Source organism: Microtus pennsylvanicus, chromosome 1 (genome assembly GCF_037038515.1).
Source record: "Microtus pennsylvanicus isolate mMicPen1 chromosome 1, mMicPen1.hap1, whole genome shotgun sequence".
In the NCBI taxonomy this organism is placed as follows: domain Eukaryota; kingdom Metazoa; phylum Chordata; class Mammalia; order Rodentia; family Cricetidae; genus Microtus; species Microtus pennsylvanicus.
Window position 1 is genome coordinate 57,798,939 of NC_134579.1, and position 72,089 is coordinate 57,871,027.

The 72,089-nt window shown below is 45.0% G+C and overlaps 1 protein-coding gene across 2 annotated transcripts; it reads right to left on the minus strand.

The window, feature by feature from the left end:
* Window positions 1-19,113: 19,113 nt before the first annotated feature.
* Casr (calcium sensing receptor) lies at window positions 19,114-44,856 on the minus strand. Of its 2 annotated transcripts, none has more exons than XM_075955387.1 (6): window positions 44,672-44,856; window positions 40,737-41,043; window positions 35,546-36,430; window positions 24,882-25,112; window positions 22,548-22,671; window positions 19,114-20,621 (listed from the first exon to the last, which is right to left on the minus strand). In XM_075955387.1, the coding sequence occupies exons 1-6, from the start codon at window positions 44,854-44,856 to the stop codon at window positions 19,114-19,116; spliced, it is 3,240 nt and encodes a 1,079-aa protein (XP_075811502.1). The 2 variants fall into 2 exon arrangements, with proteins under 2 accessions (XP_075811502.1, XP_075811492.1); XM_075955377.1 differs by having other exon boundaries at window positions 22,548-22,707.
* Window positions 44,857-72,089: the final 27,233 nt, after the last annotated feature.

The window sequence follows — 72,089 nt, forward strand, 5'->3', positions numbered from 1 at the left end:
TCTTTCCTTTCCTTTTCTCTTTTTCTTTTTGGTTTCTCAAGAGAGGGTTTCTCTGTTTCTCTGTAGCTCTGTCCTGGAACTAGCTCTGTAGACCAGGCTGGCTTTGGACTCACAGAAATCCCCCTGCCTCTGCGTCCTGAGTGCTGGTATTAAAGGCGTGTGCCACCACCGCTCTGCTATTTCTCTATCTTTTACAGTGTTGAGGGGATACAATTAATATTAAAAAGGAAAACTCTATTTATAGAGGGAAATAAAATTACACTGTGAAGTTTTGAACAAGAATTGAATAAATCCTTACAGTTTTGAAAATAAATTCCCTTAGCGTTTAAGTTTTCATACAAGTGTATATTATATGTTGCATATCCCACAGTTTTCCCTAAGACATGTATGTATGTATGTTTGTATGTTTGTATGTACGTATGTATGTATGTATGTGTGTATGTATGTATGTATGTATGTATGTGTTTATGATGTGCGTGCATGCTCAGATTGTTTGCAGGTACCTGAGGCCAGAATAGGGTGTCAAGTACCCTGGAGCTGAAGTTGCTGGTGGTTGTGAGCTGCCAGCCACGCATGATGGGAACGAAACTCTGGGAATCCGGTAGACACAGACCAATTAACCTCTGAGCCGTTCCTCCACTCCCTTCCCTCTAGTTCCTATTGTAGGATTCCCAAACACTGAAGCAGACTGTGCGACAAGGACTTCTGAACCTCCATTCAGATCAAGCAATTATTATATATTTCCTATATGTATTTTAATATTTATACATTTGGGTGCACAGACATACTTGCAGACAAAAATTCCCTACTCAAAAATTAAAATAGAATAAATAAAATTTCAAAAAAATACCCAGCCTTTAAAGGACACATTTGCATTTCTCCAGTGCAAGTGCGGTGAGTCACGATTGGTGATGCCAAGTCCCTTGAGAGCTGTGTCATCTAAAAGAATTCTTATTTTATTTATTTCTTTCTTTATCGTAGTGCTGGAGATCAAACCAAGGCATAACTTTCATTTGTTTGTTTTTGTTTTGGGGATAGGATTTATCTGTCTATAGATCAGGTTGGCCTTGAACTCACAGAGATCCAACTGCCTCTGCCTTCCAAGTCTTGGGTTTAATGGCATGAATTATCACTGCCTGGCAAGGTGTAACCCTTGATAGGTAAGTGTGCTACCACACTAAAATAGTCACGACATTAATATGTAATCTTCAAAATATATTTATTTTATGTGTTTATATACATCTAAGTGTATGTATGTGCACCACATGTGTGTGGGAGCCCAAGGAGGTCAGCAGCGGCAACAGATATTCTATAAGTGAAGATACAGATGTGGGTGCTAGAAACTAAACCTGGTCTTCTGCAAGAGTAGTAATGGCTTTTAATTGTTGAACTACCTCTCTAGCCCCAAGAAAGGCCTTCACACATACAGACATAGACAGACAGACAGACAGACCCCCCCCTCCACATAACTCCAGGACTCAGAGGGTGGATCTATGCTTTGTGTGGTTATATGTATCTCTTTTAAAGGAGGTAGTTATCTATGTCTGTGTGGATATATGTATCTCTTTTAAAGGAGGTAGTTATCTATGTCTGTGTGGATATATGTATCTCTTTTAAAGGAGGTAGTTATCTATGTCTGTGTGGATATATGTATCTCTTTTAAAGGAGGTAGTTATCTATGTCTGTGTGGTTATATGTATCTCTTTTAAAGGAGGTAGTTATCTATGTCTGTGTGGATATATGTATCTCTTTTAAAGGAGGTAGTTATCTATGTCTGTGTGGTTATATGTATCTCTTTTAAAGGAGGTAGTTATCTATGTCTGTGTGGATATATGTATCTCTTTTAAAGGAGGTAGTTATCTATGTCTGTGTGGATATATGTATCTCTTTTAAAGAAGACCGGGTCCGCTGCCCTTTTAATATGTTGTCATCTTTGTTTTATCTGAGTTTCCTTCGCTGTGTTTAATTGCATGACTGCCAGTTCCGAGCAGCATGTGAGGTTTTTCAGAAGTGGCCGTGGTTTGAACCCACAGTCTTTTGGTTTGAACAACTCTTTCCTGGCTCAGGAAAACTTGCAACCATAGACTGCCAGATCAGAGAACCTACTCCCCCACACACGAGAAAGCCTAGACCCTGAAAGTGTAATGGTTTCCTGTTGTTGCTATAGCGTGTTACCACAGAGCAGACACTTCACATGACACAGATGTGTCATTTCACACATCGGGAGGTCGGAAATCCACGTGGGTCCCCTGGATTACATCATAGTACCAGAAGGCTGGACACAGGGACACCGGCTTCTTTCCCAGAGTCTGTTTTACTTGGCTTCTGGTTACTTCCACCAGAGCCAACAGAATGCCATCTTCAAGTCTCTCTCCCTAACTTCAAGCGTCTGCCTCTTTCTGTTGGGTGAAGGAATCCTGGAGATTTACACTGGGCCCACTCCAACAATCCAGGACACACTGTTGGTCTCGGGGTTATCAGATGAACAATCTGAGCTCCATAGGCAACCTAGTTACTCCTGGCATTAATATAACATAGTCACAGACTCAGTGGGCCAGGGCATGGGCGTTATCGGGAGCCATTATGTAAGGCACCGAGTAATTAGGAGTTTCTCACCAGGAACTTTAACACATGGCAGTCTCAAGTGTCTGTTTTGTACTGCAAAAGATAGGCTGAGTAGAACCCTATTCAAGAGCTTAACGATAGAGGTGTTTAAATTATTGTATGATAACTTTACCTTCAGACAGCTATGTTGAGACAGAAGAAGGCTAGCACGAGTCTGCCCATCTGAAGACAGTTTTTTTGTGTGTGTGCTTGTTGTTTCTTGAGACCAGCTTTCTCTGTAGCTTTGAAGCCTATCCTGGAACTAGCTCTTGTAGATCAGGCTAGCCCCTAACTCATACAGATCCACCTGCCTCTGCCTCCCAAGTGCTGGGATTAAAGGTGTATACCACCACCTGGCTGACAGTTAGATTTTGAAAATATATTCATTTTTATTTCATGTGTATGTGTATATCTATGTACCATGTATGTGCAGTGCCCATAGAGGTCAGAAGAGGGAGCCAGGTCCTACTCTGGCAATGGAGTTACAGATGAGCCTCCAAGTAGTGAGACTCCTTAAATTTGACAGATATCCCCTGTCAAGTTTAAGAAGGTTATAACTGTTCTCCCCAGGACTTGGCCGTTATCTCAAGTTTTCTCTCTGGGACCCTAAAAGTATTTCACCCACATTCAGCAGGAATCAATCCAGAGAACACGTTATCTGCATTCCCAAGAGAAAAGAGAGTGTGGTGGTCTTTGGTTATTTTGTAGGTCATGGATATTTGTTATATTTAGGGGAATATAGGATAAAAAGACAACAATTAATATCAGATACTTTGTATTGGCATGGATTTTGGTATATGGGTACAAATTCAGATTCAATTTTGTTAAACTGTATATATATATATATATATATATATATATATATTCTACTCTTGTTTAAAAGACATTTGTATATTGATACAAATATAAGGTAATTTTTGTTATAACACACTGTTAAATGTTTCTACTCTTGTTTAAAAAATTTGGTATGTTGATACCAATTTAAGGTTATTTTTGTTACACCATATTGTATATATGTTTTTGCTCATGTTTAAAGTCTTGTGCCTATGCAGTTCATTTAAAAATGTAAGGTAATGTTGACAGAGGTTTCTTTCCTGCCCAATCCTGCAGTTGTTCAGCCCCAAAGAAACACACAGACATCTACATTAATTATAAACTGGTTGGCCTATTAGCTCAGGCTTCTTATTAACCTTACATCTTACAGTAACCCATAATTCTATTCTGTGTTAGCCACGTGGCTTGGTACCTTTTTTATCAGTGAGGTGTTCTTATCTTGCTTCTTCTGTGTCTGGGTGGCTACTGCAAAATGACCCTTTCCTCTTCTCAGAATTCTCCTGTTCTCATTGCCTCACCTCTACTTCCTGCCTGGCTACAGGCCAATCAGCGTTTTATTAAAATGATACAAGTGACAGGATACAAGATCATTGTCCCACAGCAAGATAAAGGCAGGTGGTGGTGGCACACATCTTTAATTCCAGCACTCAGGAGGCAGAGGCAGGCAGATCTCAGTGAGTTTGAGGTCAGCCTGGTCTACAGAGCAAGTTAAAAGGACAGGCTCCAAAGCTACACAGAGAAACTCTGTCTCAAAAAATAAAAATTAAAAAAAATATGGTAAAGTTCTAGTTTTTTTGAAAACTATTATTATGAACTATTTAGGATAATCAAAAAATACAGGTCAGTAGTTAGTCATCTACAACAATCAAATTTGTAGATATGCTAGGTATGTTTTCCAGATCACATAGAGGTATAGTTTAGATAGATGGTCTTCAAATACTTCAAAGACCTATAGAATATGGAATTTAGAATGTTTTGTTAATTTTAAGTGTTTCATGATAGTGAGACACATCGGCTCCTGGCAGCACCAATTTACTTCTGAGAAGATATGGGTGTCGAAGAAACTCCTTATGGAGTTTGCTTTCATTGTGGCAAGGCCAGCCACTGAGCAGAGAAACTGCTCTTGCCTTTGACTGCTGACTATGTGCTGTGCAGACTGGACATGCAGGACCCACCGGAAAGTGACTGCTGCAAACTTTGTCAAAACAAGGTGGGATGGTCATTCAGGGTTCTGCTTCACAGAAGAAACTGCCAGACATTCTGCAGGACACAGAGGAAAGTGACTGACAAACTGCCAATATAGGTGGACAGTCTTTCAAATTTCCTGCTTCATTGAAAAGTCTGCCAGACACTAGAGGCCTGTAGGTTGAAGATGGATGCCCCAACTATGCAAAGGAACTTTGTGCTACTGTCCAGGCAGTTAGACATCTTTGTCATTTCTAGAGTTTTTAGAAGTTGTTTGCAATACATACACTCTTTGTTTATTTAAATAATATTATATCCTGCTGGTGTCTTTAATGGAGTTGAAGACTAGACATAGTTGTAATTTTTCTTAGATATAATAGAAAGTAAGCTAGGTATAAAATTTTGGATTTACTAAGACAGGATAGATTATGGAGTGTTTTTTTTTAATTTTTTCAGACACAAGTGAATTGGAATTCAGTACACTGTGAATGTAATCTTTATTTGATAATTGTTCTTATTGTCTATAGTCTTGCTATGCTGAAGCTTTAACTTCATTTTTGTATAGAAAGGAAAAAAGGGGAACTATTGGGGAATTTTATTTTAAAGTGTATGACTTTGTTTATGCTGCATTTGTTTAACTCTGTGAGGCTGTGATTCTTTGCCTGTCTAATACACCTGATGGGTTAATAAAGAGATGAACGGCCAATAGCAAGGCAGGAACAAGGAAAGGCGGGGCTGACAGGCAGAGAAACAAGGAAAAAAAGGAGTAAGGAGAGAACGAAGGAGGACATCAGGTGCCAGCCACCCAGTCACCCAGCCACCCACAGAGTAAAATGAAAATAAAATATGTAGAAGTAAGAAAAAGAAAAAGACCAGAGGAAAAAGATTTTCGGGATTATTTAAGAAAAGCTGGCAAGGGAGTCAGAGACAGGCAGATCACTGTGAGTTCAAGGCCAGCCTGGGGAGAGTTCCAGGCAAGGTTCCAAAGCTACAGAGAAATCCTGTGGGAGGAAAAAAACCTGGCAAGAAACAAGCCAAGCTAAGGCTGGACATTCTTAAGACTCTGAGTGTGTTTTATTTGGGAGCCGGGTGGTGGGTTTCCCAAAAAGCCAAAAGAGTAAAACATCAAACAACAGGGTTTCAGATGTCTTAGTTTTAGGCTAAAGCTGCCTCAAGGACGTTGGGTCAGCTATAAGGGTTAGCAGTGAATGGCTATTAAAGGAATGAGAGACAGCCCGAGACAATTTTGTTCTTTAATCTGCAAGAACTCATCTTCCCACAGTCACACTGTTCTGGTCAGTCTGTCTGCGGGGTCTTCAACACAGGTGTTGAAGTCATTCAGAGAACATTGTTCACAGCAGCAAGGGTAGAGGATCTTCCCTAAACTGACCTGCTTCAGAAAGGATGGAGGTTAGGGTAGAGGTCAAGAAGAGGACTCACAGGAACCTGACAACGTTTGGGTCAAAACAGAGTCTTTTTCATAGTCATTCTCCAAGTCTGAAAAAGCAAAAAGAACATGGGCACTTGAGATGTGTTGAGTCTCCCACTGAAGTGCTTGCGTCAGGGGAAGCACACTGTGTACCCACATTGGGTCGTTTGCTCTGTCTGGTGGCTATGGCTACTCTGGAGAGAGCTGGCCTCCAGGCTTGAGGCTTCAGAGTTTATTCTTTTGTGTGTTCCTAGGTCCCATTCCAGAGAACCGTCTGAAGAGTCAGATGAACAAGACATTGAAGGATGCTTGGCACAGCTGTGGAAACATCACAGACAGCATTGTTTAGAACAAATGTCAACACTAGGTCCCAACAGGCCAGGCTAGAAATGAGAATAGATTTTACCAGTGCTTAAGTCCACTTCACTGAGCAAAACTTTCCGAACAGGCCAGTTTCAGCGCGTAGATTTAAGGTCCCTCTGCCTTAATCTTTACACGCAGAGGCTAACCTGGACTAACCTGGGAACTAAGCAGTTAACTTTCTGGGGGTGTCTCTTCCTGTCACAGCTGTACAAGGAAAGGAACTCTGAAAGACCGATCCACTTTTCCCTTTGAGTTCTTCTTTTCTTTCCCACTTCTTTCTTCTTACAAAACCAACCTTTCCCAGGGGGCTATTTATTTTACTTTATATAATAAAGTGTTACCTGATTCTAGAATCATAAAATAAACTGATGTAATTTTGCTCTTTTTTTAATTAAATTTTTAGAAACATGTGTGTGTGTGCCTTGCATGTGTGTGCGCCTGTGCGTGTGTGTGTGGCTGTGTGTGCATGTGTGTGTGTGCCTGCGTGCACGTGTGTGCGTGCATGTGTGTGTGTGCCTGCACCTGTGCACACCTGTGTGCGTGTGTGTGTGCCTGCGTGCACGTGTGTGCGTGCATGTGTGTGTGTGCCTGCGCCTATACACACGCGTGTGTGTGTGTGCGCGCACGTGCATGTATGTATGTATACATGCCACAGGGAGCATGCTGAGGTCGGAGAACAATCCATTGGTGTCAGCTCTCTCTTTCCTCCATGTGGGACCATCTATTCAGGTCCATAGGCTTGACAGTGAGTCGGCCTCACACTCAGCCATCTGCCTGACCCTGTAATTTTGTTCTGAATGGCAGCAAAGAAGGAGGGCTAAGCATCTCCTTGACCAAGCAAGGTAGGCCCACTCTGTGGTAAGAACAGAGCCCATAGGCATAGCCAAGAGCTCAAAGAATGAAGACAGACTCAGTATGTGAGTAAGGAGAGAATTTCCCAAGCAGGACCTCCCCAAACCAGGATGGCAAGGGGCATGTATTGGGAAAACAAACACGCACTTACACAGGAAAGATTCCCCATCACGTGCGTACACATCAGCAAGCTCAGTTTGACATACATGTTATAAAAGCTAGTAGATGGGAGAATTTAGCATTATATTAGCAACGCTTACTCTAGGAGACCTAAAAAGAATCAGAGTGACCTTGTGATTTGCGCTGGCTTTTTTCTTTGCATTTTATTGAAGGACAGTCCAGAGAGAGAGAGAGAGAGAGAGAGAGAGAGAGAGAGAGAGAGAGAGAGAGAGAGAGAGAGAGAGAGAGAGAGAGAGAGAGAGAGAGAGAGAGAGAGAGAGAGAGAGAGAGAGAGAGAGAGAGAGAGAGAGAGAGAGAGAGAGAGAGAGAGAGAGAGAGAGAGAGAGAAAGAAATTGAACCATCAAATAATTGGTTCATTTGAGGACAAGGTGAAAATGTCACCTTATAAATGGAGCAAATGTCACAACTGGACTCAGCAAGCTCAGGTGAGTATTTCCTGCTCTGCTCCAAAGAATGGCCTTGGCTTTGGTAGTAAAATTTGTCAGTTACCTGTTTTCTTTTTTCTGGCTTTGGAGACTGCACCCAGGGCCTCAGCATATGCTAAGCTAAGCTTTCCCTCAACTCCCGAGTCACACACAGCCAGTTCTATCTAAAGGCTTTCAGTGAATTGAAACATTAACTCCACGGCAGACTTTCAGGTTCTTTCTGCTGTGATCGCTTGGCTAACTCTCCAGTGATTAATCTCCAGCCAAGTCAGGGAAATTCTCCAGTGTGACTTTTAAGCTGCTGAATTTTAAAGAATCCTGTGGCTGTTTCGTGATAATTTTCTATTACAGGAAAATGTTAAAGCCCCTCTCCCCCAGAGGCAAAGAAATACATGTAGTTTCCTATGCTCTTATTAGCTTTAACAGCCAGGACCCTGCCCTGCGGTGGTGGAGCACACAGCCAGGACCCCGCCGGGAAGTGGTGGCGCACACCTTTGATTCCAGCATTGGGGAAGCAGAGGCAGGAGAATATTTGTGAGTTCCAGGCCAGACTGGTTTACAGAGTGAATTCAAGGACCACCAGGGTGGTTACACAGAGAAAAATCAATAAAATAAACAAACAAAAACAAGCGCCATGACCTTTCATGGGTTTTCTTTTCACCACACATTTATTCCTACAGGAGGGGGGGTTTATTATATTTTATTTAGATTTATTTTAATTTTGTATGTGCACACACACAGGTCTATGAATGACCTTGGGGGCCAGAAGAGGGAGTTAGGTCCCCGTGGCTGGGGTTACAGGTGTTTGGGAGGCTACTCAGGCAGGCAGTGGGAAGAGAACTTAGGTCCTCTGTAGGAACGGCAACCCTCTTAGCTGCTTCTGTTAAATGACCATGGCGTAGGTGTCAGAATAAATGGGATAAAGTTGATGTCAACAAGAAATGATTTGGGCACAGGGCAGAGTCAGGAATTCTTTATGTTACTTTTACTTTTCAAATTTTTCTTTAATTTTGAAGTTATTTCTAAATAATAATAATAAACAACCCCAATGAACAAAAGGAAACCATGACTACATCATCATAGCTAATAACCCCAATGATAGGTTTCTTTCTGTTTTATTATAAGTCGCCCTTCTAGAAGTTATTTTTGTTATCTCTATTTTGTGGTGCTGGGGTTCAAACCCAGGAGCCGGGGAGTGCTCGGCAAACACTAGCACGGAATGGCATCTCCAGCTTTGCTTTTTTATCTGATTGGGAGGGGGAGTTCATCTTTGTTTTCTCTTTGTGGAAAGCAGCTAATGGAAAATGAAACCCAGGAAGAGATTAAAAAGAAAATAAAACCATGCCCCATTCTAAGACCCAGACATAATCACTGACAGAGGACCATGCTCTTTTTTCCGCGCACCAGACGCTGCCATGCATGTGGAGAGGCACGTACACATGCCCGTCACTAAGAAGCAATACTAATGGTCTGTAGCAGAACCAGCAGAGCCCACGCTCCCTCCGAACTCCCCCTGCCTGCCCTGTCTCATCTGCCTGCAGGTTGCTCCCCCTGGCAAACGCTTGGTCATTTCTGCCTTTCTCCCAGTGTCATTTGATCCACCACTGCTGTTGACATGAAAGGGGATCACATTTTGCTCCCCACCACATCAAGAAAGTATGGGTTTCATTTGATGTTTGATCTTAAAAGATGTGGTTTGACTTGCTGGGTGACAGATTGACCCGTTTATCACAGCCCATGATCTCCCAGCATGCCCTGTGGTCTACAGGCCTGCCTGTCACTGGCTATGACAGCTACAGGGCAGCCTCTGGGTCTGTTTTTTTTTGGGGGGGGTCTTGGATGCTGAGGCAAGGTAGGGTAGGTAATGAAACCCTTGTTTAACAACCCTGTGAGGGATAAAGAGCTCTTGGTTGGGTTCCATCCAAACTTGAAAAACCGGCTTCCCAACATTTTGTGTCCAGGTGCCATAGCATGAATCCCTTTCTGTTTAAGCAACACACAGTATCGGATTCTGTTGTTTCCAGTCAGAATAGCTGATAGAAGGCACCATTGAATTCCATACTTGCTAAGTATTTAAAAGTAAATCTCATTATTTTGGTGCTTATCTGTATTTTACCCACATTCTTGAAGGTGATGCTTTTTCTTTCATTTTTTTCCCCCTCTTTCTTCTGTCTGAGACAGGGACTTCCCTCTGCAGGTCAGGCTGGTTCTAAACTGTTGATTCTCTGCTCCCTCCTGAATGCTGGCATTATCAGAGTGTGATACCACACCTGTTCTTTATTTATTTAAGATTTATTATGTTTAAAAATGTGTGTGTGTGCGTGTGTGCTTGGCACATATATTGGTGCTCAAGGAGGCCAGACAAGGGGGTGGGATCCCCTAGAGTTGGAGTTAGTGGCAATTGTGAGCTGCTTAGTGTGGTTGCTGGGAACTGAACTCGGGGCCTCTGGAAAAGCAGTAAGCAGTCTTAACCGCTGATAACCACTGAGCCATCTCTCTAACTTTACACCTACCTTTTAAAGTTTAACTGTCATTTTTTTTTCAATGTTAGCCATTGAACTCAGGATCTCTGTACACCAATAACTTTACACCAATTACTAGGTTTGGTGCCTAACCCTACTTTGCAGCGTTAGTAGGGGTACTGTACCTTCTTCACATAGGAAACTGAAGCAAAGTAAGTCTGCTATACTGGTTGAAATCCTGCTATTGGTTTTCCAATAATTCACAAAGTCAATGAGTTCATGAATAAATAAATCAAAATGTTTCATAGACTCTGGGCTACTCTGAACTACAGAAAAGCTTTAAGGGGACAGGGTGACTGCCTGAATTGAGTGAGTCTCATCTTAAATAATGTGCTTAGCCAGATGGTGGCGGTGTACGCTTTTAATCTCAACATTCGGGATGCAGAGGCAGGTGGATCTCTGTGAGTTCAGGACCAGCCTGGTCTACAGGACAGGCTCCAAAGCTACAGAGAAACCTGGTCTCAAAAAAAAAAGTACTTATTTGTTTTAAAATTTAGCTACATGTTTCCTTTAAATTCTTTCATTTTTAAAGACCTTCTATTGCATATATTTAAGGTTGCAACATGATGCTGTAGGATGGGAGGCAAATTAACACAGCCATCATTTCACAGAGCTGCCTGCATCCATTGTGTGCTACTGTAAGAGAATACCCAAGACCGCGTGATTTAGAAGAACTGAGATTTATTTCCTGCAGTTCTAGAGTTTGAGAAGTTCAGAGTCAAAGGGCTCACACTTGATAAGGTCCTTCTTCTTATTCTTAAAAAATATCCCTGTGGTCCCCCCGCCCCCCAGCAAATTCTGGCGGGTCCCAGCGGCTGGCTCTAGGGTCCGTCACCCGAGCAAGCGGCTACAGCTTCTCACCAGCGTGAGGGCACGGACGCGGCGGGTCAGACATATAAACACAGAAAATAGTCATAAATGTTTATTAAAAAGGGGGAGAGAGAGAGAGAGAGAGAGAGACAGAGAGAGAGAGACAGAGAGACAGAGAGAGAGAGGAGAAGAGGAGGAGGAGGGGGAGGAGGAGGAGGAGGAGGAGGAGGAGGAGGAGGAGGAGGAGGAGGAGGAGGAGGAGGAGGAGGAGGAGGAGGAGGAGAAGAAGAAGAAGAAGGGAGAGAGAGGAGGAGAGAGGCAGAGCCCCGTGTGTACACTGGGGGAGGAAACAGGAAGAGGGAGCAATGGCGGGCGAGGTCAGAGGTTAAAAGGAGTGGGCATGGCCAGGGCAGGGACCTAAAGAGTAACACTTCTAACCCTGTTACCTCCTGAAAGAGCACGGGCGTGCTTACTGCTTACTCAAGGTACACATGAGCGAGGAGGGTGGGAGGACGGGAGAGGAGAGAGGAGACTGGCTCGGACTGGTCTGGTTGGCAGGAACCTGTCTCACATTCCAAGATAAAAGCACAAATGCACCCATGACTGTAGCATTAAGAAGGTTCCCGAGAGTCCGTAATAAAGGATAACAAATGTTTACTGTGGAACACTCACAATAAGAGCCGCAGCGTTCCTCTGATCTGTGGGCGCTGGGAACTGAGACTCAAACTCCAACAACCAACCAAAAGAAAGGGGAAAAGGGATGACCAGGCTTACTTTCTGTACTAACAGTGCCTCAGACCGCGCCCTAATGGGCCGGTATTCCAAAGATTGTTAGCTGAATGAATTTCCACAACACATGAGGAACTGATTTCACCTGTTTTTGTTTGTTTTCTTTTTTTAAGGCAAGGTTTCAGTATGTAGCCCCCACAGGCCTGGAACTCGATCTATAGATTGAACTGTAGAATTCAGGCTGGCCTGGAACTCACAGAGACCCACCTGCTTAAGCCTCTAGAGTGTTGACTTTAAAGGTGTGCACCGCCACACCCAGCCCTGAGTACCTCTTACAGGTTCCTTCTCACAATGCTGCTTCCTCCAGGACAAGTTTCTACCGTGTGTCTTGGGAGGACGTATTCAAGCCACGGTCCAACTATTTGTTTACCTATGTATCCCTTTTCAGCAAGAAGGCCAAAATAAATTCATTCAGCAGGAATCCTAGATATAACTTGGGATTACTTTAGCCATTGTGCTGGGCATTACTTTCTAGGAGTTTTCATCTTTCTTTGTACTAATAGTATTCTTTTTAAAAAAAAATTAGTAACATATCAGGCATGGTGTGGCGCACACCTGTAATTCCAGTGCTGGGAAGGCACAGGCAAGAGGATGGAGGGGCCAAGGCCAAGGCCATCCTTAAGTAGACAACGAGTTTGTGGCCAGTCTGGGCTACGTGAGACCCTGCCCTGAAATAAAAACAAAGAAGCAAACAAAACAAAACAAAACAAACAAACAAACAAAAAACAAGCAACAACAACAAAAAACCTCAACTAACCAACTAACCAACCAACCAAACAAACAAACAAACAAAAAACCCCAAACCCAAGACAAGATCAGCGCCAGCCACTCATTTGTCTGCTCCAGTAAACTCCGAGTAGAATGTGATTGTTGTCAACTGTCTGAGAGAAGGGAACAGTCGAAGAGATTCAGGGCTGCAGGTTTAATGTCCAGGGAGAGGACCACATTCTTTCTAAAACATGTCTTGATGCTTTTGTCAGGCGTCAAGAGCTATACCGAACCCAAGGGCTTTTCCTGGGATTTTATCTCTTCTCTGTGTTCAGTAACCGTGCGGGCAGGCATTTGTCTTCCAAATTCAAGGACTTCAGTTCTGGAGTTAACGGATTTTACAGCTGCTGGGTACCTGTGGTAGTCAGTCACCCAGGTGGTGAGCTCACCCACATTCCTGAGACAGGCAGCAAACTCTCATCCTCCAGTCTGTTAGGAGTTCTTTTCCTTCCTTCCTCCCTCCCTCCCTCCCTTCCTTCTTTCCTTCCTTTCCTTTTTCCTTCTTTCCTTCCTTCTTTCTGCCTGCCTGCCTTCCTTCCTTTCCTCTTCCTCTCCCGCTTTTTGTTTTTTTTTGAGACAAGGTTTCTCTTTGAAACAGTTCTGGCTGTCCTAGGTAAACCAGGCTGACCTTGAATTCACAGAGATCTGTCTGCTTCTGGCTCCCAAGTACTGGGATTAAAGGTGTGAGCCATCACCACATAGCTATTATTTATTTTTTAATTGTTGTTTTATTACATTATTTTACATATGGATGTTTTGCCTCCGTGTATATCTGTGTGCTACATGCCTAGCACCCTGGGAGGTCAGAAGAGGGTGTTTGGCCCCCTGGGAGCGGAGTTATTGATGGCTGTGAGTGGTACTTGGGATCAATTCTGCTCTCTCTGCCAGAACAGCCTGTGACTTAACCAATGAACCATCTCTCCAGCCCCAGGAGCTCTTGATATAAACAGATGGTCTTGCAGGCTCAGGGGAGGAGAGGAATGAGTAGCAATCCCCAGGCAAGGGAAATCCACCCCAGACTCATTTGATATTTGCAGTAGGACTTTCCCTTCAAGTTCCTGATATGTCCTCGAGCTGGTCCTGGCCAGCTGGCCCTGTGGACTTTTACTGATTCATTCCCCAGGACTCACCCCACTTGCTGAACACCGAAATGCCCTTCCCTCTGTTCTTAGAATGCACATATTCCGTGACTGGTCTAGTCCTTGCCTGCCGGGCCCCATCTGCCTCTGCTTAACAGCCCACTTGTTGACACTCAGCAACCCTTGGGGTTTTTCATCTGTCTGCATCAGGAACCCAGGCTCTCCTGGAGATTTTACTACAACTGCCTCCTACTCCCGCTCCCCCAGTTCCCCACACATCTGATGTCCATGTCTGCCTTTGTCCTTAGTGGACTCTAAAACGACCAATCAATGCATATCACTTCCTCTGGTGACTCACTCTGCACCCTTGCTGATATTCTGTCCCTCCAGGTCTATCGATTTTTTCCCACTCCCTCTCTCAGTCCGTCCTTCCTTCCTTCCTTCCTTCCTTCCTTCCTTCCTTCCTTCCTTCCTTCCTTCCTTCCTTCCTTCCTTTCTTCCTTTCTTCCTCCCCTCTTCCCTTTCACAGGTCCTTGCTCAGGATGGCTCCATTGCTCAATCCTCCGGCCTCGGCTTCCACAGTACTAGGGTCACAGGCAATATGCTACCCCATCCGTTTAACACTAATGATTTCAAACATGGGTGACAGGCGGAAAGAAACTCAGGCTCTGGGCAGAGGCAGACACAGCCATGTGTCTTTAACCAGGACAGAAGGCAGCATTGCCCCCAAATGTGACTTTCAGAGGGATAGTTTCAGCGTAGCCCAGCTTTCCCCATGTTTGAGACACTACCACATGAAAATGGACTAAGTTCCTGAGACTGTAAGCCAGCCCCAAATAAATGCTTTCTTTCATAGAGTTGACTTGGTTATGGTGTCTCTTCACAACAAAAACAAAACAAAGATGAAAAACAAATGAACAAAAAAAACAGTCATGAAGACAATGATCATAAATTTATCTCATATAACCTTTTATGAAAGAGAAAACCAAACGCCAGTGTGATGATGCTACCGTCTATTAGGTTTCTGCTGCTAAGGGATAGGTTGGCCTAGCATGGCTCAGAACACAGGGTTCTGTAGCCTAACACAGGTTTCTGTAGCAAAAGTCCAGCGTGACTCAGAGCACAGGGTTTACACTTTCCACACGAATCTGGAGAGAACACTGGCCAAGACCTGCTCCTGGGAAGGGTGAGAGTGTTGGAAGGAAGGGTTCCACAGTGAGAGCCAGAATGGATGTCTGAGATGGTCTCTGTCTGATGTCTTAAAGCAGAGAGTTCAGGAAAAGCAACGACCCATAGGATAGATTTGGACTGGGAGGATAGTCTGGAGTAGAGTGCTTGCCTTCTATGCTTTAAACCCCAAGTTCAGTTCCTAGCACTGAACAATAATTGTTTCCTGCAGTTGCTAAAACAAATGACCACAAACCCAGTGGCTTAAAATAACACACATTTATTATCTTACAGTTAAAGATATCAGAAGTCTTCAAAGGGTCTCGCTGGGCTGACACCCAGGTCTCCACCTCTGTGTTCCTTCCTGGAGATTCCTGGGGAGAATCGGGACTCTTACTCTGCCAGCTTCCAGAAACAACCCACACCCTGTTGTCTCTCACTTCCTTCCACACACAAAGTGGGGGGTGGATGGTCTGCAGCCTTCCTCCCACTGTGCCGCCTGTCACGATCGTTCTGTAGGCTCCAGCCTCAGGATTGACTGGAAGGAATCTTAATTCAATCAGCAACTTAGATCACTGTGGCTTTGATGCAGCCACGTGCTCTGTTGTTGTAATTGTGGCATCTTTGGCTGAATACTATTCTGTCTAGCACACAGGTCTGCACGGGCTTGTCAGTATTTTAGCCCATTCCTTATTCTTGCCTGCTCTATGGGCTTGTTAACATACAGAGTCTCTGTATCGACACATTTGGGCAGCAGTCGAGGGGCCACCACATGGAGGGTTCATAGTTTCCTGGCCCCCAGGATGGATCTGGAGGGAGCTGAGGGAGCTTGCAGGCCTAGGAAGGGTCAGTCAGTTGAGACAGTGATTATCCATGCAAACCACCACAGAACCCATGATTGGGGAACGGCTTGGGGATACGATACTTTCGTGGTTTGGATATGGTTTCCAAGGGGTCTATTGTTGGAGGCTTGACCCCTAATGTGCTGGTGCTGAGAGGTGGGGCCTTGTGGGAGGACTTTAGGTCCCTGGGGGATCTGCTTTTTGAGGAGTTAAGGTAGTTCTAGTGGAGACCCTGAAGTCTCAAGAGTGAGTTGTCGTGAGTAAAGCTAACCCCCAAATCACCCTCTGGGTTCTATTTTGATGTGTAATCCCTTCCTTCCAGTGCTGTCTTGCCATTGTGGTGACCAATGATGGTCATATGGTCTTGGCCCACAAACCAGCAGAACTATGAGTTAAGAAAACCTCTTCTCCCTATAAAGTTAGCTTGCTTGGCTATTCTGTTACAGCAACAGAAAATGGACTGCCACAGACACACAAGAGGAAGCCAGCACAGAGACACGATTACTGACAGCTAGGCAAAGTGGCTTCAGCAGTGCTAAGAGATGTCCTTGACTGAAGACTCACCCCATCATGTTACAACTTGCCTGGAAGAAGGAAGGGGGGACACACCACAGTTTTGAGCTGATACTTAAAAAAATCTAATTCAAATGAGAAAACTCTGAAATTCCTCAGAAAAAAAACCAATTTAACTTAACTATAGCTTCGGTTGCTACCAGAATACGAATTTGAGATAAAATGTTGGTTGCTATAGAGACATAACGAAATTCCTCTCTTATCCCTGTGATTGAATGCAGAATTATGCCTGGTGTGGTGGTCCTGTCTTCCTTTCTGATGGGGATGTTCCTAGAGATCATTTGATTCGCAAGTCCCTGTCATAGTGAACACATTGCAGCATCCAGTCGCGTGTTTTCCTTGATGAGCCTCAGCATCTCCTCACGGGATAAGGAGAGGGCTTGAGGAAGAAGGGAAGGCATGCACTGTAATCAGGATAGGAAGAATGAACGTGTGACAGTTTCTTTCCCCATAGATTTTGAAAAGCCACTCAACTTTTGACTGCTATTTTGCTTGTTTGTTTATTTATTCTAGGGCCAGGTGAAATGTTAAAAATGAACCCTCACTCAGCACTGCGTTTTGCTCAGAGGTGACAGCAGATGACAGTGGGCTCTGCCAGGCTGTGCCCTTTCTGGCTGGAGTGTTGGTATTTCACCAGGGCAGCTTTGTGTTCTGTGACCAGGCCACTCTCTCTCTCTCTACCGCGCCATCAATACCCTTCACGATCAAAATACCAATTGTTATCCTAAAAACTCTCAGAAGGAAGTGGTCGGGGAGGACCCACCACAAACTGTAAATTTAGGCCACTGATGGATTTATGTTCTAAGGCTTGGTCTTGGGGTCAGCATAGTTCAGTGGGATCTGTCTGAGAAACCGTCAATCAGCAATAGTGCTGGAAGCGGTACTCTTACCACAGAGGCAGAACACTGGGTTTCTGGGGGTGCTAGTAGGACGTGGCTCCTGCTGACGCCTTGTTCTGGGCCTCAAAAATTCTGGACTTATTCTGAATCAAACTATTAGGCAGTAGCATTTGAATGCTTAGTAAGAGTTTTTCTTTAAGTTCTGTATTAGTCAGCTCTCTCAGCATAATAAAATACGCCAGACAACTAGAGAGAAAAAAGGTTTATCTTGATGCTGTGTTTGGTGTTTCTGGTCCCTGATCATGTGGACCATTGTTTTGGGTCCCTGGCGGGTGCTAGACAGCAACAATGGGCTTATGTCAGAGGAGACTCTTCATTTTATGACCAGGAAGTAAGAGACAGAAAGAGAATGGGGTGAGAGTCCCATAACCCCCTTCAAAGACATCTTGAACTATGTCCTACTAAGCCCCACCTTCCAAGAGGGCCTCCCAAGGGACCAATCTTCTAACATGTGGACCTTGAGGGTCACAATCCAAACAACAGCATAGTCTAAGCCAATGAAAACTAGTGGCTACTATATTGCTAATCATACTACACTAAGGGCTTATTAGGTATCAGGCACCATGCTAAAATATGTTGCTACATGATCTCACCCCATATGAGAGTTCCACGGGAAGAAAACTGTAACACCCTACTGTAGACTCAAAGAAGCTTACGGAAGTTGTGGTTCCTTGCCTACCACCGCTCATCCTGCCAGTGACCAAGCCAGAGCCTGAACCTTGATCACTGTGGCCCCAAGTTTGAGTTCCTAGCAGATAGGTGACCTGTGAGCACCTTTAATCTCACTGCTAAGGGAACCATGGCCTTCCCTGGAAGCCACACTTGCCTCTGGGAGCTTATTCTCCACAGAGCCAGGTCTGGATCTGGCTTCGCAAAGCCTTTAGGGCAGGGTAGGAGGGGAGTTTCAGGGACCACGGGGTCTTGAAAGGGACCACATGTGCTCTGCTCCTCTGAGTGAGGGTGCAGGGATGGGAAGGGACAACAGAATTCGATAATACTGCCTTGGAGACTCCAGACTGCAAGACTTCGGCAACAGAGCATTTTCTTAAGGGTCAAGCTACGCACAGCAATACTAATTACAGAGACAGCTCATTGGATTAATCAGTCCTTTCCCAGGGCTTAGAGGTGAGCTTACGATCCCGAGATCTAAGCATGGCATTGCCATCAGGTCCTGGACGCACCCCGACATGGTGCCACAGGAAAGACACAGGCTCGCTAGATGCCACACTTTAGCAGCAGCAGGGAGGATAAAAAGACCACACTTCTTAAGGTCTCCATAAATAAGAGAGGACACATCCCCATGATGTCTTGAACATGTAAAGTCCTGTCCACTGTCAATGCATTAGACAGCCCCCGTGGCTGTCTGGCTTTCAGACTCAACTCTGGTAGTGACAGATCTGATGTCCCATTGGTCTGTCTCTGGACTGTGATTCAGACCATGCTGTCCATGAAATCTCAGGGCAGGCATTTCTGGATCTATGTATGCATTCTTAAAGGAGGGAGCAGGTGGGTAGCTTAGAGCCTTGCTTTCACCTGAGCTGCTGGTGGATAGAGCAAAGAAGAGACTTCGATAAACTCGGGTGTGATACTGAGCTCTGGAAAACAAACCCCGAAACACAGCTCTTCTTTTAAGAGCACGTTAGTCAGCCAATTTCATTTAAAGCAGTGTATCCCGAGTACAGGTATTTGATGTACCTATCATCTTGGCTTCCTGGGAGGAAAGGAAAAACTCGTTCTTATTCCTGGGCGTCTAAGAAAAGCTGTCGGCTAGACAGTCAATCTTTCCCTCCATTAGGAGTGCAGTATGTTTTCTGTGACGGAGCTACCTCCACCGCTAATGACAAAGCTCCGAGACGTGGACATGACCAGGGCTGGGGACATTTCTTCTGTACTTTCCATTTCCGGCTGGTGGTCCCCCACCATGGGCCCTTGCAGACCCGTTTCCTGCATAGTCATTTCTGAGTCCGTGTCTGCACACTGCAGTGGGAGCAGAGCCTGGTGTCTGCTCAAGGTGTCATTGCTCTTCTGGGCCTCCAAGGAGTTGTGCCGCGTGGAGTTTCTGTGGGCCATAGCGCTCTTTTGAGGCTCGTCAAAGCTCAGAGAGAAGGTGACTGTGCCACTGCCGAAGATGACCTTCTGTTTGCATCTCGGCTGCTTTGGCTGCTGCTGTTTCTGTAGAGTCAGCGGCTGCTGCTGCTGCTGCTGCTGTTCTTGCTGGGTCAGGGCCAACCTCTGCTGTTGCTTCTGCCTCTCCAGCTGTGGGAACGGGTCTTCACTGTTGCTTTTGCTACTGATGGAGGAGGGAATGGAACCAGTGGAGCCTCCTAGGCTGCTGGACCGCTTCCGGGAGACGTTGCTGCGACGAAGCGTGGCACGGGCTGCCACTTTGAAAGCATGTGCCGCGGTGCTGCAGCGCACCTCCTCGATGGTGTTCCGGGAAGGCTTGAAGAGGATGATGTAGACCTTGTTGAAGAAGATGCAGGCCAGCAAGCCAAAGCTGGCTGCCAGGATGGCGATCACCTCCACGGCGGAGACAAACTTGCCGTAGGTGCTGGCGTAGGCAGGAATGAAGGAGATCCAGACAATGAAGAAGATGAGCATGCTGAAGGTAATGAACTTGGCTTCGTTGAAATTCTCTGGCAGCTTCCGGGACTTGAAGGCGAAGAAAAAGCAGATGGCAGCCAGCAGGCAGGTGTAGCCGATGAGGGAGCCGAGCGCCATGAGTGAGCCCTCGTGGCACGTGATGAAGATGATTTCGTCCTCCAGCTCATGGTTGCGGTAGCTGGAGGGGGGCGCCGTGTAGAGCCAGATCACGCAGATGACGATCTGCATGAAGGTGCAGAGGAAAACTAGCAGGAACTGCAGGTTGAGCCCCCACCACTTCCGGTGAAAGCTGGTGGGTATCTTGGCCTCAAAGACCAGGAGGACGCGGTTGGTCTTCACCAAGATGCACGAGATACAGAGCACGAAGCTGATGCCGAAGGCAGGCTGGCGCAGGCGGCACGTCCAGTCCTGGGGCTCCCCGATGAAGAACAGGGAGCTGGAGAAGCAGCAGAGCAGCGAGAAGAGCAAGAGGTAGGACAGCTCGCGGTTGGTGGCCTTGACGATGGGCGTGTTTCGGAACTTGATGAAGACACCCAGCACAAAGGCGGTCAGGAAGATGCCCAGCACGGCAAAAAGAGTGAGAGCGATTCCGAAGGGCTCGGTCCACGCCAGAAACTCAATCTCCTTGGCAATGCAGGAAGTGTGGTTCTCATTGGACCAGAAGTCATCTGGGCACTTGTCACAGGCGCTCGCATCTGTAAAATGAACCAGTGCACGCAGATTCAATCACCATGTGGTGCATGTGGAGGGTAGATGTGGTCGCTTCATATTTTACTTACTGATGATTTTTTGACGTCTATTAAGAATCTTCACAGGCTCTACTGCTCCCCTCTCCAACAATTGCGGGTGGCCCATTTTTTTTTAAACACTGCAATAGTTTATAGCAGACACTACCTTGCACCCTAGCAATCTAACATGACACACCAACTCAGTTTCAAGCTTTGTCTGACTTACGATCTTTTTTAAATATGGGGCTTTTATAATTTATTTGTTTTTAATTTTTATGTGCATCAGTGTTTTGCTTGCATGTATGTCTGTATGAAGGTGTCAGATCCCCTGGAACTGGAGTTACAGACAGTTGCGAGCTGCTGCTGTGTGGGTGCTGGTAATTGAACCTAAGTCTTCTGGAAGAGCAGCCAGTGGTCTTCATCACTGAGCCATCTCGCCAGCCCCAACTTATGATTTTTTTTTAAAAAAAATTGAATTGTTCTCGTTTGAGGTTTTCCAGGATGGAGTTGTGGGAAGCAAACAGATAGTAGCCTGGTTACATTAGTGATGTGTGCTAACATTGCTGCTGTCTCCAGCACAGCCTGGTTTATCTGGGGTATATGACTGGCTTTGTTGCCATGTCAGAAAAGCTGTCCCTTGTATGTGGCCAGCCATCTCTGTTCTCAACTCCCAGTGAAGGAGGCCACATATTTATTTATATCAGTGGTTATCTCAGCCTTCCCAATGCTGTGACCCTTTAATACAGCTCCTCACGTTGTGGTGACCCCCAACCATAAGATTATTCTTATTGCTACTTCCTAACTGTAATTTTGCTATGGTTACAAATCTTAATGTAAATATCTGATACTCAACCCTTGTGAAAAGGTCATTCAAGCCCATAGGGGTTGTCACCCACAGGTTGAGAAACGCTGGCTTAGATAATGACTCTTTACTAAGTTGTCACTGCCTGCTAGGCAGGGTACAGTTTGGAGCAGGGAAGAGAGCATGGATTTTTCAGTTAGAGATCAGGGTGGGATACTGGCCACACCATTTACTAGCTGTATAACTTTGGTCAGGCTCCTTAAATCTAGAAACCTGTTTCCTCATTTCTAAGATGGAGGGAATGATAGACCCATTATCATGGTAAGGTGGAAAGACCAAGACTTATAGTCAATATTTACCTCATGCTTCCAATATCCTAGTCAAAGTTTTATTTAAGAGGCATATGTTTAGAATTTATATATTAATTTATTTAATTACCAGAGCTCCATAAGGGGTTTGATTGTGATTCCTCTTTAGAAGAACTTGAGACTGAGCTGGAGAGATGACTCTGTGGTTAAGAGCACTTGCTACTCTTATAGAGGACCCATGTTGGAGTCCAGAAACTGACATGGCAGCTCATAACTATCGGTAACTCCGGTTCTAGGAGATCTGATACTCTCTTCTGACACCTCAGCCACCAGGCTGGTAGTCAGTGCACATTCACACACACACACAAAATAGTAAATAAATAAATGAATGAATGAATGATGAATAAATGAATGAATGAAGAACTCGAGACCCAGGAAGAACATCAGAGAGACTGCAAACACACCAGGCACCAGCAGGCAATTTGTCGCAGCCTGTTAAGCCTGGAGCAGATAGTACTGTACCCATTAGGGCCATGGAGCTGTAAGAAAAGGGACACCCTGTTGGAGGGAGAGAGGTGTGTGACAGGAATGTTTGTAAACGTGTGGAATGATACCTGACATTCCTTTCCTCTTCCCTCTCATGCTCAGTGGAATGCAGTACTGAGGCATGCTCTCCTCAGAGGGAGAATGGTTCAAGCACTGGCTCCGCCCAGGTCACCCATGGGCTTTGCCTTGAGGGCAGCCCAAGTCCGGCACAGGATCTGTGAGGGTCAGGTCCTTTACCTGTCTCATCGCTGTACTCCCCATCGGGACACTCCACACACTCAAAGCAGCAGGTGGGCTCCCCCTCAATGATCCCCTTCCTGGTCCCTGCCAGACAGTCCCGGCTGCAGTTGGAGAAGGGCACCTGCAGGCAGAGAGCACAGAGGGGAGAAGTTTGCCGCTGGGGGTCAAAAGTCAGCCCTACAACTCCTTTGACATGTGCAAAGTGAGGAGTGTGGGTATGTAAGGATCGGTGAGTCTGACTCTGGGTCATTTTAGATGGAGAGAGGGTCAGGGTCCCTGCTCCTGTTCCCTGTAAAAGCAAAAGGTGGTCATGCCAAGTATGGATGTACTTGGCAGTTTGCTTTAAACACACAAGTGAAGTCCTGGGTCTCAGTTGATCTCTGTAGCAACTTCATGAAATTTGTAAAGAAATTAATATGTAATTTATAATTAAAAGTATATGGCATTTTCGTGGTCGCTTCAACAAAATTCTTAGAAAAGTGTCATTTAGACTCCGAGATTTGTTGGGTTCCTACTGTGTGCTCGCTCTCAGATCATATTTCTATAGAAAATTGAAATTTAATTTGTAACCCTGTCAAGTAGTTAGGAACACAAAAGACTGCATTTATAGTGATTACCGCGGTTACGCATTTACTAACGATGAAGTCTGGCATGCCCATAGCCTGATAGAGGACATTAGGTTTACAGGGAAGTGTACATGGATAGCTCCAAGCAGGAGGAGAGATGAGACATGTACCAATGACAGATAATTGCCTGCATTAATAGGGCAAATGATAACCCGACAATGCAATAGAGGTACAGGATGGTGGGATAGCCAGTCAGTTTGGGTTCTGGTCATTTTAAATGTAGACAAATTAGTGGGCATAAGACTTTAACCCGTGGAATTCCAAAAACTTTCATTAGGGAAAGGTCAGGACCACATCTCATACTGAGAGGAGAATTTGTCCCAGGTGGAATTATCTGTCATAGGAGACCTCCCGATGGCAAAACCATCTCACCTTCTGAGAAACAGAAAAATCATCGCAATTTGGCAATGAGAACAAGTTGACTCTTTGTTTACTTAATGAAAAGTGGCTCAGGAAGCTCAGAGATCCTAACAGAAAGCCAATGCAAAGAGCTGTGCAGTGGATCTCAGCCAGCCTCCCCAGGGATGCCTGGTCCTGAGTCTGCTTTTGCAGCAGAGCTGGGCTTCTGTATTTTGCTACATTTTAGCAGCCTAGTTAATGTTCTTGTTGCTGAACACTACTACCAAAAACAACTTGGGGAGGAAATGGTTTATTCCACCTTCAGGTGGCAGTGGCAGTCCATCCTCACTGAAAGCCAGGCAGGAACTGAAGCAGAGGCCGCGGAGAAAAGCTGCTCACTGGCTTGCTCCCCATGGCTTGCTCACACTGCTCTTGTATGCAACTCAGGCAACAGCCACCCTGGGCTGGGCATTCCCACACCAATCATTAATCAATAAAACACTTCATGGATTTCCCCAGAAGCAAATCTGATAGAACAATTTTTCTTTTAAATTGAGGTGTCCTTTTTTTCCCAGATGATCCTAGCTATGTCAAGTTGACAAAAAACTGACCAGTACATTAGCACACAGCCACCCAGAATAGTCATCATCTCAGCATACCCTATGGCTTTTCTTAAGGAGCATCTTCACAGAGTGACAGGCTTCTGGTTATTAATCAGGCTTTCATATGAGACATGGGGCAGGACACCTTGACCAGAGTCATAAGCATCTTTCTCTTGGTCATAGAGTGAATGACCTTTTTGATGTGTGGGTCAGCCTGGAGCTATTTGAATGTCCACATTCTAAAACATAGAGCTCTATTTTGGGCTCATATCTCTTCACGTTGAATAGAAATTGGGCTAGGAGGAAAACGCCATAAAAGACCGTCCCATGCATGCTGGACATTTAGCATCCTTGAACCCCAAGTGTTGAAGGCCATTAATACTTCCTGATCATTGTGACAGTCTATAAGGAAGTCGCTTCAATCTCCAATTCAAACCCCCTCCATAAAGTAGGTCAGATGTCTTCCTCAATGCCCCTTGAGAGCCATTGACTGGAGAGATGTTGAAATATTTAGCTCTGGTTGGGGGAAATTTTAGCCTGGGAAACTTAATGACTAGCCGGGGAGTTAAAAGAGGGGTGAGTAATAAAGCATGGGTTCCCAGGCTCCCTCTCATCACTAGACACTCTTGCAGTTCGTGGGACCCCTGGACATTCAGTTTCCTATGCTCCCCAGACATTATCCTAGAAGCCCGCGATGGATCCCAGCCACGCCCCCAAGCCAGCAGCTCCCTGTCTGCGGTGGCTGTGGCATGCTCTGCTCATACCTCCCTGGAGAAGCCACTCCACAAGATCTTCTCCTCATTGATGAAGAGTCTCTCTCCCTTCTTGGCATACGCGTTGTAATGCCCAACTTCCTTGAACACAATGGAGCCGTCCTCTGGGGAGAGGTGCCAGTTGATGATGGAATAGTTCCCCACCAGGTCACCACACTCATCGAATGTCACCTGCTCCCCCATGTTGTTGGTAAAGTTTAGGTGCCGCAGGTGCTTGAGGACCTGAAGATGAACAGAGATGAATGAATGGGAGCCATGCCCACAGTTAACTGAAAACCTCTGCAGAAGCAGCATGACCTTGAGGAACCATGACCTTCCTGGCAACTCCTGAGTCAGGTGTGGGGAGGGAGAGGAGAAACACCCAGACTTTTGTTGTCTGAACTTTCTTTCCCTCTGGTTTTGAGACTGTGGAGATGTCTTGCTGCCAAAATGGAAACGGAAAGAGTACAGCTGGAGCCCTGGCCACCACTGTTGACAGTCAGTCACGGCATATTCTTGAGTTTATCTAAGGTCTTAGGGGTCACAGGGCCCTTGCACAAAAAGCATCTGTAATAATTGCTAATATGCATGAGTTATTTAAGTGTTTAAATGCGTTTTACTGCCTTTGAGGCACGATCCTTAGTGCTTCAGGCTATTTAATCCCCAAAACAGCATGAACACCCCCATCATAGCTTTTTGTTTGTTTGGTTTTGTTTTTGTTTTTTGAGGCAGGGTCTCACTGTGTAGCTCTGGCTGGCCTGGAACTTACTTTGTAGATTGGACTAATCTTGAAATTAAAAGATCTGCCCACCTCTGCCTCTCGAGTGCAGGGTTTAAAGGCCTGTGCCACTATGTCTGGATCCACTACCCATTTTATTCATTGGGAAGCAGAGGCATAGAAAATCATAGTACTTTGTCCAGGATCACAAGCCCATGCCTGGTTCTACAGCCCTGAGTCACCGAGTGAGAAGACAGGTCCAGACACGGAACAGGCGTTTCTGCCACACCTCAGGAGCATTTCTCTCTGTCCCCTTCGGATCCTGTTTTCCTGCCTGAGGTACAGTGTGGCCCGGCTGGGGTGGCTAAAGTGTCTCTCTCAGCTTGAGCACTGGCTTTGGGAAAGCATCTTGCAGTTTAACAGAAAGTTCATACAGAGTTGCCATCCAGCCCAGCAGTTCTACATGCAGGTACCCGTTCAAGACAGATGAATTAAGTACATGCCACACAAAAACTCCTTGTGTACAAATATTCATAGTGACATTACCATAATAATCCAAAGTGGAAGCAATCCAAATGCCCATCGTTGGAATGACCGGATGAATGAAACATTCCCTTACGATGGGTTGGAGACTCTGTTCTAGAAATTCTACACCAACTATTGATTCAGGAAAACTCCTCTTCTTTAGGCACTGGGTTACTGAATGCTTTCCCCTTAAGGTCATGAATAAGACATGTATGTCCATTATCACTCTGTCTAGTGATATCACTATGATAACCAGTGAAATTGGGCGAAATCAAGCAGATTCGGACAAAAAATTTAAGATCTAGTTTCTGTAGCCCACTTCCTGAGACTAAGCACATGACAACAATAGGTTTTTAAAATACATTTTTAAAAGAAATAATTTCTGGGGCTGAAGAGATGGCTTGCTCAGCAGTTAAGAGTGTTTACTTCTCTTGCAGAGGACCCAGATTTGGTTCCCAGCACCCATATGGTGCTACTGTTGCCTGTAACTCCAGTTCAAGGTGATACATGCCTTCTTCTGGCCTCCACAGGCTCCTGTATGCGTGTGGTGCACATAAACTTCACACACACACTGAATAAATAATAATTTTAAAAAAACACTTTCTATTTTTTCTTTTGAGTACATTCCTTAATATATATTAACTCTTTCTCAGGAAGCATGCAAAAGTAATAATTTAAATTTTAACAAGTTCTGAAAAAAATTTAAAAGATTTACTTATTATGTATGAGTACTCTGCCTGCATATATGCCTGCACACCAGAAGAGGGCACTGGATCTCATTACAGATGGTTGTGAGCCATCATGTGGTTACTAGGAATTGAACTCAGGACCTCTGGAACAATAGCCAGTGCTCTTAACCTCTGAGCCATCTCTCCAACCCCAGGCTCTGGATTTTTCTGCCTTTATAATCCTGTTTATAATTCTTTCTTTCTTTCTCTCTCTCTCTCTCTCTCTGTCTGGTTTGAGAGAGAATGTTTTTGTGTGTGAATGTGGTGTATATGCATGTATGTGTGCATGTCACACATCTGTGCATGTGGCAGAAGTGCAAGGACATCTGGTTCTGCTTTATTCCTTGGGGAAAGGCTATTTCATTGAAAACGAACTAGACTGCTGGCCAGCGAGCCCCAGCGATCCCCTATCCTGCTTTCACAGTTCTGGAGTGAAGGGCACATGGGTTGCATTTACATAGGCTTTCGGCGTCAAACTCAGGCCCTGATGCTTGCATATCAAGTGAGTCAAACTCAAATGGTTTGCATATTAAGTGTGCTTATCCACTGTGCCATCTCTCCAGCCCCTTGCGCATACTCTTAATGTCTTTATCACAGTATTCTTGTCATTTGCTCCTTCATAATGCAGAAGGTTTCAACCAAACTTATCAAGTCATACTGTCTGTGGCTGAGACAAAGGGAATGGGGCTTTCCTTTTCCGGGGGGGCACTGATCAAGTGTCAATCACTGTTAGGGCACCATTAAAATAAAATCACTGTGAGTGTCAATGAGAAGCTCCTACTATAAGCACTTCTAACATTTATTTTCCTATGAAGAAGCCAGGAAGTGTGGATTGGACATTTCTCCCTGCCCCCAGCTGTTGGAATCTCTGCTCCTGCCCTGGCTGTCTTGGGCAAAAGGACTATCAGTTAAGCAGTCAATAGAACCACTCTTACACCAACACCAGCTGCTGGGAACGCCCAAGGGACGCCCTTTGGAAGCTCCACTAAAGTCTCAACACTTGCTCTGGCTTTGGGGGTGCAGTGCTGACTGACCACTAGAAGCAGTGTAAGTGGAACTTTCTCTGTATATCCGCTTATCTAAGCCAGGGAACATCCGCTGGGCGGCTGGCAGGGGGATTGCTGTGCCGGTGCACATGAGGCAGTGTTAGGACTGGCGCACGAAAGGCGTGCTATGCCTGATGCAGACTCTGCGTTTCCAGTTCTTTAGGTCGATCCAGCTCTCTCGGTAGAGTGGCTGGCAAACTGAGTCACTGGGACATCAAGGTGTGGCTGACTCTCAGAAGCAGGGAATCTCAGGGAACTACAGGCCTTCCTGTGGAAGAGGCAGAGGTCTGAGAGCTGCACAGAGAGGTAGTGGTGTCAATGGCCGTGGCACTGATGTTGGTAAGAGCACCAGCAGTCCTAAAGGCCAAGGGCCTAAAGACACCCCAGGACTGGCAGCTGGATTCTTGGCTGCTGTGAAAGATTGAGGAATCCAAACTTTGGGGCCAACACAAGAGTTGTAACACTTGTCGGGCTGAGTCCCAGCATCCCAGGCTTGCCTGAGAACCATGAGCCAGAGGGAGCCGGCTGCTGCCGTTCCTGCTCATCGGATGCCGTCACTTGCCTCCTTCAAATACCTGCGGGGAGAAAAACTGCTGAAGACCAGCCCTTATTTCTCGTCTATGCACATGGAATAGATACTCCGGAAATAGTGGCCATATGATCCCTGCCCTACCAGGACCACAGCCAGCTGATTGGGAACACGACTCTTTCAGAGATAGCACTGGCCTTGACAGGACACGGGTCAACTGGATGTGGCCTTTCTTACCGGCTAGCTATCTGACTTCGGTAAAATAATTGTAGTTACCCTGGGTCTTTCCCTACACACAAAGCAACAGTGCTCAAGATATCTGTTTAATGAAGCTGTATCCATCATAGGCACCACTCCCAGGACTCTGCATATTAACTGATTATTAACTTATAACAAACTTGAAAGTCTTGAGATGCCCATTTCTCAGGCCAGGGAAGTGGGTCCTAGGGCATTAAGAGGCACCCTAAGGTCAGAAAATGATTGGCAGCTGAGAATGGCTGAGTCAGGAGGGGGAGTCCAAACTGAACTGATGACATCACTGCCTGCTCATGTGCAGCAGTTAGATTAGATGGGCCATAAGACTCTCTGTCTCTAGGTCAACAGCTTAACTAGTAGGAAATTTAGGTTGAGAGGGAAGTTTAAAAATGGGATGGTAGGTAGGGGTTCGAAGGAACGGCTCAGTGGTTAAGAACTTGTTGCTTTTGCAGAGGACCTGGGTTTAGTTCCCAGCATCCACATGGTGGCCTCAATCCTTAATCCCAGTTCCAGGGAGCTTGAGGCCATTTTCTGGTCTCACTGAGCATCAGGAATGCAGGCAATACATAGACATCCATGAAGGTAAACATTCATACACATAAAATAAAATAAAATCTTTAAAATAAGATAAAATAAAAGTGGGGTGGGGTAAGAATCAAGAGGCCATAACTGGAAAAGTAGTCCAAAATGAATGATGCTGTGATTTTCATTTATAGTTTATGCTTTCCTTCTTTGAGATTTAAAAATGTTAAATGTACTCTCTGGAGAAACAATCTGCATAGGATAAAGCCTGCCCATAGAAGTGTAAAGTTCTGAGTTTTATTCAGACACACACCTTTGTTTCTCTTGCTGCCATTACCCCACCAGGCTCCTTGATGCTCGTCCCCCATTGGTCAACCCCACAGCCTCACAGCCAGGACCACCACTGTTCTGCCGCTAGACATAGCCAGAAGGCCTTGTGAGTGGTTTGTACTCTTCCTCCTCCTCTCGAGTTTGCTGTGAAGCTAACATTCCTCTGACTGGTCTGTCCAGTCTGCACTTGGTGCACTTGGCACCGGCATTCTTTCACACAGACCCTTCTCCACGAACCCCACCTATTCCTCAGGACCCGCTGGCATGACATTTTCCATTTCCTTCTTTACTTCAGATTCTAATTAATTTGGATAGTATTATAGTCTTTCATCCTTAGTCATATGAGTGAGAAATATATTTTAGTCAAAATTTGTGTCTAGTCCAATACCAACCCTTTATTTGCTTACTAAGCCTTATTTCTTTAAAAATTTTTTAAAAATTATTATTATTTTATTCTGTTGGTGGGTATTTTGCCTTCATGGATATCGGCATACCGTGTTCATGATTGGTGCTGGGAGAAGCCAGAGGACAGTGTAGGTCCTTAAGACTGGAGTCTCCATGTGGTTGCTAGGACTGAGCCTGAGTCCTCCAGAAGAGCAAGCAGCTGGTACTGGTAAATTGCCGGGCCATCTCTACAGCCCCCTAAGCTCCATTTCTCACTTTTAAATAAATTATTAATTAGTTTTATGTGTATGGATGTTTTCTCTGAATGCATGGTCATGTCTGTGTTCCATGTGTAGAGGCAAGGTGAGGTCATTGAGGCCCCTACAACTGGAGTTAGAGATGCTTGTGAGGCACCGTGTGAGTGTTGGGAAGTGAACCCAGGTTGCTTGGAAGAACTATCAGTGCTCTTAGGTGCTCGGCCATCTCTCCAGCCCTTAAGTTATCTTTTTAAGTATCTTTACTAGTTCTCTTGGCATGCTAGCTTGTAAGTTTTATATTTGAGCACGTTATATTCTGCAGTATTTGCCTTTAAGTCATATAATGAGGACCATAGAGGTGAAAATTACTTTATACTTAATCACAATGAGAATCTTTAGATTGATTATTCCTGGCACACACATGCACGCACAAACATGTATTTTTTTTAAAAATGGTAATGGGATTTGAAGCCAAAACCTTGTGACTTCTGGGTAAGCTCTCTCCCACTGACTTATAGCTAGTGAGGATGTGGGGAAAAGGGAACCTTTGTACAGTACTGGCAAGAATGTAAATTAGATTAGCCACTATGACTGCCAGTATGGAGTTTCCCCAAAAAGTTAAAAATGGAATTACCATATGACCCTGGGTATGGATCTAAAGAGTCCAGGTCAGCATGCCACAGATACCTGCACATTTCAGGACTACTCATATAACCAGGTCACTAGGTGTCTGTCAGCAGATGAATATATGCATGCATGCAAACATACACACATACATACATACATACATACACATATATATGCAATGAACATATGCATGCATGCAAACATACACACATACATATACATATGCAATGAACATATGCATGCATGCAAACATACACACATACATATACATATGCAATGAACATATGCATGCACGCATACATATACACACATACATATACATATGCAATGAACATATGCATGCACGCATACATATACACACATACATATACACATGCATGCATGCAAACATACACACATACATATACACACATACATATACATATGCAATGAACATATGCATGCATGCAAACATACACACATACATATACATATGCAATGAACATATGCATGCATGCAAACATACACACATACATATACATATGCAATGAACATATGCATGCACGCATACATATACACACATACATATACACATGCAGAGGAGCTTTCATCAGTCACCAATGAGAATGAAATTATGTCATTGGATGAAAATAGATGGAAACAAAGATGATCTGATTAAGAAAATAAGCCAGACTTAGAAAGACAAATATCACGTCTTGATGTTTCTCTTATTTGTGGATCCTAGACTTATACAGATACACAAATCTCAGCTATGGAGGTGAGATTGTCTGGGTGAAGGATGGGGAACGTCTGGGAGACTGAATATGATCAAAGCACATGACATACTTGAATTAAAGTGTCTGTGAAGCTCATCACTATGTACACCGAATACACGTCGATAAGAAGCAAATTAAAATAAAAAGTATTTAGGTATATCTCCCAGAAAAAGCGTTCTTCTCTTCAGAATCTAAAAAGGTAATGATAATTCCACTGAAAAAGAAAAAAAAAGATTCTTCTTGAGTACATACATCAGCACAATGTGTTGGTCTTTTATTTTCTTTGTGGAGTGATGGGAGGAAAAAGAATGAGTAAATCAGGGGAGAGAAATGCAGGCATAATGGAACCACAGTGCGTTCATGTATCTCTGAGAAGAACATGTGGATCTCCAAGAAGGGCAAATGCATGCAAGTTCTGAGAATGCCACTTTCTTGTGTGGTGATATTTCCACCTTGTGGCCTTCACGGGTATTTCCACCAAAGGACTCTAGAGTCAAGATGTATGCGTTGTGAGCCTGAATGGGAAACACCTATCCGCATACATTCTAGGAATCACTAGAGGTTAGCCAGACACAAGAGCCTAGAAATCCTCCACTCACAGGTAGGACTTTCCATCAACTGAAGAAGCCGAGGCTTGGCAGGAACCCAGCAAAAGTGAAGATGCGAGATGAACAGAATGGATGTCCATGGGAGTCTGACTTGAAGAGATTTCCAGGAGAAAATGAGTTTTGACAAAAAGGAAACGTTCCTGGTAGCTTGGAAATAAAATGTGATGCTCCTCGGGGGGTACCTTTCACGGGACATGGGGCTTCCTTTTATGGAACATAGACAAGAGGAGATAAAAGACAAAGATACCACGCCAACAGCTAATGAGAAACAAGATTTCAGCACCAAAAATTAATGAGCTCTTTGAAGGGTGGTGTGAAGCAAACTGCTTAGAAGCAAAGAGCTGAGAGATGGCAGACACAGGGCTGTAAGCTGACTCTCGGATTAGACTGTATATAGGCGGCAGGCTTCTACATACATCTCCCGATGGCAGTCACTGCTTACTGGTACATCTATAGTGAGAGATGTGACCAAGATCTTAGAGTCTGCAGAGTTCCAGGGCTCAGTGGAGACTATAAGAGAAGATGCGTTGGCTAGTGCCAGGTGCCATTCATCCTCAGAGCTCAGGATCCACTTTCCATTCCGCACCCATCCCTCCTTCTCAACCTTTGTGAATGTAAAGCTACCATAGCGGCTACACACAACGACACCCAGGAGAGCTACACAGAGACGGGGATGCAACTACCTGTGCTGGGACTACTTCTAAGCTTTGCAGCAAGAACAGCCACAAAATTTCCTCCCCCCACTTTGTGCAGATCAATTTGGTTTGCATTTTCTATTCCATTACTAGTATGTTTGAGCCAATGCCTTCTGGGAGGAGATCACTGGAAAGCTATGTTTCTCACTGGAAACGTCTTTCTATTCAACCCTACCCTGCTCCTGTGGCATGTTCAAGAGCCAAGTCTTCCTTTCATGGAACACGGATGCGAAGAGATGGAAGACAATGGTATTTACCACCCAGAGATTGTCCTTTAATTCATCTTAAAATTCTGCAACTGAGCCGGGCAGTGGCGACACACACCTTTAATCCCAGCACTCAGGAGGCAGAGGCAGGTGGATCATTGTGAGTTCGAGGTCAGCCTGGTCTACAGAGTGAGTTCCAGGACATCCAGGGCTACACAGAGAAACCCTGACTTGAAAAAAAAATCTGCAGCTGAAACATGACTCCAGAAGTCTTCATTGTAGCTTAACTGTCTGCTTTGGTAGTAGTTCAGTGTGAAGAAGAAGGCTTGGGTATTCCACAGATATTAGAAACTTTGGGGTAGCAGTGGTGTTTGAGTGAGGTTTTCTCATTCAAGGAGGGTGGGAACGTGTGAGTCCTGGCTTGTTTTATGAGCACAGATAGTTACTCCTTAGAACCACACGGGAGTCTCTACATTAACACGCATAAGCTACACACTCTTTGTTTCTTGGTATCTTCCCTGAATGGTAGCTGAGATCTATATATAAATGTCTTTACTCATCATATTTTGTGAACTGATTGATTATAAGTATGTTAAGATATCAATTGGTAAGGACTGGGGGAATGGCTCAGCCAGCAAAATGCTTGTTCTGCCAGTGTAAGGACTTAGGTTCAGATTTCCAGCACTTACATAGAAGGCCAGCCATGATAACACATCTCTGTAATCATCACTTTGGGGGAAGGAGGAGGAAACAGAGACAAGAAACTCGTTGATCATTAATGAGATCCAGGTTTGAGACCTTGTCTCAAAATATTAGGTGGACAGCTATTGAAGACATCAAACAATTGATCTCTGGCTTCTGCAGGCATGTGACACATGTGCCCCCCCCATGAACATACACCACACACACATACACACATGAACATACACCACACACTCACACATACAAATTATGACCGTGATAGCCACACATCTGTTTATAGCTTGCAAGTTTACAACTCGCTTTCATATCTCTGTATCTTTACATTTGTATTTTCATATATTTGTATGATCTTGAAATGGCACTTTGGTGGAGAGCAGGTCAGACATAAGGGCTGTGTTACAGGGGAAGAGACTGTTGCTTAGAGAGAACTGGCTTGCCTAAGATCACAGCTTAGAAAGGGGGTGCTGAAGAGAGAGAGATAGAGAGAGAGAGAGATGAGAGAGAGAGAAAGAGAGATGAGACAGAGAGAGAGAGAGAGAGAGAGAGAGAGAGAGAGAGAGGAGGCTGGAAAATTTTTTTTGAAAAAGCAAGGGGGTGCTGAAGTTGAATCATATGATTCAGAGCCAGGGGATAACCCCGTTCCATTCTCACGAAGTCTCTTTGATAAAATCTGGAACTGAGAAAAACATACAAAGAGTGTAAAACAGAGTCCGCATGAAAAACCAAAGTTCACATGTAAGACAGGAGCAGCAATGTCAGATACAATCTGGGCCTGGTTGTTTCCTTCAGAAGTTTGTGGGTTGACAAACATTGTGATGTCACTTCCGTGTGTAATCAGAACTTCAAGACAACTAAGCGGCTACCCTGTAAAATAGCTGCAAGACCCCCACTTACATGCTGATTTTCCTGTAGTTTGGGCTAGTGTTTCCCTTTGAAACATTTATCTTTTTAGGTTTGCCTTGTCTTCCACATGCTTGTGTCCCAAGCTTGTGCTTAGCTGGCCAACTGGCCAGTCCAGCACAGGCTGAGTGACGTCACAGCGAATGCAGTGTCTGAACACAGCGCTGCTTTCCTACTTGTTGCTGTACGGAATAGAATAGGTATTGACCAAATACCGCTTATTCACAAGGGAAGATACCTTTAGCTCAGGTGTTTGCCAAGCCACACTAAATCAGCTCCCAGACACTTGAGAATTTGCAGCGGCGATGCTTTAGGTGTCTGGACATCAGACTAGTAATCAGTTGAGCTGTGGCTGTCCCGCAACAGTTAATCAAACACCAGCAGTGTGGTCGAAGCCAGTTTCTCAGATGTTTGAAAAGGTTTCAGGAATCCAAAGTTCTACTTGGTGCTCATTTTGATATTGCGATTTCTGTAATCACTCTGGTTGCAATCGTCCCTATCTTAGCTGACTTAGAATCACCTGGGAGATGAAGGCATACCCACGAGTGTGTCTATGAAGGTGCCCTCAGAGGGGACAGCCTGAAGAGAGACTCATTCTGAGGCAGGTACCATCCCACTGCCTGAGGGGAAGAAGGTCCTTGCCTCTGCTTCCTGGTTGGTCAGGAAGTGAAAAGATCTTTTATGCCACATACTATGACGCCCGTGATGTCCTTCCCAAGAATATGAGACCAAATGTGTCATAGACTAAACCCTTGAAGCAGGTTGGTCTCTCAAGTGCTTAGTGTCACGCTGACACAAAAATAAACAATGTAGTCATTATGTTTCTTTCCTGGGTCAGCCTGATTCTGCCTTATCACACACAGAACTGCTAGCTGAGGGAGAGACTTACCTGCCAGGCCTCAACCTTCTTGATGTCTGCACAGGACCCATTGGTGAACAGCCCTCGTCCGGGTAAGCAGGTGTATATGTCTTGCAGGGCATGGGCAATGGAGTAGACGGCTAAGTATACGTTGTAGGAGATCCGTAAATGTTCATAATCCATGTAAGGTGTCTCCACGCTGCTGATATTCTCATCCCCTGTGCAGAGGGGTCGGAAGGCAGTGGAGCTATTGCTTAACCTGCTGCCGCCTTCCTCGTGACTTCTTAGGAAGGTGTCCACAGGCAAAGTCCCTTTGGCGCCTTCTTGCAGGTGGCAATTAAACGTCTCTTCCCAAAACTCTTTGGCAAACCCGTTGTGGACCGACTTCCTGGGATGGACTTTCTGCAGGAATTCTCGGAAGCCTGGGATCTGCCCAGCCTTTAGACCGAACCCAATGGTGCCCCCAACCACGTGGAAGTATTCAGGCATAGCAATCAAGGAGGAGCTGGCCCAGGCCTCGCTGGCCAGCCAGATCCTGCCTGTGATGTTGCGCCGCACAATCTCCTTGATGAGGGGCTCTAGGTCGGGGCCGCTGGAGAAAACGACGATGACCTTGGCTGTGGAGTTCTGGATCACTTCCACCACCTGCTGGATCTCCTTCTCATCCGAGTACTGGGAGATGAGCTCGCTGAAGTCGATGCAGATGTCCCTCTCCTCGGCTTCCTCCCGGAACTTCTCAATGCCTGGCCGTCCGTAGTCGTCATCGGCTGCGATCGTGCCCACCCAGTTCCAGCGGAAGTACTCGATGATGTCGGCCATGGCGGTGGCCTGGTGCTCATCATTGGGGATGGTGCGGAGGAAGGATTTGTATTGATTCTTATTGCTGAGAAGCCTGCTGGAGGAGGCATAACTCACCTGGGAAAAGTCAAGCCGTGAGTGAGTGAGTGAGTGAGGTTCCAGTGGAGTTCCAAGGCTTACCTTAATGTCACTTGTCAAACAAGTTTAATGTGGGCAGGATGGAGGTGAGTGAAAACTCAGTTTCACCCAGACACGAACCCTGTTAGCTTATTTGGGGAGCTTCCTAGTCCCCAGGGCGTGATTCTTCATGATGCTACCTTGAAACTGGGTCTAGCAATAGCCTTCAGGCCTCTATAGAGGAATGTACTAATCTCTTCAAGGAGTCTTGTGCCCCCTGTACCTTCTAGCTTCCTCTAAAGCTTCTCTCTCGTTGGTTGTACTAGATCTATGTGTTCACTTGATGCATGCTTTGCCTGTTGGGCCCAGCTTCTGATCTGAACTTCATAGCTGCCTCCACCGCTATGAATGCTTTGTACCTAACCCGCCTCTTGGAGACCCAGCTTTCCTCTGGTTATGAACTTCAGTCTCTTCAGAGGACCCGAAAGAGGTCCTTCCTCCTCCTCTGCTCATTTTCCCTCTTCCCATTTCCCGTCTGTTTCCCTGGGCTCCTCTCCTAGTTGCCCCTGTTCTTTAGGTAAAACTAACACCAATTCTGGTAAATTCTGTTTAGCTTTTAGGTTCAGTTAAATCGTTCGAGCTCAGTATGTAAATTCAGTTGCCCTGAACTTCAATAGCAATAACAAACATCACCAGTAAAACACCCTTTCTTCTGCCTTGTCCGGGTTTCAACCATCATACAAAGTCCCTTGTTCAGCCTCAGGGGAGGACTACACCTCCATGCCTAGCCTTCGATGGGAACTTCTAAAACTTTGCAGAGGCTTAAAAGGAGGTCTGGAGAAGGTGTGTTGTTGATAGCCGCCCCCCCCCCCCCTGCGCTGCAGGCAGCTCTGCATTTGCTCATGAAGGTCCATCAAGGAAGAAATTCTTTGATATCCAGAGATGGGAAAGGGCCCAGGTACCACTATGTAGTATAGAGCCCTGCAATGTTTTAAAAAATATTGTGATTTGAGCTAGGTGGTGGTGCACGCCTTAATCCCAGCACTCAGGGGGCAGAAGCAGGTGGATCTCTGTGAGTTTGAGGCCAGCCTAGTCCTCAGAGTGAATTCCAGGACAGTCAGGAGTCACAGAAAAACCCTGTCTCAAACAAACAAACAAAAATCCTAGCACACAGAAGACTGACAGCGGAAGAGCTGGCTTACCCAGGGTCCCTTCTCCCCAGGCGCCAGCAGATTCCTGAAAGCTACAGAAGACCAACACCTCTGCTTGGGCCCCTGGGAGCACCCCAGGTGTCCTCACAGCTCACCAATCAGGGAGTCCCAAAGTTAGCAGAGCATATCTTCTGAAGAACAGAGCAGGTTTCCTCGTAACAGCATCCTTCTGGGAAGTGACACAGCGTTCAACACTGTTTGTCCACTAGGTTTCTAAAGCTCATTTGAACTTCTTCAGAAAAGAAGCACAAGAGACCCACAGGGGTGCTTTTCCTATACTTCTTACTAATTAGCTTTGTTTGGGCAATGTTTCAAAGTCAACATTTCCAACAGGCTTCTTTTCATCGATTAAGAGTCTTTACATGAAAAGCGTCAAAGATACTGGCCTAGGAAAGACTCAGTCAAATTTGCCAAAGGCAAGCATAGCTTCTCTGGCCGGGTTTTGATCGTAGAAGCTGTAATACAAAACTGACACCTTTTGAAATCTGAATAATCCCCTCTTGCTCCCACAGAAGTTCAGGGTGTAGGTGGTTAGATGAAATGACTTGTATACATGTTTCTAGAGCCTGTTTGGTGGTCTCTGCAGGGAGCACAGCTACTCGCTACCCTCGACTGTGGTCCTCTTCTGTTCAGGGAAGATCCCCCTTGACCATGTGAACAGTGTCAGGAGGAGCGTACGTGTGGTGAGGGAGGAAGGGGAAACCTGCCTAAGCAGCCAGATCAGCCGCATCAACCTTGGCGACCAATGGGGGGAGGGGCAGATGTCCCAGCCAGACCACTGTCACATCCAAAATGTGTCACATTCAAAATGTTATTAATTTTTGAAAGCTTTGTGGATCCAAAAAACTGACTCGGGAGTCAGGGTTTCACAAAGACAAAATTTACCATTTCTAACATTTGCCCATCATTGGTCATTTCTTTATTTTCTTTGGAAAAAAATGAAACAAAAATGTTCATAAAGGGATACAAATTAAAGCTCAAACTACCTCTCATGGACATAGTCTCTTAATGTATTTACTATAATATTCAACCAGTTTGAAATGATGACCTATAAAATCAAGTAAATGTCACTCAAAGAAAAGCCCTTAAAGCCACATCAAACTTTTCTTGACAGAGGGGAAAACTAAGTGGATAATTCAAAAACCTTCTGACCACAGTTTCTTCCAGCTGGTCTTTTTTTTACAGTCACTCGGTGGAACGGCTGAGTGTAAGAGGGCTGGGCATGGGGCCCTACCCACAGAGCAGAGTTTCCTTGCTCTGCCCTGTAATCCACTGGGGAATGATCAATGCTTCGGATAGGCTGTAGCCTAGCCTATCAACCCGTAATCTCTGCAGGAGGGACCCAGGCAGAACGACTTTTAGAGCTCCCCAGGTGATTCTAGCGTGAAGCTACAGCAAAGAACTCCCGATGAAGATGAACCTATTAGTTTGACTGACAATTGCTATAGGTTTTTTGTTTGTTTTGAAGACAGAGTATCACTATGTTGGTAGTGCTGGACCTCACTGTGTAGAGCAGGCTGGTCTCAAACTCACAGTGTGTGTGCACCACGGCACGCAGCCAGCTGCAGTCTTCTTCACACACTCATCATTCACACCCTTGGCCTTTGACCCCCGCCATGCAGAAGCGAAGCTCTCTCCTTCTCATTCTTTTCTTTCTTCTTTCCTCTTATCTGATGCCGCTTCCATCTCCTGGCACTCGGCTACCGGATGACAGCTCATGGTCAGGGTGCACTGAAAATAGTGCCACACAGTCTACCAGACTCAAACATGTCCAACCTGACTAATGCAGACCCGGTCAGAACATTATGGTACAAGAATGACAAAGCCAGGGCTTTCTTATGGAAGCAAGGGTTTCATACACAATGACAAGAATGTCTGTGTTGTTGCATATCTGCAAAAGGATTGAGGCTGTCTGCAAAGAAGCAGACCCCCTTGCAAGAAGAGAAATGGCAATTCATTCGTATGAACTTTGAAGATTAAATTTTAAATATTAAACACTGAAAAAAAAACTGAAGTCTGATCTCTAATTTACAATTGACGGCTATCCCACAACCAAGCTGTTGCTATTTCCTTATCCATGGACATTTAAGCTCTACTTGCAATTCACACTTTTAAGATCTACTTGCAATTCACACTATGATGAAGGGATGTAATAGATCTATAGTCACTAATTCCAAGAGAGGTTGGCTGGATGGGTCATAGTGCTAAAGGGGACAATCAGGTAATAAGATGGCATTTAGAGTTTGCTGTCATTTGGTATGGAGGAGGAACGCAGCTTTGAATCAATGCTTATCAATACTTGCTTTGGTGAGTGATTGGTATGTGAAGATGCACCTTCCTCCCTCCCAGGATGGAGACTGTTCATGTGTACTCTGTAAATATTTGTTGGCAGAAATTAGAGCATGCTCCATTTCAGAATGTGGGGACAGTGATCATGCTTCTGCTTTAAGGGGAGACCTGCTTTCTTTCCCTCTGAGCTAAAGTGACGATAGGGAAGAAGAAATTTTGAGGGGACAGAATTAGGGGCAGATATTTCTCTTTTGAATGGTGGTATTCACATCCTAGGGCCTTATTCCTTGTGATAAACAAAGAATGTCAGTTACTAAAGGAGTAAACTGGGAAATAACAGGAAAAAAAGATCAGGATGTGTACATGCAAGTTATGTTTAAAAGAGAACTGGAAGAGCAGTGATGGTCTCAAGGTGTCAGAGACCCCAAGCGCTCACGGTACAGGGCCGAAACAACCTTTGTTCCCGTGGCAAGCCACAGAGGACACTGCTAGCCGCAGATCTCCAAACCTGGTCCTCCTCCTCCCTGCCTCTGGTGCCCATCTAAGGAGATGCCAGTTGGCCTGGAGAGATGGCTCAGTGGTTAAATGGTTGAACTGTTCTTTGAGAGAACCTGAGTTCCATTCGCAACACCCATGTTGGGTTGCTCACAACCACTTGTAACTCCAGTTCTGGGAGATCTGACCCCTCTGATTACTAAAGGTAGGCACAAGCACTCACGTACATACCTGGAAGTGCACACGCACGTGCACACACACACACACACTTAAGAATAATAAAAATAAGGTCTAGAGGGAGGCGTCAGTACCTGTGGGATGTAGAAGAGCCCAAGCAGGTTGGCCACGGCCGTGGAGACGCCCGAGCCAGTTGCTCCCACCACTGCAATAGTGGAAGGGATGTGCTCTGAGCAGTTGCAGAACTCATCCAGGTTCAAGGAATCGATTTTGTTCTGGGCAACAAAACTCAAGGTGGCCTCCAAGGCCTTGGAGACAGTGTTACAGGTGTCGAATATCCTGTATCCCAGTGTCATGTTGGGAAGAAGGGTAGGGCTGCTGTTTATCTCCTCGATGGCAAATATCATGGCTTGTAACCATCGAAATCCACGGAAGTTGTACCTGGAAAAAAAGACATGGACATTGTGGGAGAGTCTGGTCAGCTGGTTAGTGTACGGGTCTCCGGAGCTGGGCTTGGATCTGGGCTCTATTACCCTGTCATTTTGGGATCTGGTTCAAGGCCCTTTGTGTGAAAACAGGAACATTTTCCAATTCGGCTGGCTTTAAAGATTTCATGAGATTTTGAATTAGGGAACAACAATAAAAAGGACTATTTTGGTACTTAATGAATAATTTATAGCTGCATTCTCTATCATAAGACTCTCAGTGGCTGGTGTGAAGGGCTAGTGGATGTAAGGTGTGGCTGGGTGTTGTGCCTGCCTCTGTGACGACAGCACTCGGCAGGGGGGAGCAGAAGGGTTGTGAGCTGCAGGTCAGTCCTTGGTTACATGGCAAATCCTTGCCTTGAAAAAAGTCACCAGGGGACTGTAAATATGTTAGGGTATCCGTATGTGGGACCTAAAAACAACCCCAGGCTTGCAGACTTGTCATAAATTTTGACTGTGACATTGCTGGAGGTTGAAGTAGAAAGTGAAGTGAACCCTCTGTAGAAAGGAGCCTTTGAAGACCATGCACAGATGGGGTAGTAGATGCCTTGAGAATCATATAGGCGGTGGTGGCAAATGCCTTTAGTCCCAGCACTTGGGAGGCAAGAGTAGGCCAATCTCTGTGAGTTCAAGCCTAGTCAGGACAGTCACCCATAGACACACTGTCTTGGGGAAAAAAAGGAAAAAAAAAGATATGCTTTGGGCTAATTCATAGTTTCTGTTTCAAAAAATGATCATTACTGCTTTTCGAAGAAAATTATTTTAAGTAAAAATCAGATAAATCAACAATGAAATGGTGTTTGTTTTTCATCCTCCTGAGCCTGGGAGGGTGAAGGCTGAGGAGATGTGGTACCTCAGTGAATCGGGATCCAGCAGAAAAGCCAGCACAGGCTCCTCCTCTGTGCTGTGGACTCTTGACTCTCACTCAGAGGCAGAAGGAACCTGACCCGTCCACTGATGGTCGCATTTCCAGAGCTCCTGATCTACCCTGAATGTGAAATCTGCCCTGCCGCTTTATGCTTCTTTCACTATTTAATTACTTGTCTCAAACTTGAAAGATTACTAGGAGATACTAAATTATTTTCAGCATATTAATTAAATATTAATTTTATTAAACCACTGCTAAGGTGATTTAGCTGTCTTTAATACATTTCCAGGGCAAACCCCTTGTTTGTTTTAATATCTGTTCTGTAAAGAACAGCGTAGACAGCGCTTGTCCACTTGGGTCATGCGAAGGATACAGTCAATTTTAACACTATTCTGCACTTATGTTTCCCATATTCACTAGAAAAAATATGAAAATGTTATTGGCTGTCCTTATGGCATGAACAGAAACCCAGTTATGTTCGGATAACGTTGATCTTTCACTTTCATTTCCAGCTATCGGGAAGTTCAAGGTGAAAGACTGGGTCCCTTCTAGAAGTTGCAGGGTGCAGAGGGAAAGTGCTGCTCTCTGAAGAGCAGAATAATGTGTGATGTGCTGCGCTCACGGCCTCTGCGGTGTCCCCCATCTAAGTGTGCTCACGGCCTCTGAGGTGTCCCCCATCTAAGTGTGTGCTCACGGCCTCTGCGGTGTCCCCCATCTAAGTGTGTGCTCACGGCCTCTGCGGTGTCCCCCATCTAAGTGTGTGCTCACGGCCTCTGAGGTGTCCCCCATCTAAGTGTGTGCTCACGGCATCTGAGGTGTCCCCCATCTAAGTGTGTGCTCATAGCCTCTGAGGTGTCCCCCATCTAAGTGTGTGCTCACGGCCTCTGAGGTGTCCCCCATCTAAGTGTGTGCTCACGGCCTCTGAGGTGTCCCCCATCTAAGTGTGTGCTCACGGCATCTGAGGTGTCCCCCATCTAAGTGTGTGCTCACGGCATCTGAGGTGTCCCCCATCTAAGTGTGTGCTCACGGCCTCTGAGGTGTCCCCCATCTAAGTGTGTGCTCACAGCCTCTGAGGTGTCTGTCATCTAAGTGTGCGCTCACGGCCTCTGAGGTGTCCGTCATCTATGTGTGCGCTCACGGCCTCTGTGGTGTCTGTCATCTAAGTGTGTGCTCACAGCCTCTGAGGTGTCCCCCATCTAAGTGTGTGCTCACGGCCTCTGCGGTGTCCCCCATCTAAGTGTGTGCTCACGGCCTCTGCGGTGTCCCCCATCTAAGTGTGTGCTCATAGCCTCTGAGGTGTCCCCCATCTAAGTGTGTGCTCACGGCCTCTGCGGTGTCCCCCATCTAAGTGTGTGCTCACGGCCTCTGAGGTGTCCCCCATCTAAGTGTGCTCACGGCCTCTGTGGTGTCCCCCATCTAAGGGAGGTCCCATTACATAGTTCTAAAGGGATCACAGCCAAGGAGGGAACGTCAGATTGAAGCCAGACAAAATGGTGACGGATTAAAAGAAATCGTATCGGGGGAGGGACTATATTAGCAATGGGATTCAAGATCATGACTGGGAAATCTAGAGAGACAGCTGGACCAAGCTCGTGGGAACTCATGCACTCTAGATCGACAGCTGTGGGGCCTGCAAGGGACTGAACTAGGCCCTCTGCGTGGGAGAAAATTGTGGAGCTTGGACTATCAGAGGGACCCCTGGCAGTGGGACCAGGATCTATCCCTGGTGCATGAGCTAGCTGTACCCCATCTGTAATAAATGGAGGCTTTGACAGGAACCCCAGCTTAGCCTCCTTCTTGTCTCCTAGCTCATATCTTCCAGGTAGTGCCTCTCCGGAACCCTGGAATAACTGACTGCCGGGTGGGTTACAACCCCTACACTGAGTGGCCCACCCAAAGGCAACCTACAAGAAACTGCTTGCCTGAGTCTTAGTGGCTACATTGTTTCTTTCTTTTTTTTTTTTTTCTTTTTCGAGACAGAGTTTCTCTGTGGTTTTGGACCCTGTCCTGGAACTAGCTCTTGTAGACCAGGCTGGTCTCGAACTCACAGAGATCCACCTGCCTCTGCCTCCCAAGTGCGCACGCCTTTAATACATTGTTTCTTTTAACTAAACTCCTTTATTGAAGAGGAACAACAAAACAAAGGGAAACGGCCAATGCTCATGAGTCATTGGAGCATATAGGCTAAAGAGAAATTTCCTATGGAAGTTTACAAGAGCTAAATGGGGCTTCCTTCTATACATTTCTAATTACTCAGTCAATGAATGGATAAATTAATTAATATTGCAGGATTGATGATGAAACTCAAGTGCGTTCTAGAAAGGGCTGTACCAGACTGTGAGACAAGGTCCCGCTGCTGAGACAGGGTCCTACGCAACCTGGAACTCTCAGTCCTGCTGGAATTGCAGTCTGTACCACCCTGCATCTTGCATTGAGCAGCATCGCTGCCGGATGCTGTCACTAGAACGATGATGCTCTGGTATCACATGACTGGCCCTTGGCCAGCCTGGTCTTTTCTATGTGATACCCTGGTGTTTTATTTTATTATTTTTAGAAAAAGACTTCTTTAGGGAAAGAAAACCGAGGAGTCAATATGCCTCAGCACGATAGCCTGTTATTTGCAAAAAGAGAGAAAAGGTTTTTAATGTTCTTTTGGGTCTAGCTAGTTTCTCTATCTACCCGGAGATAGACAGTCCTTGATACAGCCTTTCCTTACCTGATGCACTCCACGGACTCTGGCCTTGACTTCAGATCTTGATCTTTGGCTGCTACTCCAAAATGGATAGGAAAGAGACCCCCAAGAATAATGTCCCCCTTCTTTTGGGCTCGCTGGTCGGGCCCATAGGCAGAGGAGTGACAGGCAAGAGCCAAGAGGGCCAAACAGCAGCTATAAGATGCCATGGCTCTGCCTTCTCTCTAGGGAGGCAGTCAAAGGTTCTAGCGGTCTGGGGGGCCCCAAAAATGTCCCCCTTTGGTGCAGTTCACGCCTTCTGGTGGGGACACATGTCTACAGAGTGGTTAACGACAGAATAGAAGTGATTGCACTTGTTTCTCCATTTCTGCCTTCTCCGTTGCAGAGGTGTAGGAAGGTTGGTCCTCGAGTCCTGAGAAGCGACATCATGTAGCCACTGCCCCAGGTGCTGCTAGAGAGAGAGAGAGGATTTAGGTAAACCTACATCACATCTGTATGATGACAGAGGTAGCTGAGAATTTCCATTTCACGGGGCTCAGAGGTAGCAGACTGAGATGCATGGCTTAGAATCACAATTTTACTGTACTGTGTGTGAGTCACAGAAAATGTCAGTTGCCTGTATTGCAGAAGGGCTGCATCCAGTTCTGAGAGGCCACGTTCTGAAGAGGCCACTCATAAGTGTGGCCTGCTCTGCAGCTGCTGACCATAAACCACTCATCCTGCTGCATAAAGAATGCATGGAAATGACCCAGAAGTAACAGCTTGTTCGGTTAAATTACCAATGATACTTTATTCCTCATATGTTTGTATAGAAAACACAGAACAAGTTACATTTAAGTTCAAACCTGCCGTCAGATCAAGCAAAAGTGTTGAAGAAGATCCTTCATTCTTTACTTATTTTTATGGCCCCACACCCTTTAGTTAAGACTTCTGTTTCCAGTGTATAAAGTAACAGTTTACAAGACTTTTAAGAACAGTTTATAGGAAACACAGCCTCTTAAACAATGGTTTGTAACAGCTGGTCATGTGATTAGCTGTGGGGAATCCTGGCAATTTTGACAGAGGCCAGCAAGATGCCTCAGTGAGTAAAAGTGCTTGCTATGCAAGCTGATGACCCGCGGATCTGAGTTCATCTCCTGAAAGGGGAGAATGGACTCTTAAACATTGTCCTTTGATCTTAATGTGTACAGCGGCAAACATACCCCCCCCCCCCAGTTTAACTTTAAAAGGAAAAGAAATTTTGGCAATAGGAATGACTTTGTGGAGAAGCATTGACAAGAAATTAATTCCAAATCAAATGCATGGTAAATCTGAGGAGCTTTGGCAGCATTTGCCCAGACTGCACCGTGTGACTTCACCACAGCTGTGGTTCTGAACACACAAGGACCTTGGCACTAGCCTGCCATCACACTGGGTGACAAGCTAACACTTCCGGAAATGCCTCCTCTTAAGACAATTGTGTGTACAAACTGCAGTGTTCCATTAAACATATGAAGTTTTCTGGGTTTTTTTCTTTTTAAGATTTATTTATTTTTATTGTGTATATAGTATTCTGCCTGCAAGCATGCCTACAGGCCAGGAGAGGGCACCAGATCTCATTACAGATGGTTGTGGGCCACCATGTGGTTGCTGGAAATTGAACCTAGGTCAGGACCTTTAGAAGAGTAGGCAGTGCTCTTAACCACAGAGCCATATCTCAGCCCGAAGTTTTCTGTTCTTAGACACAGTGGTTTAGAGCAGAAAGCAGATGTTTAATGTGTCCCTGTTGCCAGCCCTTGGCATGTATTGAATCATTGTGTCTTCAGATTGTATTGTGTCAGAAGGTTTGATTTTCAAACTTTGCCATTGGAGTTGCTGACTTGATTGTCTTTAAAAAAATTCAACAAATTTGGCTTGGGGTTGGGGCATATTTTCAACAACTTCTGAAATGGCCCTAAACAGATTTCTGTGATTTTTGTACTACATATTTATATGAAGCGGCATGCTCAGCATCAATGGTTATAAACCAAATATCAATGAACTCTCAAGAACACTGAAGATGAGGCATCGTTTTTAGCTGAGATTTAATTTTTTATGTAAAAATAAGCACACACCCCCATATCAGTAGTATGCAAATTCCTGTTGCCCTTAATAAATGTCAAAATTATATGCATACTATATATTCTATAGGGTTTTGTTCTTATTTTAATACAGGATCTCTCTATAGGTTTGGCTGGCCTGGAGCTCTCTATATAGGCCAGGCTAGCCTCAGACTCACAGAGACCCATCTGCCTGCCCCCACCCCCCACCCCCAGTGCTAGGATCTAAGGTATGCACCACCATGCCTGACTCCTAATAAGATTTAATTGTCAACTAGTCACAGCCCAGAGTTATTTGAGCAGAGGTTTGATTTGGAAATTGCCTGTGTAAGATTCCCCTGTGGGCTTATCCATGCGGGAATGTCTTGACTATTACAGTGCAGGTGGGCCCAGCCCACCGTGACTGGCACCATTCCTAGGTAGGTGGGCCTGGGCTAGTGAGGATCATGTAAGGGACCCTGTAAGCAGGATTCCTTCATTGTTTCCATTCCAGGTTCCCGACTTGAATTCCTGCCTTGACCTCCCTCCGTGAAGGGCTTTGATCTCCAAATGTAAGACGAAATAAACTCTTTCTTCCCCTGGGTTGCTTTTTTCTTTCTGTTTTTCGAGACAGTTTCTCTATGTAGCACTAGCTGTCCTGGAACTCACTCTGTAGACCAGGCTGTTCTTGAACTCACAGACATCCCCCTGCCTCTGCCTTGAGTACTGAGATTAAAGGCATGACAGTTTTTGTTTTTCACAGTAACAGAATGAAACTAGACCATTAAATAGTCTTAATACTTTTCTGATTTATTATCCATAAAGATTTTGTGTGACTATTCTATATGTCTATATACCTAAATCCACATCTTTTTTTTCCGAGAAAACAGTGGTGACAAGTGCAAAGGGGTGTGAAGTCCCAGGATAAGGGTTCTGGTTAATTATGGATCAGCCACAGATTCTGACTGTAGCCTGATTGGCCTGCTGAGAACCTCTGCTGTGTTCACCCCACATCCCAGATCCCTCCTGGGTGGGTCAAATGCCAATTGCCTTTTGATGTGGTCTAGTAGATAGTCTTTCTCAAGTCCAGGGCCAGGGACTATTCTGTCACCCGAACCTCCTCATCCAGATACCTCTCCAAGCTGCTTTGCCTTAACAAGCCCTAAACTCCTCTCCCTCCAAGATTTGCTGCTCATTCCTGTTTTCTGTTACAGGACTTTATTTTCTACCCACCGAGAAAGAAGCTGGGGCATCAGCCCTGTTTCCTTGGCCGTCTCATCAGCACCCTTCACACTGCAGAGCCTACTTCCTAAATTTCCCTGGAATCCACCTAATTCTCCCATCTTCTCCCAAATTGGAAATTCACCCAATTTCCAAGGGCATCTAAAAGTCTATTTTTTTTACCTGAATTATACATTTTTTTCCCCTAACTTGCCTTCCCAGTATAAGTGAATTTTTATTGTTGTTTGGTTTTTGAAACAGGTCTTGTAAGAACTCCCTATGTAGCCCCCAGGCTGTCCCCAAACTTGAGATTCTCCTGCCTCAGCCTCAAGCCTTAGAGGCATGTCCTACCCACACTCAGATGCCGTCTTTGGTTTTGTCACTTTGTGATATATCTTTGCAAGCCTTGCTCTGCTGCATGGAGGTGTGTGTGACAGCCGAGGGCCACACACTCTAGGGAAGGATGGCTCACCACTGGACTGCTGCTGCCCTTGGTGTGCCAAGGAAACAGGCTTCTGACTTGGTTAGGGTGGCTTTTCCCCCTGCATTCTTCCCTTACTAATTATTCCTAACAGTGCCTGTCTTGAGTCACAACTCAGTTATTCTTTTTACGTTAAGTTTATTTAAATCACATCAGCCCTGTTTGCCTTTCTCCAAGGCAGCAACACACACAAAGCCAATGCTAATATTTGTTTTGTCTCCCCCCTCCCTGCTAACTGGCAGACACATATCGGAAACAGCTGGTTCCATGACTAAGAGGTCCTCGCCATCATGAGGGTAGCGGAAGGGGTGTTTCAGGACAGACAGGTGCTTTCTCACTGAGTTCCTTACCCAAGAGGTGTGGGAGGGAGATGGGGTCTCTAGGTGGGTGATAATTCATTCAAGGAACATTTACTGGGCTCCCCTTGTGTTAGACACCAGGGCATATAAGACACTAGGGGAAGAAATGTGAAATTCTTGCCTTCCAGGTATTTATAGTTTAAAAGGAGACAGAACATGCATTATAATCACAACAGTGCAGTTATTATAATGAAGCGGGAACTGGGGACAGAGCGAGCACAGACCCGAGTGATGTTCTCTGGTGATAGCTTTGGGATTGAATTGACTCACAGTTTTGAATGACACAGAGCAGAAGCTGGCTCTTCCTCATCGTGGAAGCCCACCACAAAGTGCCACATCTGAAATTTAGTAGATGTTAACTGAGTGACTGAGTGTGACTGTGGAGATCAGGTATGGCTGAGCAACTTGCAGACAGACTAGAGAAAGCAGCCACCCTCCCTCCCTGACTTAAGGACTCTGTGGGCAGGACTTCCTCATGATCTCAGTTGCATCTACAGCACTGAACAAGGGACCTGAAGCTGAATGGATACGTAAAAAGAATCTGTTGGACTTGCCTTTGTGCAAAAAATCAAGAGGTCCTTGGTTCGTCTAAGACCCACGGTTCAGTTGGAGTTGCCGGAGGATAAAGACAGGCTTGTCACCAACATCTCCACTTTCAGTTTTCACCAGAGTAAAAGCCCTCCCTTACCTCCCTTTGGTCTCAACATTTCTGGAAGCTGTGTAATTCTTCAGCCAAACGGTTTTGTCCACCTGGAGAAAACCCAGGAGCAGATCTCCTGAACGCAAATCCTCTATGCATGGTTAAGGCACGGGAAGCTCAAAAACGGTAATTTCTCTGTTTTGGGGGGTTTAGAGATAAAATTTCTAGATTGCCTATGAAAGAGTATGGAGAAAAAAAATGTTTGCAAAGCCGAATCGATTTCCAGTGGTGCCGCCTGTCTTTAGAGGCTGAGCCCAAGGACTTCTCCCTGGTTTACTGTAATCTGTGTCCTCTTTGCCACACTGACTGTGAGCACAACCTGTGGGGGTTTGAACTAGTGTTGTGGAAAGGAGGAGAAACGTAAGGAGGAAGAACACAGGAAAAGAACCGGGAGACATCAAACAGCAAACTTGTGTACCTCTGACTCTGGCTACAGCTTTCCTTACTCTTGCGGCCATGCATGGTAAGGGCTTCTGTACAGACTTGTTGCCTAAGAATTAGAGAGGGACACCCTATCTGCCATCATCAGTGTGACCATCCCCCATCAGCATGACTGTCCCCAGTCCCAGGTCAGTCTTCATTCTTCTCTTATTTTGCAACGGGGGCCTCTTTCAGCACTGTAGGGAGCCCAGACTACCCCTGTCACACTCTGGGGCCCCTCTCCAGCCTGGCTTGTTTCTGGCCAGCTGCACAGGTTTGGCGCCCCACCCCCACCCCCGCGCCCAATCTCCCTGACAACAGGTGTGACTTTTGGAGAGTCCACGCCTCATTTAGCCCTGGTAATGGCTTAATTGAGTCGGAAAAATGCAAGGACAGGAGCGTGGTTAAAAACCAGCTGAGCTGGGTTCCTGTTAGTCGCTAGAAAACTCTCCAGGAAGGGAGGGAGGCAGATGAACAGGAGCTGGGAGGAGCCTAGGACCTGGAGCACGGTGGAGAGGAGCCAGAGGAAGCAAAGGCTGGAGAGGAACAGGAGAGGGTGCTGATGTCCATTGACTTTGCTTTTGGAGAGTCCTAACAGGCAGAGTCCAGCCTCTGCCCACAAGGTGCGGGGCTGCATGGATGACTGTGGGGTGCACACCCACATGGAGCGTGTCCAGAACACAAGTGCTGCAGGAGGAGCTCACGATGCTCTCAAGAAAAAAAGGAAAAAATAGCAATGGAAGTTGAGAAGTGTAAATTCAAGACCAGGAATCTCTGCTCCTGAATTTTAAGATAGAAAGTGTTGTGGGGTGGGGGTGGGGTTGCTGCATGGACCCTGTAGATGACTAGTTTCCAGAGAGAACTGGCTGAGTTACTGGGGGCACAGATCAAGAGTTAAAAAGCTTTTTTCTTCTGCCCTCGTTCACTTCATGCCTACGTGAGCTCTGCTGATAGATGTGTGGATGCCCACAGGGTTAATGAAATGGATCATTTGAACTGTAGAGATACCCAAGTCACATCTTTATAAACAAAGCAGACCTTCCAGCCTTACATCAAAATGTCTCTGTGGAGTAGCATCACGGGATTGCCTTCCACACCACGTGGGTCCCTGACTTGTAGTCTGTTGTCCTAACACTTTCCACCGCCTAGGGTCCTAGGTACAACGAGTTTAGGAACTGATGTGCTCTCTGCCACCGGGTACATTTACCTCCAAAGGCTCCAGGAGTCCTCCAGAAAAGGTCACCGCCTCTTGTATATAGACATCGCCCCCCCCCCTGCAATGCCGTGAAACATGGGCTTGGAAGCACAGAAATGGCGAAAAGCCTGAGACCCCGAGTCTGAGGTTTTCCTCAGTTCTCTGAGCAAATTGTCTCATGAGGAGACACGCCTCCCTCCCCATTGTGGGTGTCACATGCATTTCAAGGGTAGATTCTGGCTTCCATCTGCTCCCCTAGAGTATTTGTGCTGCACGCTACAGGCCAGCACAAAGGGCCCTTCCCACATTGCATAGTTCAGGGAGCAGCCACACGGAGTGATGTGCTAGAAAGCTAGGTGCCTGAAGGAAAGAAAAGAAAAACAGGGGATGAACGCAAAAGATGTAAATTCAAAATGCAACTAAAGGTTGTAATATTTGCTAAATATTTCCCATGTTGGTCAGCTTCCAGACAGGGTCCAGGCATTCAGGGTGGTCTGGGTGGTAGACTCACTGTGGGCAGTTTCGAGCTGCTAATGGTTTAGCAACCAATTTGTTAAAAACTTGAGCACCGAGTAAACCCTGAGTTAGGAGGGGCAGGATGTCTGGCATGCAGAAGTCCTGGATGTAGTCAGGCCTTATTTTGTGTGTGCACACCTATTAAAAAGGGCCTACACAGACCAAGACACCTGGCAGCACAAGACTTACTAGGTGTGTGTGTGTGTGTTTAAAGTGGTCCAGAGTATTTCACAGGTACTGCAAACTCCTCCATGTCTTTTTGTTTTGCCTATTAAGAAGTTGCAACTTGGATCTGTGGCCCAATTCTCATTAAGACAGACATCTAAAGCTGCAATGGGGCATTTACTATTCTCAAAAACAAGAAACAAACAAACAAAAAACCCATTGACTCTTCTTCTGCTTGTCTTCGGCCTCCATCTCCACACCTCATCAGATCTTTCCTTTTCACATACACAGTGATGGAGACATAAACACAAAACAAATCGCTGAGGAAATCTGAGGGTTGCCATGGGCCATGCGGCTGTCATCAGGTGAAACCTGTGTGTCTTTGGGGGGCTACTGGAGCCACGCTGGCCTCCTGCATGGAAGGAGTAGATTTAAGTAGACTACCTTGCCACGTCGTTAATCTTAGATGTACAGGTTTACAGGCAGAAGAGATCCAGGCGGCTGATCTACCTTTCTGGGAACTGGCTTGTCATGTCAAAACCACAGTGACTAGTATCAGGAGTTGGGACTCACAACATCCTGAAAAAGGGCTTAGGGACATCACTAGGTGTGTCCCGTCCCGTCTCCCTCCACCCCCTGACATTTGTCAGTACAGCACTTCTTAAAAATGCCGGCTTGAATCTTAGAAGATTAAGCTTCTCTCAGCTACAGCATACAATCTACTCGCTGTGGGACCGCCTTTCATTTTAACTGGACTGCAGCTGAACATCATTGGATTAAGCTCCATCAGCAGTCAATCATCTGCCTCCCGTATGTATTTCTTGGTTATTTTTATGATGAACCTACCGGCCTGAACAAAGACTTCTCAGGTTTCTTCCCAACTATGAATCCTGAACTGTAGAGTCACCACAACCTCTTTCCCTCCCATTCTATGCTATACATATTTTTTAAAAATTCTAAGAGAAGTTAATCATACCAAGGGTGATTAGACTTTGGTGATGGAATTCTGAACTTCAATTGTTTCTTGTGAGATTAAGAGAAATAAACAGGTATTACTTTCTGTGGGCTGCCGAGGCTTGGTTTTCTTTGCTAACCCCATTGTCTAGGGTTTCTATTGCTGTGAAGAGACACCATGACCATGGGCAACTCTTCTAAAGGAAAACATTTCGTTGGGGCTGGCTCACAGTTTCAGAGGTTCAGTTCAATTAGTAGCACGGCAGGAAGCATGGCGGTGTGCGGCAGACAGGATGCAGGAGAAGGAGCTGAGAGGTCTACATCTTGATCTTCAGGCAGCAGAAAGAGACTGTGTATCACACTGGGTATAGCTTGAGTATATGAGACCTCAAAGTCCACTCCCTTCCTCCAGCGAGGTCATATCTACTCCAATAAGGCCACACCTCCTATGGCCAAGCATTCAAACACATGTGGGGGCCATAGCTATTCAAACCACCACACCCTTGCTTCACCAGCCTGTGTTACTTTTAAACCCAGAAATGATGTACTGTAAAATGTTACTAACAGAACGTTTATGGGGCTGGAGAAATGGCTCAGCAATGAAGAGCACTCTCGAGAGGACTTGAGTTTGATCCTCGGCGTGAAGGATAGGTGATTCATGACTACCTTTATCTCCAGTTCCAATGGATCCAACGCCATCTTCTAGCCTCTGTGGGTACCCAGTTGCACATTCGTGCCCGTGCACATACATACACACACATCAAAGATGGCTGAACAAATGAACACAAACATTAAACATGAAAAGTCACAGGTTTTTTTGTTTGTTTGTTTGTTTTTTTGCCTAGATGTAAGGTCCAGCCTTCGGATCTATTTTTTGGCAATCTATGCTTATAGATGTCGCATCAGACCTCCATCCCATTTCTCCTTAGGCCCGTGTCTCCCCTTTCCTCGATCATTTTCTCCTGAAATAAACTTCTCATTGAAAAAGAACAGACATCAGGCATGTGCACAACCGTTCGTGGATTTGAAGCCAACTGTGGAGTTGGTTTCAAGCTAAGAGAATCCGAACCTCAGAGTCTGGCCCAGGTCTCCCCAGTCACAATGCTCCCCTGGGGGACTAGGGCTGACCACCACCACTCCAGCTTTGACCTTCGTCTAGATGAACTGTGCATTCTACCCTCTTAGCTGCACACACACTGAGCAAACTCTCCAACAGGAGGCTTTCCTCTCCGCTTTAGGTTTCAGTCTTCTGTGTCTGGCTTCTTTTGCTTAATGTGTTTGCAGGACTCGGCCATGCTTTTCTTCTCCGTTGCATAGCACAGCCACATGTCAGTCAGCAGGGAGGGATGGTCTCGTGCTAAGAGGTTATGAAAGTCCCAGCGCACTCACACAGATAGATTCGAGTTTGTCCCTCAGTCTGTCTTCTTCTTTTAAAACGTTTTTCGCTTACTTTATTTTCTCTGTATGGCTGTTTTGCCTGCCTGCATGTCTGTGCAGCCCATGTGTTTTGGTGCCCTCGGAGGCCAGATGAGGATGTCTGATCTCCTGGAGCAGGAGTTACAGACAGTTTTGAGCTTTCATGTGGGTGTTGGGAAACAAAGCCAAGCCCCCGGAAGTTAGCCACTACTAACTTAGCAGCTGAGTCATCTCTCCAGCCATCCTCACTTTCCCAGCCATGATTTTAAAAAGTAGTTTTAAATTTTCAGACTGAGTCTCACTAATTCTCTCTAGCTCAGGCTGGCCTGGGATTCAGAAATCTGCCTGCCGCTGCCTCCTGAGTGGGACTGACGTAGCACCTGGCTCTACATTTTCCTTTTTTACAAAGCAACAGGTTTTCATACGGGATTTCCAGACACGTTTCATGTTGGTTGATTCTCACCTCCCTGTCCCTTTTCCATGTTACACCTTTTTGCTCCTGGTTCTTGTTCTACTGTCTTCTTCACTCCCCGTCCTTAGAGTCCTCTGATTCCCAGTGTTGTTGGCTCCTTTTACTTCCTCCAGTTAGAGGTCAGACCTACAGATGCCGTTTGTCTTTCCGAGCCTGGCTTACCTTACCTTCCAGCTCTGCCCACTTTCCCCCAGCTCTCACTTTGATTTCTTTGCCTTCGTTTTATATTGTTACATCGTGTTTCCCTGAACATTTTTATTATTTCACACTTTGTAAAGGAATACCATACGGTGTGTAATCTTCTGATACTTTTTTCACTTCAGAAAATTCACCTGTGTTTCTGCTCCAGGTTATGATTTTGACTGTGGTAGGTTTCACTATATGACAAGCTCACAGATCCCTCTAAAGGGCGTTTGAGATTTTTCAATCGTCACTTCCACGGAAGACCTCTAGGAAAATTTAAGGCATTTGACATATGTAAATGCCACTAACTTTCTGCAGAATCTTAAGGTCAATAAATGACATAATCTCACTTGGGGGAACAGGATCCAAGTCTATCTTATATGTTTATAAAATTATGAAAGAATATATAAGTTATTGCTTGAAAAAATGATCTAAGAATCTCTTTTAAAATTAAGGCTGTTTTTGGTTTTTTTGTTGTTTTTGTTTTTGTTTTTGTTTTTTTTTTGGCCTGGTTATCACTACAGTGGAAAAAAGAAAACCAGAGACAAAATGCTCATTTCTGTAGAGACAGAATTAAATCAGTTTCCTTGCTCCAGGCATAACATCTCCAGGGCCTTTATTTTAGAAACTTCAAGTTACGTCATATTTTTTTTCTAGAGATTTCTATCAATATCCCATAGACCTTTGCTACCTCTTTCTGCCATCTTTCAGGGTAAGCTAACAATCATGGGTGTCACACTTCTGAGAGGAACAGCCTAACAGACCTCCAGGCACACACGTGCCTGCTCCCTGTGATGTCACAATGTGGCTGGTGGCCACCCACGTCCCCGTCACTCAAGTCCTCCTACCTGTGCGTTGTATGCCTTCTTGGGAAGTCCTTTTGGAACCTGTGTCGGTGTTTTAATGCCCAAATTTACCATTTTGCCACTGGTGAAACTGAGTTTGATTTTATTTTTGAGGAACCACGTCTCTTGGTTAAATTCATTTTGAGTGTTGTTCCCAGTTTTAAAGGAACATTTCTCCTGTCAGGAAATAGTCGTAGACTCATTAGTGGGCCTCTCCAGACTTCCCCTCGAGCCACCTTTCAAAACAAACAAACCAAGTGGAAAAACCAAATCTTGGAGTACACTAGTTGCCTCCAGAAGGAGAGTGTCCATTAGTGATGATTCCTGAAGCTGTCCCGAGGGAGGAAAGTCCCAGCTGTGCCTTCGCTAGATAAAGCCCCCTTCAAAGCAAATGGAAAAGCATCCCCCTCCCACACCCCCAGTGCTGGGAATTTAACCCAGGGTGTTAGCCACACTGGAAAACACTCTGCTGCTGAGGGCCGAGCTAAGGGGCATCCACTTTCAGAAGCCTAATGTTAAAGAGGCCACCGGGCTGGGTTCTTTGGCCTGCAGCAGCAGCAGCAGCAAGTATGGAAACTGGTCAGAACTGTGGGCTCCCTGTCCTGACCATCCCCTGAACCCGGAAGCCCCAAGCTCTAACAAGCTTGTCAGGCCTGAGAATCTCAGCTAAATTATTTCTTAATCTGCAATAGCCCAAGGTCATATTCTGCGGCTACCTGAAACCAAGAATGATTTCTTTGTTTTTTTTTGTTTTAAGTGAATTTTTCCCTTCCAGCACTGTAGTTCCCCCAGCAATTCTTCCAAGCAAAAACCACACCTTGGAGACACTAGATTTTCCTGCTGGTGTGTCTACCCACTCCAGTTTCCCCAAAGCCTATCGTGCAGCAAGCTGTTCAACCCTGCGCAACTGCATTCTAGGAAGCCACTCAGAAAGCATTGGTGCCTCAGTCTTCTGAACTTCTGAGAGCTAATGAAACAGCCACTGTCCACAGGAGGCAACTTTCCACCCCCCTTGCAGCCACAGCTGAAGGGAAGCTGTATCTGAAGGGAAGGGACTTACCTGTGGGGCTGTCATCTTCTCCACCCTTTCCCAGAAGTCCCATGAGGTCTATTTTAACTTGAACCTCATTATTAAATCCCTTCCTCGCTTACGGAAAATGACTACATTTTTTTTTTCACAGTTTATTCACTGGTCCCAAATATGATGGCCTGAGATTCTTAAACGGGGCTTTTAGAATTCCTTGTCTTCCTGCCTGGTCTGGTCTCCCAAGAATCCTTAGGGCCCTACTAGAGCTGCCTTCTAGCGTTCTGCATTCTGTGCCTTCTCCAGTGGGCTCTGCCTTGCCTCCTCTGGCCTCTGGGAGGCACCAAGGTCACAACCGGCCAGCATCAGTGCTGATGGCCAGTCTCCCAGAGTCACAAGGTGGCCCTCCCTGCTGCTCAGGGGTCTTGTTGAGAGTTCTTTACTCCTCTTTGAAATAAAACTTGATCTTCTCATTCTCACTTCCCTCCATCCCTCCTTTCCCTTCAGCCTCTGAAAGTTTACAAACTGATTTTTAAGTCTCCTAATCTCTCTGTAAATTGTCAGAAAGTCACGGACCCTTTCTTAGTTTTGTGCCACTTTATGCTGATTTCATTGGGCCAGGATTTGATACAGTTCATGGGTGGCTTGTTTGCATAGGCACGTTTTCCTAATGTCTATGACTGTGTTGCAAAGTAGATTTGAGTAGTTATGGCAAAGGCTAAGTCACCATGTCTAAAATGTTTAAAGTTCGGCCCCTTACAGAAAAGTCTGCTGAGGCCTGTGTGAGGCTGGGCACAAACCCCCTACTCCTGTCACACACCAGACAACGGGGCTCTGGCAATGCATCTGGAGAGAGTTGCATGGTTTGCAGTTTAAAAGTTCATTTCAGGACGCTGGGGACCGGCACGGTGGTGGATGACGCGTGGGGGCCGCGCAACACTGAGAGCAGATCGCCCCACTACAATTAAATCAAAGAGGTAGGCCTTTGGTTGGCGAGGTTCCTAGCAAAAGAGGAGCCGGGTCCTGTTCCTGAAGACCCTTCTGAGGGGTGAGAGGGATTATGGCCCCCGGCAGGAGCCAGGAAACAGAACGAGGGCATTTTGTAAGAAGAGCCCCTGGCCAGCAGGAAAACCTGAACCAGTTTTAAAAGACCCATTAGATAGCATCGATAGGAGAAGATGGGCAGGCGCCAAGGCAAAAATTCACTCAATAATCTCAAAAACAACATGAAAACACCAGAACCCAATGATCTTACAACAGAAGGACTTGAACACCCTAACACAGAAGAAGTGGAAAAAATTGACTTTAAGAAAGCAATAGAGTCCCTTAAACAACATGTGAAAAACGCCCTTATAGAAATGGATGAGAAGTATAACAAAAAGTTTGAAGAAATGAGTAAATACGTACATGATACCTTGGGAAACCAAGAAAGAACGATCAAACAGGTAATGGAAACGGTTCAAGAACTGAAAACTGAAATGAAAGCAAGGAAGAAAACACAAACGGAGAACCAGTTGGATAGGGAAAATCTAGGTCAATGAGCAGAGCCTACAGAAACAAGCATAATAAATAGGATACAAGAGATAGAAGAAGAAATCTCAGATTCTGAGGACACCATAGATAAAATAAATGCCCTGATCAAAGAAAACAGCAAAGCCAACAAATTCTCATCACAAAACATTCAGGAAATATGGGACACAATAAAAAGACCAAACCTAAAAATAATAGGAATAGAAGAAGGAGAAGAGTCACAGCTCAAAGGCCCAGAAAATATTTTTAACTAAATTATGGAAGAAAACTTTCCCAACATAAAGAAAGATATTCCTTTGAATATTCAAGAAACATACAGAACACCAAACAGACTGGATCAAAGAAAAACATCCCCTTGCCATATAATAATCAAAACACTAAATACACAGGTTAAAGAAAGAATATTAAGAGCTGCAAAGGAAAAAGGCCAAGTAATTTATAAAGGTAAACCGATCAGACTTACACCCAACTTCTCTATGGAAACCATGAAAGCCAGAAGGTCCTGGATAGAAGTACTGCAGAAGCTAAGAGACCATGGATGCAAACCCAAACTACTATACCCAGCCAAGCTACTATTCACTATCAATGGAGAAAACAAGACATTCCAGGATAAGAACAAATCTAAACAATACGTAGCCACAAATCCAGCCTTACAGAAAGTAATAGAAGGAAAATCGCAACCCAAGGAACCCAACATTGCCAACACTGCCTACAATAATTCAGGCATCTAGCGACCCTTCACGAGCACAACTCAAAGAAGGGAGACACACAAACTCTACTACCAAAAACAATAAGAATAACCGGAGTAAACAACCACTGGTCATTAATATCACTTAATATTAATGGGCTCAATTCACCTACAAAAAGGCACAGGCTAAGAGATTGGATAAGAAAACAGGATCCAACGTTCTGCTGTTTACAAGAAACACACCTCAACCACAAATACAGACATCTACTCAGAGTAAAGGGTTGGGAAAAGGCTTATCAAGCAAATGGTCCTAAGAAAAAAGCAGGTGTGGCCATAATAATTTCTAACAAAACTGACTTCAAACTAAAATCAATCAGAAGAGATCGAGATGGACACTTTATACTCATAACAGGAACAATTCATCAGGATGAAGTCTCAATCCTGAATATCTATGCCCCTAATATAAAAGCACCCACTTATGTAAAAGAAATATTACTAGAACTCAAGGCAGACATCAAATCACACACACTAGTAGTAGGAGACTTCAATACACCTCTCTCTCCAATGGACAGGTCAATCAGACAGAAACCTAACAGAGAAATAAGAGAATTAATGGAGGTAATGAAGCAAATGGACTTAACAGACATCTATAGAACACTCCACCCAAATAGGAAAGAATATACCTTCTTCTCTGCAGCTCATGGAACCTTCTAGAAAATTGACCACATACTTGGAAACAAAGGAAACCTCCACAGATGCAAAAAAATATCAGTGTCCACCTGTGTCTTATCAGATCACCATGGATTAAAGTTAGAAGGCAACAACAATGTTACCCCCAGAAAGCAGACAAACTCATGGAAACTGAACAGTCAACTACTGAACCACACCTGGGTCAAGGAAGAAATTAAGAAAGAAATTAAAGTCTTCCTGGAATTCAATGAAAATAAAGAAACAACATACTCAAACTTATGGGACACTATGAAAGCAGTGCTAAGTGGAAAGTTCATAGCACTAAGAGCCCACTTAAGGAAAACGGACAAAGCATACATTGGGGACTTAACAGCACACCTGAAAACTTTAGAAAAAAAAGAAGCGGACGCACCCAGGAGGAGCAGAAGACTGGAAATAATCAAACTGAGGGCGGAAATGAACAAAATAGAAACTTAGGAAACAATCCAAAGAATCAATGAAACAAAAAGTTGGTTCTTGGAGAAAATCAACAAGATCGACAAACCCCTATCCAAACTAATTAAACAACAGAGAGAGAACATGCAAATAAATAAGATCAGAAATGAAAAGGGGGACATAACCACAGACACAGAGGAAATTCAGAGAATCATTAGATCTTACTACAAAAGCCTGTATGCCACAAAACTGGAAAATACGAAAGAAATGAACATTTTTTTTAGATAACTACCATATACCAAAGCTAAACCAAGACCAGGTGAACGATCTAAATAGACCTGTTAGTCGCGAAGAACTACAAACTATTATCAAAAATCTCCCTTCCAAAAAAAGCCCAGGACCAGATGGTTTCAATGAGGAATTCTACCAGAACTTCCAAGAAGAGCTAATACCTATACTCCTTAATGTATTTCACAATATAGAAACAGAAGAGTCATTGCCAAATTCCTTTTATGAAGCTGTTACCCTAATACCCAAAACACACAAAGACCCAACCAAGAAAGAGAATTACAGGCCTATCTCACTCATGAATATCAACGCAAAAATTCTCAACAAAATACTGGCAAACCGAATCCAAGAACACATTAGAAAAATTATTCATTATGATCAAGTAGGCTTCATCCCAGAGATGCAGGGCTGGTTCAACATACGCAAATCTATCAATGCAATCCACCATATAAATAAACTGAAAGAAAAAACCATATGATCATTTCATTAGATGCTGAAAAAGCATTTGACAAAATTCAACACCCCTTTATGATAAAGGTCTTGGAGAGACAAGGGATACAAGGGTCATACCTAAATATAATAAAAGCTATAAAAAATATAATAAAAATATAATAACAGCAAGCCGACAGCTAACATTAAATTAAACGGAGAAAAGCTCAAAGCCATGCCACTAAAATCAGGAACACGACAAGGATGTCCACTCTCTCCATACCTCTTCAATATAGTGCTTGAAGTTCTAGCAATAGCAATAAGACAACATAAGGGGATCAAGGGGATTCGTATTGGAAAGGAAGAAGTTAAGCTTTCGTTATTTGCAGATGATATGATAGTATACATAAGCGACCCCAAAAACTCTACCAAAGAACTCCTACAGCTGATAAACACCTTTAGTAATGTGGCAGGATACAAGATCAACTCCAAAAAATCAGTGGCCTTCCTATACACTAAGGATAAGGAAACAGAGAGGGAAATCAGAGAAGCATCACCTTTCACGACAGCCACAAACAGCATAAAATATCTTGGGGTGTTGGGGACCAAAAAGCCTCCCGACCTAAAGTACTGGCCAATCTTCCTCATCCTCTCTGCAAAAACAGCTTGCTGCCAAAACAGCTTGCTGCAAAAACAGCTGTGATACAGTTCTCAGAACTGATAAACACCTTTAGTAATGTGGCAGGATACAAGATCAACTCCAAAAAATTAGTGGCCTTCCTATACACTAAGGATAAGGAAACAGAGAGGGAAATCAGAGAAGCATCACCTTTCACGATAGCCACAAACAGCATAAAATATCTTGGGGTAACTCTGACCAAGGAAGTGAAAGATCTATATGACAAGAACTTTAAGTCTTTGAAGAAAGAAATTGAAGCGGACACCAGAAAATGGAAGGATCTCCCCTGCTCTTGGATTGGGAGGATCAACATAGTAAAAATGGCAATTCTACCAAAAGCAATCTATAGATTCAATGCAATCCCCATCAAACTCCCATCAAAATTCTTCACAGATCTGGAGAAGACAATAATCAACTTTATATGGAAAAACAAAAAACCCAGGATAGCCAAAACAATCTTAAACAATAAAGGATCATCTGGAGGCATTACCATCCCTGACTTCAAACTCTATGACAGAGCTACAGTATTAAAAACTGCTTGGTATTGGCATAAAAACAGAGAAGTTGACCAATGGAATCGAATAGAAGACCCTGACTTTAACCCACAAACATATGAACACCTGATTTTCGATAAAGGAGCTAAAAGTATACAATGGAAAAAAGAGAGCATCTTCAACAAATTGTGCTGGCAAAACTGGATGTCAATCTGTAGAAGAATGAAAATAGATCCATATCTGTCGCCATGCACAAAATTCAAGTCCAAATGGATCAAAGACCTCAATATCAGTCCGAACACACTCAACCTGACAGAAGAGAATGTGGGAAGTACTCTACAACAGATGGGCACAGGAGATCACTTCCTAGGTATAACCCCAGCAGCACAGACATTAAGGGCCTCATTGAATAAATGGGACCTCCTGAGACTGAGAAGCTTCTGTAAAGCAAAGGACACTGTCACTAAAACGCAAAGGCAACCCACTGACTGGGAGAAGATCTTCACCAACCCCGCAACTGACAAAGGTCTGATCTCCAAAATATATAAAGATCTCAACAAACTGGACTGTAAATATCTAATCAACCCAATTATAAAATGGGGCACTGAGCTGAACAGAGAATTCTCAACAGAAGAAGTTCAAATGGACAAAAGACACTTAAGGTCATGCTCAACTTCCTTAGCGATCAGGGAAATGCAAATCAAGACAACATTAAGATACCATCTTATACCTCTCAGAATGGCTAAAATAAAAAACACCAATGATAGCCTTTGCTGGAGAGGTTGTGGAGGAAGGGGTACACTCATCCATTGCTAGTGGGAATGCAAATTTGTGCAACCACTCTGGAAAGCAGTGTGGCGGTTTCTCAGGAAATTCGGGATCAACCTACCCCTGGACCCAGCAATACCACTCTTGGGAATATACCCAAGAGAGGCCCTATCATATAACAAAAGTATATGCTCTACTATGTTCATAGCAGCATTATTTGTAATAACCAGAACCTGGAAACAACCTAGATGCCCTTCAATGGAAGAATGGATGAAGAATTATGGAATGTATACATATTAGAGTACTACTCAGCAGTAAAAAACAAGGACTTCTTGAATTTTGCATACAAATGGATGGAAATAGAAAACACTATCCTAAGTGAGGTAAGCCAGTCCCAAAAAGAGGAACATGGGATGTACTCACTCATATTTGGTTTCTAGCCATAAACAAAGGACATTGGGTCTATAATTAGTGATCCTAGAGAAGCTAAATAAGGAGAACCCAAAGAAAAACATATAGGCATCCTTCTGAATATTAACCTTCATCAGGCGATGAAAGGAGATATAGACAGAGACCCAATTTGGAGCACCGGACAGAAATCTCAAGGTCCAAATCAGGAGCAGAAGGAGAGAGAGTATGAGCATGGAACTCAGGACCGCGAGGGGTGCACCCACACACTGAGGCAATGGGGATGTTCTATCGTGAACTCACCAAGGCCAGTTGGCCTGGGTCTGAAAAAGCATGGGAGAAAACCGGACTTGCTGAACATAGCGGACAATGAGTAATACTGAGAACTCAAGAACAATGGCAGTGGGGTTTTGATCCTACTGCACGTACTGGCTTTGTGGGAGCCTAGGCAGTTTGGATGCTCACCTTACTAGACCTTGATGGAGGTGGGTGGTCCTTGGACTTCCCACTGGGAAGGGAACCCTGATTGCTCTTTGGGCTGACAAGGGAGTGGAACTTGATTGGGGGAGGGGGAGGGAAATGGGAGGAGGTGACGGGGAAGAGAAAGAAATCTTTATTAAATAAATAAACGGAAGAAAAAGAAAGAGATCAAGGGGATACAATTTGGAAAAGAAGAAATCAAAGTGTCATTTCTGCAGATAATAGAATTGAAAGCATAAGCAGCCAAAAAAAAATCTACTGGAGAACTACTACAGCCGATGAACACATTCAGAAAAATGGCTGGATGCAAGATAAAGTATAAGATAAACTCAATAATTTTCCTATATGCAAATGACAAATGGAATTAGAAGGCAATCAGGGAAACCCCTTTGACACTAGCAACAAGCAATATAAAATAGACGGGATAACCCTAGCCAAACTAGTGAAAGATGTTTATGTCAAAAAACACAAGTCTTTAAAGAAATAACTTGAAGAAGATACCAAATGGTGGAAAGATCTTCCATGCTATTGGTTCAGTAGAATGAACATAATAAAAATGTCTTTCTTGTCCTCACACTACATGTCAAAACATTTCATGGAAACCAACCTGTGAAAAGTAAATGGGTATTGCTTTTTCAGTGGTTAGACTAAAAAAAAAAAAAAAAAAAAAAAAAAAAAAAAAAAAAAAAAAGGTATGATCTCCTAGATCTTGTCTGCTTGCTGGATATGGAACCTCTTACTTCTCTTGGCCTCAGTTACTTGGGTAAGGAACTCCAACTTTAAAATTGCAGAAAAAGAGTATTTGAGAGAGGATAAACTGCGCATGATATTTTTTCATCTCTGTCTTAATGTACAAGTGTACAGTCTTCGGTGGACTCTATGGCATTCTGGGAAGAAGTAATTCTAGGAGAAGAGGTAACCTCCTGGTTATTATGCTCACTCATAAGTGTGTTCCATTATAATAGATCACCAGCCTTTATCTAGCTTTTAGAAATTGGGCGGCAAGGAATCAGTTCGAGGAGGAGCCGCTTTTCTTCCCTTTCTTTCTGTGGTGTTGACCGCAAGCCATTTCTCATCCCACCTGCTCTGTGGAGTCACAGAGCAACGCAGAGCACATCCTCTTCCTCCGCTGGACAGGAAGGAGCTGAAGTCCTTAATGGGCCCTGATGAAATTAGGAAATTCATACTCTCCCTCCCCAAAGAGAGCGTGGCAGTCGTTTTAACAGCTTAAAAGTATCTCTCAACTTCTCTCTGTGTTCATTAAGGAAGCACGTGAGAAATTCCCGTGTGGCCAAGTATGGATTTTCTTTTTCCTTTAATCACACAAAGTAGTTTCTCGCCGTTCCTCTCCTTTCAGCCGTTGTGAAATGGACTAAACCACAGGCTACTGAGCACGTCGGTGAGTATTGGTTGCCTTCACCATTAATTGCGGCTTGCTGGCACACACAGACCATTCGCTCTTATACTTGTAGCAGTGTGTTGCGCCGTTCTCCTAAGCAAGCATACAAGCCTTGCGGCTGAAGTTTCAAGGCACCCTGTTAAAGATTCACAGTCCTTGATGATGGGGTGGGCCGGGTTACAAGCTCGTACAGCAAAGCCTGCAGCTACTAAGAGAGGCACGGGGGAGGAAGGGAGCTGCTCTGAAGGAAGACCTGGAAGGTTTTGAGGTAGCCATATTTTAGGGCCCAAATGCAACAAAATCAAAGGTTACCCGACACGTCTTATACATTTGAAATAATTTCTCAAATGGGTTCAGTACCGGCGCACAGCTGCCTTTCTGCAGCTAATTCTGAAAAGTAACTGCTAGGCTAGCAAGATACGTGAAAACCACTGCGAGTGGTTAGTCCCTTTGTTTTAGTCTGCCTTTCTCCCTACGTCCCTCCCAGCTTTAAAACAGGGTTTCACTATGTAGGCCTGGCTAGTCTTGAACCACTATGCAGAGGCATCTGCTCTCAAACTCACAGAGATCCACACGCTTCCGCCTCCCGAGTGCTGAGAGTAAAGAGGTATGCCATCACCCCTACCTCTTCCCTTGGTTTATGAGCATCATTTATAAAAATAATAGTTCAGAAGTTCATTTGGTGTTTTTGTATATGAAACTCACATGTATTAATGCAAATAGGTAAGGGTCATGTGACAGAATTTGAAATATCAGATTTTGTAGTATTTTATATGATTTTTATATGACAGGTTTGTCCCCCAATATAAATACATACATATATGCATGTATATACGACACATACACACATGTATATATGCGAAATACATGCACGCACATATGTATGTACACACAACATATATAATGTATGTATATGTATATACACATGCATGAGAGCACGCATACATTTATGTATGTCTACACCACACATACTCATGCATGAACACACACATATATGTATGCATACACAACACATACATATGTGTGCACACACACAGGCATATTGTTTGTTTTGAAGCAGCCATACCTATATAGCATGGCTAGCAAGGAACTTTCTACGTAGACTAAGGTATACTAAAAATTGGGGCAAGTTTCCTGCCTCCAGCTCATAAGAACTGGCTTATATGCATGTGCAACCACACCTGGCCCCAATTGTACTTTTGATTTGACTGTATTAAAGTTCGCTTCTGCCCTGAAGCATATACATTGGAAAATAGAAACAGAATCAGGTGATAGGGACCAATGCTTCTATGTAGTAGGCTCCAAATCTTTGATGGTTGAACAAGTAAATAAAGACATGTTGTTGAATGAAGCCCTTAACAAAATAAAGTAAAATATTTAACTAAAAAAAAAATTTTGTTTCACCAGGAGTCTCAATAGGAGGAATGAGTTTGATAGTCTGACTGTGGTTAAGGATGGATGGAGCTCAGCAATTGCTGCTGGTCCTCATCTGACTTCAGGCACCTGGAGTTGGGCGTTTGTTTACTGTTTGTTGACAAGAACAAGGTCGAGTGGGAGCTGGAGCTGGGACACACACCTCCCCCATCACAGGAAAGCCTGTAGCGAAGACTAGGAAATCAAGCTGTAGGTCTGACTCCCCTGCCCCTTGGAGACTGCCCAGCGGGTCAGGGTCAGCTTCTATGGCAAATGGACTGCCTTCTAGTGAAATGACCTAAAGGCACAGTTTGCTTGGTGGGATTTTGGCTGGTAAGCAGAAATACCATTTCTCAAATAGCCCAGGCATGACCTAGATCCAGGTGGGGCGGGGGTGGGCATGCAAGAGATAAGCGATGTTTGCAGAGAGGGGAGAGAAGCCGCTCACTCTCGGTTTTAATTCTGCTCGCAGAGAACCTCCCCATGAAGTTGCTCTCCTGTGTTTCCCTTCCTCATTTTCTTCTTAGTGATACCCAGAGACACAGAGTGGGGTCGTCGTGGAGAGACTAGGGGACAGTGATCAGAAAGGGCAGGCTGGTGTCACCGTCCTTTAAATGGGGCCTGGCGGGACAGGTGGAAGTAGGCTGGGGCAAGAGGTGGGACAGGAAGCGAGGTACAGTTTGGCACGGCCAGCCCCGTGCTGTCTGTCACACTCCCAGGCACGCACTGCACCACTGATGAGCTTGGAGCAATTAGGTTTCTTCCTCGTGGCAGAGGAGGAAGACTGTGGGGTAGTATATGAAGAGGGTGCTAGACAGTGCTTGCCGGGGAGTCCAGCTCATTGACTTGGTGACCTGTTGTTGTCATCTACAAACGTATTCACAGATATTTGGGAATGTAGAAGGCCTATGGGCCGCAGGTTGAACATCCTCACAGAGGACTGGAGCTCGTATTGGGTGATTTGTGGGAGGGCTTACAGAAGCTGGCCTTGGCAGGCAGCCAGAAGCAGCTGCCAATCAATCTGAACAGTTCTTGCCTTGAAGGGAGGACGGCTGGAGCCTGGCTGGGGCTGGAACTGTAAAGAAGCAGCTGCCGGCGACTGGAAACCAGGCCAGCGAAATGACGAATTCTTTCTATTGATTGAATGATGTTAGTGTTTCCGTGTGCGCTTAAATGCGATGGCAGAGTGGCTCGTTCTCTGTCTTTATCACAGTCACGGCGTGGCCTTGCTTGACACTCTGGTTCAACAGGAGAGCAGCGAGGCCTCCCCAAAGGCTGAAGGAAGTGGCCAGGCTTTTCCTCATTGGCATTGACTGCATCACTTTCTCCGAAGTCACAAAAATCACAGGGTAGTGGAGTCAGGAAGGATTTTGAAAATCCTCTAATTCAAGCCCTCTAGGTCCAAGGAAATGGATGCTCAGAGATGTCACCTGATTTGCCATTGTCACGCAGCAGCTGGCAAGTATCATAACTGGTAACCCCGAGCACTCACCAGAATGGGCTTGGCTTCCGACAGCCCTCATTTCCTATTGCTCAAGTCCACATGGCCCTTCCAATTCTTCATGGTCCTTCAAACCAGCTTTTATTTTAAAAAAAATTATAAGCAAGCTAACTTTATTCAGAAGAAAGCAATAGAAAAGATCAGAATAGAGCACAAGAGAGCCGCGGACCTCATGAACGAATGCACACCAACAAGGGCCTTCTGAAGGTTCGGCTCACTGTTTGGAATGCACACCAACAAGGACCTTCTCAAGGTTCAGCCCACTGTTTGGAATGCTCTCTCAGTCCTCTGACCCGCACGTTCCACCGGTAGGTTCCTTTTCACCCTTCAGGAAGGGCTCACAATCTTCATTTCCACAGAGCCCTTCCCGACTCTCAGTGCTGTGTGCCTCTGCCTGGCACTTCCCTTTCAAAGTCTCTTGTCTTTGCTAGGAAGTCAGGGTCTGTCTTGTTTATGCTATGTGCTCAACTAGCAAATATAATGTTAAAAAAAATAAATATAAAAAAAAATAATGAAAGCTACCTCACCCCAAGCCTAGTGGAAGTTTTATGACCCTCATTCTTTTAAAAGGATTCTGAAGGATTTTGAAATTCCTTCTTGGCTCTTAGTATAAACTTAGAGTGAACACAAGCAAAGAACACAAAAGGCAAAGTAAAAATGCTGAGGTGTTGCAGGTGGGGGGATGAATCTGAGGCTCCCAAGGTCACCCACCCTTCCTGTGATGGCTATCTGGACGTGGGGGTGTTCTGGAAGAGCTGGCCACACCAAGCCACACAGGGGGATTCTGGTTCAGAGCAGCAGCAGCTTTTGAGTCTCTTGGGTAGAATGGCTCAGTTAGCTCCTATGCATGGAGCCTCAGAGGCTGAGTTAGAAGCTGCCCCGATGTCTCTTCTGATCCTGCTGCAGGCTATGGCCTTCCTGCTGCGTGCTTCCCAGAGCCCACAGGGCACCTTTCCCCTTGTCAGCAGCCCGCATCCGCCTGCACCAGCCGCACCAGAGCAGAAAGATCTCAGCTCAGTTTGCAAACCAGCCTGTCTTGGCGTCAGCAGGAGGTTGGTCTGGTTTGTAAAGGATCTCTCTGGAGCAGTGGCCCTCTGGCTAGGGGACACCACCTCCGCACTTTACAGTTTCTTGGTTGAATCTCTTTCAGCACACAGAAGCTGGGCGTCAGTGTTGGGTTCCCTGACACCTTAAGAACCAGGCGACCCTTCTGCACCGAAAGAACACATAAGGTCCAAGTTACTCCCCGGGAGCTATCTCAGCGTCACTGTCCCATTTTACAAACGGGTGTACTGAGGCTCCAAGACGGAGGAGACTTAAGGCGATGACAGGACCTGGTCAGTGTTCTGAGTAGACGTTGTGGTAAGGATAGAAGCCACCCTCACTACAAATTATCAGGGTGTAAACTTCACACAGAAGCAAGCAAGCCACAGTGGGAAGGTCCCCCTTGTAGGAGTGTTTGGATGCATCCAGATAAGAGGATTTTAGGTTTGAAAAGGTACCAGAAGCCATCTAGCTTCACTCATTCATTAGCTGCTGCCTTTGGTCAAACACATACCAACACTATGTTAAATACAACCAATAAGCAGCCTCTCTGCTTCAGAACTTACAGATTTTTTTTTTTTGAGATAGGGTTTCATGCAGTCCAGGCTGGCCTCAGTTTACTATGTAGCTGAGGATAACTCTGAACTTCTGATCTCCATCTCCGGGGTTATAAGCATGTGGTACCATGCCTGGTTTACAAAGGCTGGGGATTGAAGCCACTGTACGCTAGGTAAGTCTACAACTGAGCTATAACCGACCCCTTATCAGTCTAGTTAGTGCACGTTGTAAAATCTCCAAGAAGAGGCACTAGCAGGTAAAGCAGAGCCTTAACAAGAAAAGCAAATGCCGCTCGGTTATGCTTTCATTCCCCACTCCAAGCTTTAAGTTTGGGAAATTCTGTGGCTTGCTTGGTTCCTTTGCAGCTGATTATGGTCATCAAGGATGCTGATATTACAGAATGCTACTCTGTATTTTTCTAGAAAATTTCAGTGTGTGTCACACTGGATTCTCAGTATTTGAAAAGGGTCAGTACCTCCCATCCCCACCCTTCACTGGCTCCTGGCTTGCTGTCACCAGCAGCCAACATTCTCTGGGAAGCCACTGGGAAGAATGCAACACTGGTGGGGGCTGGAGGTTGGAGGAAGAGCAGCAAGCAGTGGCTAGACACGAGCAGATTCTAGGAGGACAAACCTTTCTTCTCTGTTCTGTCTGCCCCCTGTCTTTCCGAAAACTTTTTATTAACCTATAACTTACTTCAATCAAGTTTGCAGTTCTTAAGATTACAACTTGATTAATTTTTGCCCAAGGGTAGATCCAGGCAACAATTATCCAGATTGAGACCATGTACACTTCCAGCTCCCCAGAAGGCCCCATGGTCCTCCCACTCAAGTGCATCCCCAGCTGCTCCTCTGCTTTCGGATCTTAGCCAGCTTTGGTGTATTCCTTAGCTTCCTAGGTATCTCATGGTGTGAAGCTTCATGTTGCTGGGTGGTTAGCGTGCAGTTCCCAGAGGCAGACATAGCTCATGACTCAGCTTCCACACGTGCTGATTGTGGTAGATAGAACTCCTTCTTGTCTATGTGCGCATGCAGGTGCACTAGGCTGATCCTTGCCACAGGATGCTACACGTTTGGCCTTACATGCAGGATGAAGTGGAGATGGTAGAAAACAGTGAGGCTAAGAAGCAGTAATGTTCTAAAAAAAAAAAAAAAAAAACAACCTGCAAATTCCCCACTGAAGTCAGACTGTAAGGCCAGGGTTCCTCTGGCCTAACTTGCAAAATGCTAAAGAACATCAAATTTCTGTTCTAGCAATACATCTCAGGTGTCTAAACACCGACTCAGCATCCCATCCACCTGGCACCTTAGGTTGCATGACTCCAACCTCCTGCCTTAACCTTTGTCACTGTGAACCACTCATGGCCCAGCCCTTCCCAGACCCAGGTTTTGAACCAACTTCTGCTTTAAGTCATGGGCAAGCAGCATTCACAGAAACCTTGACCAACAGATCCTTCCCTTCTCCATGTGACTTTGATGACTTTAGTATTGGTGACCGCTGGTCTAATCCAGTGGTTCTCAACCTTCCTAATGCGACGACCCTTTAATACGGCTCCTCATGTTGGGATGACCCCACCACCACCATAAAATTAGTTTTGCTGCTACTTCACAACTGTCATTTCACTACTGTTATGAATTGGAATGTAAATATCTGATATTCAGGATGAGCTTAGGTGGTCCCATGTGAAAGGGTCGAGAGCCGCAGGTCTAATCTATTACTCTGGGCACCAAGATTGCGTCGCTGATTCCCGAGCTGGCTTGTGCCTCTTTAATACTAAAGATGTGATCTGTTGGATCTTGGAAATATGACAGCCATACCCTTGCCTGGGCTCACGAGATACATCACAGATTCTGTTTCTCTAGAGAGAGTTCACAGGCTCTCAACCTCTACAAACGATCACATTACCACTTTCCAGCCTGGACCTTCCTGGAGGACACTGGGCTTCATCCAGAGAACACACCTGATACCTCTCACCTCTGATTCGCTGTCACAGCATGAAGCTGTCCTCGGCTAGCCTATCTTGAATGGCTGATTCCGAACTGGTCTCTCTGTTTTGATTCTTAGTCTGAGATAATCTATTTCTCTCACTTGCCATGTAACAGAGCACTCTTTGAGATATAAACCAGTTTATTCCAGCCGCCGTACAAAGAGGGAAGTGTTCAAAACCCAAACAATCACCAGGCCAGTTTGGAACGGCTCTTCTTTGCTCATGCATCACCACGCCCAGCCACCCTGGCTCCTACCTACTTCTGAGACACACCAGCCTCTTCAACCTAGCTTTCTATTTTACCTGGAAACGCTCTTCCACTGGCTTTTCTGGCTTCCCCCCTTCATGTGTTACTTTATTATCATTCCTCAACATATTATTTCTAGTATATGCCCTTTATTTTTATAACACTTATTTATAATAATACCGATTATTATATAATTTAATCGGACATTAAACCCAAAGTAGGCCCTTGAGGGAGACTTGTCCATCCTGGTCACAACTGAATCACCATTACACGTCTAGAATTTAATAGGGGTCAATAAATAGTCACTAAGTAGATAAACTGGTTCTTCACATTTTTGGCTCTTTTTTAAAAAGTTAAAATTGCATTAGTTGGTTTATTGTGTGCAGACATGTGGGT

What these genes read in the sequence shown, in the direction of transcription:
- Casr (XM_075955377.1), bottom strand. Translation starts at nt 44,856, where the DNA reads ATGGCATCTTATAGCTGCTGTTTGGCCCTCTTGGCTCTTGCCTGTCAC. An exon ending in GAGTCCGTGGAGTGCATCAG is followed by an intron (nt 41,044 to 44,671) that starts GTAAGGAAAGGC and finishes CTTTTTTTCCAG; the next exon opens with GTACAACTTCCGTGGATTTC. An exon ending in GGAGTACAGCGATGAGACAG is followed by an intron (nt 20,622 to 22,547) that starts GTAAAGGACCTG and finishes TTCATTTTACAG; the next exon opens with ATGCGAGCGCCTGTGACAAG.